The following is a 72,089-nucleotide window of genomic DNA, read 5'->3' as shown; positions in this document are numbered from 1 at the left end:
GGATGGCTCTCAAAGAGGTTTTGACTTTATCTGGGAACCCCTGGTTAGGTTCCTCTCACAAGGCTTGCCTCTAGCAGCTTGTAGCCCACGTCTGCAGGCTCTGCATCTTTTCCATGTGTAGGGACTGATTAGAAGGGGAGGGTGAGTGCAACTAGACGTGATGTTCCCGGGTCAGGAAGGGGACCTATGAACCAATGGACTTTCAATCTGCGTCAGAGGTGCAGAAAGGGATAGAACACTTGCTGTGTTGTAATGTTTTGGTCATTATTTGTTTAATGTTTTCTGAAGTTAGCAGCTTACTTCACCAACTGCTGGGGGCGCTAGGTGTAATGAGATGTGTATTTCTCTCCTATTTGTTATGCTTTGACCTGGGCGGGGAGGGACGGGGACATAGCGCAGCATGAGGTGAGAAGCCTGACGTCTTATGTAAATTGGCTAGCATACTTTATTGTGTCAAAATATCAATAAAACAATTTTACAAAAAAAATGTTACTATTGAACTTTAGATCACTTCCAAAACACTAAAACACAATATTAATATTTTCACTTTTCTTGAAGATAATTCCCCAGATGCCCTGTTTTTAATCAAAACCTGGCTAAACGAAAGATTGACCCCTGATAATGTTATGTCTCTTTCCCAAGGGTATTCCATTAATCGGCTTGAAAGGAAAGATAAAAGAGGGGGAGGAATAGCCATTATCTTTAAAGATATTTATAGATGCATAAGAATGCCCTTTGATAAGGAGGGCAGTGAATCTCTGGTGATCGTTCATTTGCCTTCCTCATCGCCGAGATGTGGAGTAGTCTTCCTCTCAAACCAAGACAAGTACAGCAGACACTTTCTTTGGGAAACAACTAAAACTCTACTTATTTTACGCCCAGGATAAAGCTGTGCAGATCTTACAGGTGTTTGTCGCAGCACCAGGAGGCATCACAAATAGAATAGCATCTGTCTCCGAGATGCTAGCATTAGGGGTGATTGAGCCCCCAACAGTCCCTAGTCCAGCCCTGGGGTGTTGGTACCTTAGGCTGCCTCACCAGGCACCACTCCAGAAATTAGGCTCTGTGTGGACTACAGAGGACTCAATTCTGTCACTAAGACTGACCCTCATCCCACCCCCTGAGCTGATGAGCTCATCAACAGACTGGGCACTGCCAGGCTCCTCAGCACCTTTGAGCGTTCACCATGTACTGCAGATTGCTATGACAGAGGGAACAAGAGAAACATTGGCATTCTCAGCCCCAGAGGGCCACTTCCAGTTTAGGGTGTTGTTCTTTGACTTAAACAATGCCGCTGCCACCTTTCAGAGGTTGGACAATAGGGACCAAGCTGGTAATGAGGCACTCTGTGCCACCTACCTGGATGACATAGTCTTCAGCTCCAGCTGGGAGGAACACCTGTACCACCTCCAAAAGGTGCTTCAGGCCCTGCAACAGGATGATCTGACTATCAAGGAAAGTACGTGCCAGAAAGGGCAGAGTTCCGTCGTGTATCTGGACCTCATGGAGGGCGGCACAATGAGTAGCCCTTCCAGGCCAAGACTGAGACTATTCTGGCCTGGCAACGCACCAAAACATACTGAGTTGAGGGCCTTCAAGGGCCTCACAGGATACTATAGGCGGTTTGTTAAGGAAAATGCCACCATTGCTGCCCCCGTAAATGGAGATAACTTCAAGGAAGAAACCCAGAAAGTTGATCAGGGCACAGGTCTGCCAGAAAGCATTTGATACCCACATGGAATGCATGCATACAGCACCTGTACTCAAGGCTTCTGACTTCTCTAAGGTGTTTATAGTGCACACAGACACTTCAGAGAATGGCACAGGGCCTGTCTTAGCACAGGTAAATCAGGAAGGCCTAGACCAACCGATAGCCTTCATAAGCAGGAGGTTACTTTCCCAGGTACAGAGGTGGAATGTAACTTAAAGGGAGGAATTTCTGTGGGTTCTACACCAAGATTAAGCAGTGCCTTCAGGAACTGAATCACCAAATGCCCTCTTGTTCTCCACAAAACTGGGAGTAACTCATGGCAAGACATCCAATGTCTTCTCCTTCCTGGAGGACATGTGAACCTGGCTCCATGTCAAGGGCCTAGTTCGTACTTCTCATCAAGAATCCACCACTGGTGAATGGCTGACACCGCATCCCCACTGACGAAGGCAAGGCTCCACCAAGGCCCAACCTTTCCAGGATCAAGCAGTGGAGGAGCAAGCGAGAACAGTGAAGGAGGCAATGCAACACAACTCAAGTCTCTTTGCCCTACTGCAAGATGATCTACCTTTGGAATCTGTCTCAGACACAGGAAGCTCTGAATCATCAACAGCTGATAGCTACCATGGCCCAAAAATCATTCCAAGATCTGCTGATGACATACAGTAAGTGCACACCTGCACCTTGTGCGTGAATGGCTACAACTTTGGTCTCAGATTGTAAGTCACTATACATTATGGAGGCGAATGATAAACTCTTTGCAACAGGTTCTTCAAACTGACATAATGGGCCATGATCGTTTCCACGCTCCACAGAGATTTCAAAGTGGACATGTTGCCTTTGTTGAATGATTTCCTTCGTTAATGTTTTGCTTTAAAGGTCTTCTGGCCAAAGACTTATATGTTACCTGACTTGCGGGGGAGGGAATTTCTGTCTTATTGTTGTTTTGATGTCCTTTATTTGTTTACACAGAACCTCTACACAAGGACATAAATCTCGGGGAAGCTTAGGGGTGGCACTTGTGCTGTGATACCTTGTTGTGGGACACATGGGGCATGAGACTGATGCTGCACAGGGGAGCTCATGCAATACTTGAGTAATATCTTCCAACACTGCGCCATGGGCAGCCACTTTTAAAGCCTTATACGACACTACAATGTGATAACATGGAACGTGCGTGGCATTGCCACTCCTGGTAAGAGATACAGTATTCAAGCCTACTTCAAGCATCGTCACACACATATTACCTGTCGAGATGGGGCCACTCACCTGAAAAGCAGGATGCCTGCAGGGGTGATGATATGCCCCCGACCTTCTGGAACACCTCTCGGCACTTCCTGGTGGACACAGAAACTCCGGCAGGTGTCCCAAAAGGAAAGGGGAGTGGAAGAGAAAGAGACAAAACACTGCCACATCTTGCCGGTCCAGCCAGGCACCCTGTACCTTCGGGGGGCAGGTCACTGTTGATAGAGTGAGAGTAGAGTTAGTACACTCAACTTCCTTGAAACTGAATCTCTCTTTCTGATAGGGGCACGGGAGCGGTAGAAGAACACCAGGATGCTCCAGCACTTTTCTTGGATAATAATAACTGTTGGCACAATTACTAACACTGCATTACCAAAATTCAAACTGAGTACCATAACAATAAGTACTGCGACACTAGGGCTGGCTTCACAGAGATTCACTGTTGCACACTACAATTACAACTGTGGTTGCACTTATCATGCACAAGAATGACAAAAAAGGTCATTAATTATATCATGTATAACTTTTCTGCATGCATAGGCTTAAACTAAAAGGAATAAAAACAATCCAAGAAATACAAATGTCCACTCTGGGTTTAAACAGTTAGGGTGGCACAGTTTGATTTGGTTTCACTGTGTGTGTGAAAAATCCTTCAAAAGCAAATTCCTCAAACCTGAAACACAGGCATGAATGACACAATTTAAATCCAAGAGTTATGCTATTAGAGAAAAAAAGTCACGAAAATGCTCTTTTAAAATTGCACTGTCACTTTTTTTAGTACTGGAGGGCAATCAGATTTCCTGAAGCACATTTAGGCAAGTAATTATGATAAAAATGTAGAATGTTCAGATATGCATTTGTCTCTTGCAGATAAGCACTCTGCCAAAATACGAGGTCTGAAATACACCAGCTGTTCTAGGAAAGCGCGGCGCTCAAAGAACAAACTCCCGGGAGAATGCTAGTCACTTAGCTGCAGTCTTTTCTGCAGTGCTGGAGGAATGCTTGGTGTCAGCTGGTATAGGAACAAAGAAAATAATTGCCTCAAAAGTCCTGAATATGAGGATGACAGCAGGGGCTGGACTGCCAAATAAGATGCTGAGATCAGGAAGCAAAACAAAGCCATGCAGGGAGGCGTGCTTCACTCTGCTATTTATAGCCAATCAGGAAAGCAGTTTCCACATGTGGATGAGTCACCACACCCAATTGGAAGCACATGTCTACACCACACCCAATTAGAAGCACATGTCTGCAACTGCTCACATTAGCAAACAAGCATTGATAAAACCAATTGTGTAACACAGCACATTATGCTTACTTAGAAACATGAAGGTTTAACCAAGAACAGAGATATGATTTAACCCTAATCCCTGGGGATGCTGACAAATAACGCAGAAGGCACCTTGGGGTTTCCTGACATTACCCTATTACCTGACAAAATCTCATTGCTACCGAGCTCAATAAGGTCCATGCAAAGTGGAGGGAGGAGATATAAGGCACAGTCACCTCGGCATATGCCCAGGGGATGCTCATCTGGATTGCCCCTGGAGTTCCATACGTCGTAAATAACTACAGCATTGATGCTGGAGGATGGTATGTGATATTAGAAGGACATGTAGATGGGGCTCCACTGACGTTGGTAGGAAGATATGCTCCCAACTCAAACCATCTCAATTTTTTCAATACACTTACTGCTGCCCTCTTCCACAACCGGCACTCACCTGGCCTTTGGGCAGGGAACTTTAATTGTGTGCCCGATGTGTCTTGGGAGTGATCACTCTCCCCACTGTGGAATGTGACATGTATCAAAACAACACAATATTTTTATGGTTGGCTAACACACCATTGATAACACGAAGTGTGGCACATAAGTCACCCAGCAGACTGTAAATACTCATTTTACATGATAGCCATACCCAACTGGACTTTATACTGTGTACTGATAAGCTGGGGTCCCAAAGTGTCAGGTGAGAATATTTAGCCTGTACACTGTCAGACTCCTGCACCTTTGCAGGTGGGGCAGACCATGCCTGAGAATTCCAACCCACAGGCTTCAAATTGAAGCATTACTTAACTCCCCATTATGCACAGATCTCTCTGTGTCATTCACCCAAAACCTTAAAATCAATAAAGGAAACAGCGCCTCTGGGGCTCTGGAGGGGATGCACAAAAGGTAGTATTAAAGGGGTCACTGCCTGGATGAGACATGGGGAGTCTGACACCTACTTCAAACAAACTCACCACACTAGTAAATGAACTGTGCTCCCTAGAAAGGGAAATGGCCACTAACACTGGATTGAGCGCCTCTGACAACTCTGTAAGCAGCAGAAAGAGGCAGACACACACTTAGGGCAGCATGATTATAAAGCTCACTTGGCCACAAAATAAGTCAAGTAGGACTGAGTGGTCAGATTGTTAGCATAGCTGGTCAAGGAGGACCAGCAGTGTACCCCAATCGGCCCCATCCTATGATGATGGACTACTGGTAGCTACTCAGGCAGGTATTCATGATGCATTTCGGCACCACTACCACATATTGTATACTTCAATGGGTACTCCTGAACCCCTCTAGATACATGGGTTCCTACCTGGACTGCCCTTACCCCTTTTGTTCCGGCTACACAGGTCCAAGCTCGATGAGCCAATCTATCTGAAGGAGATTAGGACAGCCATAGCCCACATCAACAGAAACAAAATCCCAGGCACAGATGGGCTACCCATTGAACACTACTCCAATTTCTTGACGCAGATCTACCAACACTTATTGGATGTACTGTCTGAATCTCAAGCGACCGGCCATTTACCTGACTCAGTGCATGAAGCATTAACTGTGGTCGTACCTAAACCTGGGTCGGACCCTCTGGATGTGTGTTCATACCAGCCCTTAGTTCTCCTCAATCTTGACTGTAAGATCTTGGGGAAAGTGCTTGCCAATAGACTACATCCCATAATCAGCACCTTGATAAATACTTACCAATCAGGGTTCATTCCTGGATGTAACACGTTCCTTAATATCCGTTGATTACTAAGACTCATTCATGATATGCCCCTGAAGGTGCGAGGCAGAGTGGCAGGCTCTCTTGATATGGAAAAGGCTTTCAATACACTGAACTAGGACTTTCTTTTGTCCACCTTAGACTCCATGGACTTCACACACTTGTTTCTGAGTTGGATTTGCACTCTGTACTCAAGACCGATGGCTAGGATTAAAACAGGCCAGCAGATCTCGGAGCATTTCTTCATCCAATGAACAAACCAAATTATGGACGGAATGCAGAACAAATCAAACATTCACTCCCAGTGACAGTTCTTGGTTTAATCCATCAATTATTTTGCTAACCATGCCTCCCAAGTTTGGACCGAGCCTTTGTAAATAAGTCTTGACCCTGTTCCCAGAGGGAACAGTCCAAGCCGAACTGCCAGTTCAGGTCCTCCCTGGACCAAGAACAAGCACTCTGGGACCAGTTTCAGGGTATCACCCCTCATCAGCCAGGCTAGCTTTATTCCAGTGGTATAGTGAGCCTGGGACCCATGTCTGGGCATACCCGTCCCACTTAAAGTGACAAAAGCAAACAAACCAAATGATGGACGGAATGAGGAACAAATCAAACATTCACCCCAGTCACGGATCTCGGTTTAATCCATTAATTCTTTTGCTCACCACGCCACCCAAGTTTGGACCCAGCCATATGCAAATCAGTCTTGACCCTGTTCCCCATGGGAACAGTCCAGCCCGAACAGCCAGGCCAGGCCCACCCTGGACCAGAAATAAGCATCCTGGGAGACCGGTTTTGGGGTATCACCTCTGAACAGTCAGGCTAGCTCGAATCCAGTAGCATACTGAGCCCTGGACTCACATCTGGGTCTATCCGGTTTACTTGGGGCAACAAAGCAAAAAAATCAAATGATGGACAGAATGTGATTTGTTCCACAATCTATCCATCATCTGTCGTTTTGCATTCCCCATACAAGAAGGCATTTATCAGGGGTGCACGTACTCTAACCACTGCTTTTTGCTGTGGCTATGGAGCACTTGGCCTGACGCCTGCGACTACACACGTGAGAATGGGGGATCTCTGAACTGAATTCCTACCACATAGTATCAAAGTATGCAGATGATACACTGATATTCCTCTGTGATGTGGGTAACTTACTCTCCACTTTGATAGACTACTGGATGACTTTGGCGATGTGTCTGGCCTTAAGGTCGACTGGTCCTAGTCCTGCCTCTTACCCCTTTCTCCAATCCCAGAAACTCACAGAGTCCCTTTCCCAGAACTTTGCTTCAAATCAAACCTTCAAATATCTAGGTGTCAAAATATATCATATCAGTGGGGCCCGGAAGGAAGTTAACATTGAAAAGGCAATGCAATTGATCGCTATAATGCTGCTGCTGCCTAGATTATAACATTTCTTTGCAGCACTACCATTGATGCTTTCAAAAGGCTTTTTCCGGGAACTGAATGGCTTGCCACTAGAGCTGATATGAGGGATGGCACTGAGACTATTAGTGGAGGGAGGGCTGGGCACACCTAACTTTGAACTGTATTATGCAGTGGTGCAACGTCAATGGCCTATGCACTGGTTGGATGCAAACCCATACCCCAAACAAGTGGCCATGTGAGATGCCTTAGGAGAAATAAGTATCTAAAGACCGTTGAAAGACAGGAACGTCTGACCCCAATGGTAATTAAGCCAGATGACAGTAGCAACAAAATGCTGGCAACACTTCATACACAACAAGACCCAATATATTCCTTATTCACCATTTATCCCACTGTCACAACTGCCAGGTATTCACTCCCTAATTAGGGGTCATGACCTGATACCATTGCGAGCTGCAGGGGTTAACCAAGAGGGTGACCTCTTCAATGAAGGAGTCTTTATGTTCTTCCCAGACATAATGGGCACTTACAATGTGGGTGCTGATCCCTTTTTAAAGTATCATGCCATCAGTGGATTGTAAGGAATACCTGGGGGGCAGGAGAGGAAGAACCATTCCCCTCATCCATTTTACAGGTCCATCTGATGCACGGCACCATGTGCCATGCCATCTCCTCCCTATCCTCAGCACTACTCCTTGGTGCTATGGGAGACACAGGGGCAGCACTGACCAGATGGAAAAACACCCTCCCTCAACCCTCCCCCATGTGCTTTACAGCAGGTGAAAGACGTGTCCAGAAAGCCCGAGTTCCATTTTACACAATTCAACTATGTACATCACACCTATTTATCACCCCACTAAATCAAAGGCATGATCCCTGCATTAGTGCCAGTGTTCCTGTGTTTTCATTTAGAGGATACTGGGTTCTATCATATGATATGAGAATGCCGGCCACTTAGAGTCCTAGACGGAGGTGACAGCCACTAAGGCAGTATTGGTGAAACTTGATTTGCTGCCCACTCTTGATTCTTGCCTGTTGGACCTTTGTCCAAAAGACAAACACTAACACAGATTCATACATCTTACCTTCGTCCTTTTTAAACATCAAATAGCCATGGCGTGAAAGGCGACTTCAGTACCAGACCCCTCGGACATGGCTTCATCCTCTCCTACAATGGGCACAACCAGAGGCCAGCACACTTCACATGCTGCACTACAAAGGAGGGGCAGAGTGGGGGGAAACTGGGACACTTACAAACTTAATATCAAGTCAAAAAACACAACACTCGACCACCATGAAGGGGACACATAACAATTTTCTTGGTTAATTCCAGAATATATCTATTTGAAATTTCTCTAGAAGGGTACCTGCTTTGCCCTATGGTCCTTATACTAGTTGACCAAGCAAATTACTAAATCTTGCAATGTGTGATACCTTTGACCAGCCGCCACACTGCCCTTACCGTTTGTGTCCCATGCTGCTACCCCCAACACATGCTACTCCTAGACCCAGCTGTGATGCTATGCACACCCCGTGACCCACATATCCTACTACACACATAGTTACTTGGTGTCTATGCCCTCCACATACACTTGCAGAGTTTATGTATGTGAAGATGCAACTGATAATTTTATCTGCTAAGACACAGACTATGTAATATGCTATTTCCATTGTATGTACCTTGTATGGTTTACTAGAGGTTTCCTCTGTTACTGTTACCAAATAATAAAACATATATATTTTTTTAAAGTTAGATTTTAAATTACAGTTTTGATTATGTCACTTTTAGAAAATTGCAATTTTTCTGCCTTAGCCATTTAATGCCTCTAGTCTGTTCCTGGGTCACATGACTGGGTGTAGCCGACAGATGGGCTTTGTGTATTCCTTCTAGATAACCACACACAAAAAAGAGCTTGGGTGTGCCTGAATGGGCCAATACTGGCAGGGCGGAGCAGGGCACAGCCCTACTTACAATTGAATTGGCTGTCCTACCTCCACACCAAGGGCTGCACAGCCCCCTGGAGTTAGTCTGAAGCTAGGAAACCAGGGAAATTCAAAAGAAAACCTCTAGAAGCTTCTCCCACTTTCCAATAGGAGGGTACCACGTATACATTTGGACATCAGATATCACCTCTTCAGTTGACTTCTGGACCTGTGGCTACTCTGCCAGGAAGGAATGACTGATGTGCTTAAAGAACTACCACTCTGCTGGACTGCTGCCCTACTGGAGTTATGCCTCGCTGGACTGCTGCCTTGCTGAGCTCACTGGCAGCCTGCTGCCCTCTTGCCTGGGTAAGAAGGACTGGACCTACATGGGTTAAACCCAGGACTCCAAACGACTTCAAGAACTAGTTGGCTGGGCTCCTGACTAGAGTCTCAGGGACAGAAGGGTTCAACAACCACAAACCCAGAACCTGGACTATGCCATCTGTGAGTACTACCCTGCCAAGTTGTGCCACCTTGGGTCTGTATCCTTAGAAGAGGTCCTGAAGGTGCTCTGCCAGACCATCTTTTGACTCAGCAGAACTGACACATCTCCTCTGCTGCGTGGGCTCTCCCAACACTAAGGACTCTGCATCGACCCCACAGCTGCATCAGAACCACCACCTGTGTGAAGCTTTTCTGATGTAGGCCCTTGCATCTCTCACTGACATTGATTTTCACATCACAGCCTCACAGCCCTTCAGAATTCAGTCATCACCTCAACTGTGTGGTGCTTACTCGATGCTGGACCTCACATCACAAGCCCTCGTTGACTGGATCTAGAACGATGATGCTGCACCTTGCATCGCTGAGCCACAGCACTTTGGAATTGGCTCATTCTTGGCACGAACACCTCGCAATGCTCTGCAACCAGGACCTAAGGTACTTTGTTCAGCTGGCCTAAATGGGTCCCTGTTGTCCATTAGAGCTCCATTGCACTTGGAGTAAACCTGTGACTTTCCCCTGGTCCGGAGCAACCAGATAGCCACAGTTGATTAGGGTTTGCTTTTGACTTTACCCTGACTAGGCATGTGGTGCCTGCTTGAGTAGGGTTTCACCTGCCTCTACCAGTAAGCCAGTCTCTAGCACCCTACATGAAACTTTTTTTTAGTAATATTAAACTCTATAGCCCTCCTAAAGTTCAGATATGCCAGTTTGGTTTATCCAAGTATTTGCCATTTGTTCTATAGAAAAATGCGAATGGAGCACACGGAAGGTAAGTAAGGTCCCTCTATTATCAATAGTCAAAAAATCATTGCACACTTAATCCTATCAGGAAAACATAATATGAATTTCCACTAACGTGGTATCAGTGCAAAATATAGCCATTACAAAATTCAGAAAAGCAAAAAAAGAATTTAAATAATTTAATTTTAATAAATAAATCATAGAATGAATTTGAAGTAAAGGAAAATTATTTCCATAAAAACTTTATGACAACAAAAACTAGAATTTGATAACAAATGACCTATACACATATATACAAACATTCAACCGACATAGAACAAAATTACATGTTAAATCAACACAAGAGTGGTTGGTCCCCTAATGTGGCCATTCAAAGTCCAAAAGAGAGAAAAAAAATGGTTATGGGGATAGAAGTTGTCCACTCCGACAATTAGGAAGCGTAAAGATTTATCTTCATCCAAATAGAAATTGTCCAGTTCTTCCAAATTCAGCCAAGCCATTTGTTGGAGGGTCAGAACACATCCGTTTGGAAATGCTTAGCTCCTCGAGTCCAGAGTTAAAATATGCTAGAAAATCTAGTCCACTAAAAGCAAAAACTCTGGGAAGATCACACGAAAAAGCACATTTTCCTACAGTTGCCTTTTGTATAGTGTGAATTCACATAGGTGCGCACTACATCTACATAGGTGAGCAACCACACATTCACACAGAACACCTCGCCGACACAAGCCCACTACCACATTGTACAACTACACCAGTGCACACGCTGAAAGAAAGCACTGCAAACATTCAACAGTACAAATGAGCACTGCTTTTAGTTAGCTCCTATATGACATCTCAAGTACATTTTTGATTCTTCCTTCTCTAGTATCTCAACATGAAAACACCTCAAACAACATGAGGGGAGAAGGTAGAGAGAGACTACTCTCAAACGTGACACTGTAACCTTCATATAACTTTTCTAACATTTGAAAAAAAGAATAAATATTTGTGTTCTAGTTGAGAATTCTTCCTAGGCCTAAAGGGTTTAAAACATCAGTCAGAACTAGTCAAGAGGGCAACTGCAGACCAGTGTTGAGGTATATTCCAGGGTGCTGTCTCCTCAACAACTGGGTTCTCTTCTTGTAGCTATGCTTTTATATATCATTGCTCTGTTTCTATGTTTGTGAACAAAAAGGACTCTCCCAGCTCCATCACCTTCCACCTACTGGCATACTACATTAAAGTGGCCAGCCCTCATTGGTCATTTCTTTCTTGAATGTTTTAGATTCATCCTCTACAATAAGAAATTTCAACTTGAATCATGGAAGATATGGATCTTTCTTCCATGCAAGATCAGGTTCCTTTTTTTTACCACTACAGTGGACATCATCTCATGTTGTGCGGGCACTCCCACTTTCCCCAATAATATGCCAGTCCCAGTTTCTATGGAGTCAACTCATAGCTTTCAACTGAGCCAATATCTGGAATTGACTATGCTGAATTTGTGTGCCTGTGGTGAGCACATGCACTCATTTTTGGGAACTGTAACTTAAATGTTCATCAACAGACATTGAGCTAGACCAAAAGAAAAAGTTAGAAAAGACAGAAAGAAGGAGGAAGAGAAAGAGAAAAGAAAACAGTGACAAATAGAGAAAGCAGGGATAAAAATGTACCTGCAACAATAATTTAAACAAGCAGGAAGTGGAATGTGGTGGTAGAAGGTCTGAGATGTAATCAAGGCCAGGCATTAGGGAAGGGGCATGGCCATGATGGCAGTGGTAATGGAAGCTCTTCTTTGAGCGCTAGGAGGGACCCTTCAAAATCATGCCTTCATCATGGGCAGCAGGCAGCTGATGACTCCCCACACAGATGCTGCACCCTGACGACACCTGCTGCCGCCATAGCACCCCTTAAATCTTTGGTACGGGTAGTGATGACATCAAGTGTATGTGGCTGCAGTGAAGCCGTAAGAAAGGCGGTGGGCCCAACATTAAAGAATATGGGTGACTGGACAGCCCCACAGTGGCTGAAGTACCTCAGCTCATTAGTGCAGGTTTCTGCCCCAAATAAGCTGTGGATCATAGGCAAAGAGAGAGAGATTGGCCTGGATGTGCTGGTGCTCAGATGCTATCTGCCGTCAATAAGGCTTTCCGGGGGATGAATGGCATCTGATTCAGCCTATAACAGATCAGGCCATGGGGTGCGGTCACTGAGAAGGGGTGAGTCTGAGACCTGCTTGATCCTGGCCCTGGGCCTCCACATGACATACCTGTAGTAATAACTCAGTAAACGAGTATCTGGAGGTAATATTTATTACTACTTGAAGAGCTACATGGTGAAAGAGGTCGAAAGAATAAGAAAAAACCCCTGTTGACAGCCGCTGTCTCAACTCAATTGTCAAAGGCTATCTTACAATTCTACAGCTTGTACATTGCACATATAGAATTCACTGACCTAAGAGTTCCATAGAGAAAAACTGTCATCTATTATTAGAAGGCACTACACATCTTCTGTTCTTATATGTAAAAAATAAATAAAAAGATACAATAAAATAGCTCAAACAATAAGGCTCAACATCCAACTTAATTTACATAAATGTAACTAACACGTATATTTATTTATGTGGGAAACCTGCTTGGTTTAATTTTGGTTGTGGCACTTCTCCGTCTACTGTACACTTGATGATGATGATCACCTTAATTAGATAACTCATATTGGCTTGTGTTTTCAAGTCACTTCTTTCACCCAAATCTACACACTGATCAACTACATCTTTAACTTTAGCAATTTTTTCCATATTCCACCCATGTCCACTACTGACTTTGACAGCATTACCACATATTTTCTCTATTCTGGCAAGATTGCTTAATTTACTCTTAACTTTGTGTACCTGTTTGGCAGATGTTATATGAACCATGTCACCAACCTTGATTTCAACATGTTTGACACCCTTCTTTTCGTTGTACCAATTATTTTGTTTTCTTGAGAAAGTCCCACACTCTTCTTCACAAGCTGCAACAATTGCTCTATATTAGATTAACTTTTAATCAATTTAGATATCCAGGTGGGATAAAAACAGGGTTTAGCTTTTCTTCCTTTTAAAAGTTCAAAAAGGGGAAACCTTGTTATGGAATGTGGTGCTGTACGATAAAACCACAACATACTACATACTGCCTTAACAACATCAAGAATACCACTCTTGGCCCACTTAATACACTCACCCACTACCCTGTTCATTCTCTCTACAAGGCCATTGGTTTGAGGATGGTACAGTGAACTTGTCAGATGCTTCACACCACATGATAGCAAAAATGTTTGAAACACTTTACAAACAAATTGGGTGCTGTCGTCTGAAACCAGAGTTTCAGGAAAACCTTCTCTTTGAAAGACTTCCCAAAGAAATTCAATTATAATAATAGCACTGGGGTCTGTGACTCTTTTGAGCTCAGGCCATATTGAAAAATAGTCCATTGCAACAATTACAGATTTGGAACCTCCCAGTAATAAATCATAAGGTTCCATGATATCAATATCCAACTTGAGCCATGGGCCAGATGGGCACTCCACAGATGCAAAGTGGTGGTGCGGACACCTTCAAACCTTTTCAGCTGATCTACATACCACACCTCTCTCCACAACATCATCAACATCACAATCCATGTTGGGCCACCAAAATGGCTCTCGTATGTGCCTTTTAGTAAGATAAGATCCAAGGTGTCCCTTGTGGGTATTTCTTACAATGCTGTTCCTTAAGGTATGCTGAGGAATAAATACATTTGTCAGATCTCAATTCCATACCATCCTCCACTGAAATGTCATCACTTATTTTATAATAAGGTTGTACTAATGGTGAACAAATTTTCTCTCTAGTCCAACCATTTTTGACCAACTCAAAAATTAATTTTAACACTTGGTCTTTAGACACTGCTTCTTTCTACTCTTTTTCTGAGCAAACTGTGAGTTCCGAAATGTCTAAAGAAGCTATAAAAGAGTCCTCAACATCTTCCTCCTAAAGATCTATCACTTTTTCATTTGCATCATCATAAGTAACAGTCTCATAGGGATAACATGAAAGAAAATCTGCCCTGCAGTTCTTCCCACCAGGAATATATTCTATGTCAAAGTGAAATTGCACCAATTTTGTAGATGATCTTAAAACACGAGGATAACAAGATTTGCTACCTCCTCCGCTTGGAATGTTAACTAAAGGTTTATGAACAGTTTGCAATTTAAAGTACTTCCCATACGTGTATGCAGAATATTTGTATGGCCCAGCAGCATGCCAGCAGCTCTATTTCAACTAGCATTGTAATTCCACCTCTCTAAGTACTCTGGATACAGAACTTATGGTGTTCTCATTTCTACCATTCTTTGGAGTCAGTGTGCCACCAAGACCTACTTAACTGGCATCAACAGTGATGCAACAAGGCAAATTAGAATACAATTATGTAAGAGTCTCACTGTGACTGTGTGTTTTTGATGTGCTGAAATGCCAATTCACACTCATCTGACCAGATAGATATTCAACAAATCACTGATGGGTCTAGCTTTACAGGCAAAATCTGGAATAAACGTTTAGTAGAGCTTGCACAGACCAAAAGAAGATTCAACCCACCCTTTTTCAGAAGGAGGTGGTACTCCAATAATTGACTCTACCAGGCAAGATTTGGGTTCAAGACCATTTTTTTTAAATGACATGACCAAGATATTCAACTTCACCTCATAGAAATGTGCACTTTTCTTTCTTTAAGGCAACGCCATGATCCATAAAAATCTGCAATACATTTTTGAGCACCACATTGTGAGACTCAACATCTTTAGCAAACACCAACACATCATCCTGGAAAACCAGAAAACCCTCAATATCTTACAACATGTTGTCCATAATTCTCTGAAAAACAGAGGCTGATAAAGCAAGACCAAATGGCACCCTTCTATACTGAAAGGTGCCAGCGTGGAAAATAGGAGTAAGATGGTTCGTATCAGGATGAAAAGACAGTGGCTCCTGCAGTGCTAGGAAATAGATCATAAATCTTAGGCAACGGATGAGCATCCACCCAACTCTCTTTATTCAGTGATCTGAGATCCACACAAGCACGCAATTAACCACAACTTCTTCTGCGCAACAACTAAAGGTGAAAGCCAGAGTGAGGCCTCAGTAGGCTCAATTAAACTTTTCTCACAAAGAGATTTAGGTTATTTTTCAATATCTTTCCTGACACTGAATGGGGCACCTCTATGCTTACTTTTAATCAGTATGGCCCTCTCCTTTAATAATATGTTATACTCGAATCCACCTATACTGTCCAACTCATCACAAAACACAACAGGAACTTTTTTACTCTAGTCAACTTCAGCATACTCACAATCTAAAACCAAAACTTGTTCCTTGGCTTCTGGTCTGAGAACCATTCCAAAAAGCCCTTGATGAAACCAGCCTAATATTTTTAGGGCTTTCACAGCCATGTAAACCTTTCCCTTGAATGTTCTTACTTTGAATTGCAAAATATCTTCAAATACCTTAATAATTGTATTTTTCATCCTTCATAGGAGACCAGACGCCTGTCTGGCGGCAGTAATGACATGTCACCCCATGTGTCAATGAATAGGAGTTTTGTGATCATGGTTATACAAGCTCCTGAATCTACCAACAATTGCAAAATTGTGTCCCCTACTTGATAATCCACTACAGGGTCTCCACACAAATTTGGATCATCAACATGTGGTTCCTCCCCTACTATGCTGTGTTCAAGCACAACGGAGACCTACCTCATCTCATACGACAACCACCATATCAGTAATATCACTCAAATCTATAGCAGAATCAGATTCTGTTTCAACTATCGAGGAAATAGGTTTTTTAATGTTTTTAAGACATAATTTTGCAAAAGGCTCTATTTTTTTATAGTAATTTCACATGACATTAGCAGCAGGACATTTGCCCCCTTTAACATGAGGAGGATTTCCACACCTGAAACATTGCTTAATATTTGTGATGGGTATGACCATTTTAGATGTGTCTATCTTTTTTGTATATGTGACTTCTTCACAAAAGTGCTCACTTTTACAGCACATACAGCATTCACAGGTCTATCATCCAGTTCTATTACTGAAACTATGAATGTTTCAAGACTTTTTGCAATTTTGATTGTTTCATCAAGGAAGGGATTTCCTAAGGCTAGCAATTTTTGCCAAAGTTGTTTATCCTTACAATGACACACAAACTGATCTCTGATAATTTGATCAGTAAAATTTTTGAATTGACACTCAGCAATTAACCTACGCAATGCTAAAATATATGCATCAACATCTTCCTCTTCTCATTACAACCCTGCCGGTTGGTGATAAAGCGGCGGTAATACCACCAACAGGCCAGTGGTAAAAAAAATTGAATTATGACCACGGCGGAAACCGCTCAGACAGACAGCCACTTTAACATACCGACCGCCACAGCGGTATCAACAAGCACCACGGGGGTAACCGTTAAAGCCAGGCGGAAAACAATGTACGGCTCACAGTATTACAACAGGCCTACCCGCCACCTTTTCCAGGGCGGTACCAACAACATCAAAAGCACAGTGGAACCAGTACACAGAAGTCAAAGGACTCACCATTGGAGACACAGGGAAGAACCACGACGCCATGGAGCCCGAATTGCACATCTTCCCCATACTTGTATACCTCGTCATGCATGACGAACAGCAACGCCGGTGAAGACGACCACGGTGAGTACTGCTGCCTAGCACACAAGGGAGAGGGAAGGAAAAAGAGAGTGACACACACACGCAACATGCAACCCCCCCAACACCATACACACGAACAGATGCAATAACATCACATATCTACACCGTACCCCTCAGGAATAATGCAAGGATAAAAGAAATTGATTAAAGCAAGTGTACTAAGATAAAATACTAGAAATTTGTGCTTCAAAATCAAAACAGTATATTCATATATACAAATGGAGGGACACTGCCCAGTCCTCAATCTCCATGGGCCACAGGGCCACATCACATAGGCCAAGGCCCCACTTGACTCCTGCAACAATACAGAGAAAACAGTGCAGGGGCATCAGGTCGAAAATACACAGGCACCTCAGGTGAATGGGAGGGCACCTCAGGCGGAAGATGGTACAACACCACTGGTCCTGGAGGGGGCTACATGCCCTGTGCGATGTCCTGGGGAGTGCAAAGCCACAGTCTGTCTAGTGGGTGATTTGCCCACTGCTTCGTCCTGGGGATTGCAAGGCCACAGTCTCTCAAGTGGGTGGTTTGCCCACTGACTTGTCCTGGGGAGTACAAGGCGACAGTCTCTCAAGTGGTTGGTTTGCCCACTTCTTGGTCCTGGGGAGTGCAAGGCCACAGTCTCTCAAGTGGGTGGTTTGCCCACTGCTTGGTCCTGGGGAGTGCAAAGCCACATTCTCTCTAGTAGGTGGTTTGCCCACTACTTGGTCCTGCGGAGTGCAAAGCCACAGTCTCTCGAGTGGGTGGTGTGCCCACTGGTTCTCGAGGACGACTTGTGCCCAGTGTGAGTGGATGGCTTCTTCCACTGGTTCTGGAGGGGGCCCTGTGCCCAGTGTGCTTCATCCTGGCAAGGATGCAGTGAGTGGATGGCTTCTTCCACTGGTTCTGGAGGGGAACTTGTGCCCAGTGTGCTTTATCCTGGCAAGGAGCGGGTGAGTGGATGGCTTCTTCCACTGGTTCTGGGGGGGCCTTGTGCCCTGTGATGCAGCACTTGGGGATTGCAAGGTCACAGTCTCTCACCTGGGTGTCACACCTACAGGATTTGCAGGGTCCAGGATGCACTACAGCCCATGGAGGCAGGAATACACACTGCCAGCCGGCGGTGATGGCTGCTCAGTAGTGGCAGTGTTGGTGCTGGTGTTAGGGATGCCAGTGGTGGGGGGAGGCTCCAGCCCTTCCCCTGCAGCCTCGGATGGCTGAACCGCCATGGTTCGTGGTGGGGGCTCAGAATCAGTCCCAGCACCAGGCCTCGGACGGCTGCCAACTGAGGCTGCTGCTGCTGGCAGTGGTGCTGCTGGCAGTGTAGGCAGTGGTGGGGGAGGCTCCAGCCCTTCCCCTGCAGCCTCAGACGGCTGCCCACTGGGGCTGCTGCTGCTGACAGTGGTGCTGGTAGCGGTGCTGGTGTCAGGGATGCCAGTGGTTGGGGGAGGCTCCAGCTATTCCCCTGCAGCCTCGGACAGCTGCTCACTGGGGCTGCTGCTTCTGGCAGTGGTGCTGGTGGCAGTGCTGGTTTCGGGGATGCCAATGGTGGGGGGAGGCTCCAGACCTTCCCCTGCAGCCTCGGACGACTGAACCACCATGGTTGGTGGTGGGGGCTCAGAATCAGTCCCAGCACCAGGCCTCCTGTCCTTCTTGCCTGAAGGTGCAGGCCCCTTGCCCTCCCCCTTGGCAGTCTGTGGCGCCTACTTGCCCTTCCCCTTGGCAGCTGTTGGTGCCTCCTTGCCCTTCCCCTTAGCAGCTGGTGGTATCTCCTTGCCCTTCCCTTAGGCAGCTGCTGCAGGCACACTGTCAGTGTTGATGGCCCGACGTGAAGGACAGGGAGGGGTAGGGAAGAGGTCAACGGCGGAGAGGAAAGGCTTCTTAGGGACTGGGGCAGGAAGAGGGTGAAGGTTTGGGAGTGGAGGAAGAGGGAGTGGTTGTTGGGGGTGTCTGTCTGCTGTGTTTGGGTGCAGGTGCATGGACTGGATGCTGTTCTGAGGTGGATGGCTGTTGGGTGTCTGAGTGCTTGCGTTTGTTTACTTTGGGAGGAGGGGGCACAGACACAGTGGGAGAGGACACAGGGCATATGTACATGGATGTGGGGGTGGTGACTGCCAGTGAGGGGTGTGTAGTGATAGGCATGACGGTGATGGGGTAGTGGATGAGGATGTAGTGCATGCAGATGTGAGTGGAGACGCTACTGGGAGGGTGGTGGACGAAGAGGAGGAGGGGGATACAGTGGAGGCAGTGGATGTTTGTATGTCTGCATCTGGATGGTGTTTGTGTGAGTGCCTGTGGGTTGATGTGTGGTGCTTGTGTTTGCCTGCGCCACTCCTGTGTGTTGTCTTGGGTGCATGCTGGTCTGAATATCTGCTTGGGATAGGTTGGGGTTGAGGGGAATGGGACTGGGTAGAGGAAGTTGGATGGGGGAGGCTAGAGATAGGGACAATGGCTGCCATCAAGGAGGAGGCCAGAGCCTGGATCGCTCTCTGTTGGGCCGCCATGCCAGAGTGAATGCCATCCAGGAATGCATTTGTTTGTTGCAAATGGGCTGCCAGCCCCTGGATGTCATTCACTATGGTTGACTGCTCAACAGAGATGGATCACAGGAACTCAATAGCCTCCTCACTCAGGGTGGCAGGGCTAACTGTGGCAGGGCCTGAGGTGCATGGGGCGAAGGATATGCCCACCCTCCTGGGTAAGCGGGCACGGGAAACTTACTGTGGGGCTGCTGGGAGGGCGGTGCTGGTACAGGGGGTGGCGGCTGTACCTGTAGTTGGGGTGGGTACAGAGGTGTCTGCCAGCAGCAGGGAGCTTCCATCGGAGGAGGTATCACTGTTAGAACTCTACCCTCCTGTCTCTGATGTGGTGCTCCCTTCACCCTCCCTCCCACTGGTGCCCTCACCGTCGGTGGATTCGGCCTCCTGGGCCCTATGGGATGCAGCTCCCTCTGTCGTCAGTGCCTCTGCTCCTCCACCAGATGATGCTAATGCATATAAGGACAGGGTGACGAAACAAAAAGGGGGGAGAAGAGACAAAGGATACACTTGGTCAATGGCAGCAACAACACCACCGTTGGTGTACACAACACATATACACACAGGGAACAGCCCTACGCACTAGGCAAAGCACTACCAGTCACAATGGTAGTCACCAGGCCATGGACAGGAATACCTAATGCCAACAGCAGCATACCTGACACCCACAGATTCCTGCCCAGTAGTGGATGCCTACTAGCTTGGTAGGGGGTGGTGTTCATCAGCCCCTGCCCAACATACGACCTACCCTGCAATGTCTGGCCTGGACTAGGGGCACCCACAGGCCCACATCCCCCACCCGGAGACCACCTCACCATGCGCAAGTAGTATATTGGGAAACTGTACTCACTCCCTTGAGGCTGCTGTGATGCCCTCAAGCGCTCATCTAGCTCCGGATAGGCCACCCCCAGTATGCGGGCCATCAGGGGGGTCAGGGTTCGACGGGCTCCCCTTCCTTGTTGGGAGGCCATCCCCAGCTGGGCCTCCGCTGTCTTCCTTGCGAAGTCTGAGGTCCTCCCACCGTTTGTGACAGTGGGTACTCCGTCTGCCATAGACCCCAGGGTCCGCACGTCCTTGGCGATGGCATGCCATATACCCTTTTTTTGATGGGCGCTGACCTGCAGAAAAAAACATGGAAAAAGGTATGAGTCATACCTGGCCTGTTACACTCATGGCCCACCATAGCCCTCACATCCCCTTATGCACAGACATTGCCCACCATACAAGCAGCACGCTGCCCAGAACCCTTCCACCAACCCCCCTACACGAGGCCCTCACACTCAGCACTCCATGCATCCATGCCCCTTGCATCGTGCTTACAGTGTACTCACCTGTTGGTCTGGAGGCCCATACAGCATTCATACAGTATACATAGGCACATTTGGACCTATCGAACAACATACTGTTACAGTCACAACAACAGGCAATGCAGTGTAGTGTTTGGAAAAGTAGAATACTGACCAGCTGCTAACTGTTTTGCCACCTGGATTACAACCGCTGTGGACGAGTGGGAGATGGAGACACCCCCCGCGTAAAGACCCCTGGTGGACTTGGCAACAATGGAGGACAGGCACATTATCCTCACCTATAGACTAGACAGGGCCACAATCACAGAGCTGTGTGCCCAATTGGAGCCTGACCTGATATCTGCTATCCATCATCCCACTGGTATCCCCCCTCTTGTGCAAGTCCTATCTTTGCTCCATTTCTTGGCAACTGGCTCCTTCCAAGTGACAGTGGGCTTGGCAGCAGGAATGTCTCAGACAATGTTCGCAATAGTGCTGACCAGAGTGTTGATCACCCTGATTAAACACATGTGCAGCTACATTGTTTTCCCCCAGGTGGAGGATTTGGCCACAGTGAAAGCTGACTTCTATGCAATGGGACATATCCCCAACATTATTGGGGCTATTGACGGAACACATGTTGCATGTGTCCCCCCGGAGAAATGAACAGGTCTTCACAAATCGAAAGAGCTTTCACTCGATGAATGTGCAGATAGTGTGCCTGGCGGACCAGTACATCTCCCATGTCAATGCCAAGTATCCTGGGTCTGTGCATGATGCTTATATCCTGAGGAATAGCAGCATCCCATATGTGATGGCTCAACTCCAGAGGCACCAGGTGTGGCTAATAGGCGAGCCCTTGTTCCCACCCAGTGGATATTGGTGTATGGGTATAGTGTGGGCCCTAAGAGTTACTGTGTGGCTAACAGTTGTCCCTCGATATTTGCAGGTGACTCTGGTTACCCCAACCTCTCATGGCTACTGACCCCTGTGAGGAATCCCAGGACAAGGGTAGAGGAACGTTACAATGGGTGAACAAGAATAATAATAGAGAGGACTTTCAGCCTCTTAAAGGCCAAGTTTTGTTGCCTCCATCTAACAGGAGGATCCCTGTACTACTCACCTAAGAAGGTGTTCCAGATCATTGTGGCATGCTACATGTTGCATAACCTTGCCTTGAGATGCCAGGTGCCATTTGTGCAGAAGGATGAGGCTGGCGATGGGCGTGTGGCAGTAGTGGGCCCTGTGGACAGGGAAGATGAGGAGGCAGAAGATGAGGATGAGGACAACAGAACAGCTATTATACGACAGCACTTCCAGTGACACACAGGTAAGACACTGTAACTTCACTTTGCATTGACAGTTTTGTGTTTGACATTGTACATGGCAGGCAGATTCTCCCAATTCTATGGCCACTTACTGTATCCTTTGGCATCTCTATTTTCAGATATCTGTGCCCCACTCTGGCACCTGGTGTGTTGACTGCAGCCAACTACAGGTCATTCCTATGTATAGATGAATCTACAGTTGTATTGCAGTGTTTAAAACTTGTTAAATGAATACATACTTAAATCATTTGACATACTCCATGTTTTTTCAAAGGGTGTTTATTTAAGTGCTAATAAGTAGGTATGTGCGATAGGCTGGGGGATGGTGGAGGAAAGTCCAGGATAGAGTCCAGTCTATTTGTATCAAAGGTGCATTGTCCAAGGGGCATAGGAAGTTGAGCAATGGCAGTTCAAGTTGCACAGGGTGACGGAGTGGGACACAAGGGTGACAATACGGAGAGTCTTATTTCCTGGAAGGGGTCTTGGCAATGTTCTCTGGCTTCTGCCTGGATCGCAGGGACCGTTTTTCGGGGTGGTTCTCCTTCTGCAGGGGGAGGGGTGCTGGTGGCCTGTTGTTCCTATGGTGGGGTCTCCTGTCCACTAGTGGCAGCGGAGGTGAAGGGCTGTTCATCGGTATGGCTATTGTCAAGGGCTCGGTGGTGTGCCACTGCCTCCCTCATGGTGTTGGCCATGTCTGCCAGCACGCCTGCAATGGTGACGAGGGTGGTGTGGATGTTCTTCAGGTCCTCCCTGATCCCCAGGTACTGTCCCTACTGCAGCCGCTGGTTCTCTTGCAACTTGTACAGTATCTGGCCCATCTTCTCCTCGGAATGGTGGTATGCTCCCAGGATGTTGGTGAGTGCCTTGTGGAGAGTCGGTTACCTGGGCCTGTCCTCCCCTTGTCGCACAGCAGTTCTCCCAGCTTCCCTGTTGTCCTGTGCCTCTGTCCCCTGAACCGTGTGCCCACTGCCACTGACCCCAGGTCCCTGTTCGTCCTGTGTTTGTGGGGTTGCATGGGGTCCCTGTAGTTGTGGACACATTGCTGATTGACGTGTCCTGGGGACAGAGGTATGGGCCCGCTGTATGGGTGCTGTGGTGGTGTTTCCTGAGGGGGAGGCTCTGTAGTGGTAGGGACTGTGCCTGGGTAACCAACTGTACTGAGATCCCTGATGGGCCAGGTTGCTCATCCAGATCCAGGTGACCAGAGGTGCTGTCATCACTGTGGGCCTCTTCTGTGGGGGGGACTGGATGTTGCTGGCACCTCCTCTCCGGTGATGTTGTGTGGGGTTCCTGTGGGGATGTTAATGCAGTGATATTCTACCTACATGGGTGTGTTGCCCTGTATGGTATGATTGCCCTGTCAGCTTTGCCTTGTGTGAGTAGTGATTTTGTGGGCTATTATGATTGTCTCTAATGTGCATGCTTTAGTGATGGGTGTCCATGCTGGGCTGTGAGTGATGTCCATGCATTGGTGGTGCATGCAGGGTTTGGTATTGGGATGGGTGGGTTGTGATTGTGGGGTATATGTGAGGTGGTGGGGTGATGGGAGCGAGGGTAGTGGTGGGGGTATGTGATGGCATGCAGGTAGGGGTGGTGATAGTAACAGAGATTTGATTTACTAGTGTCCAGTCCTCCTGCTACTCCTGCCAGGCCCTCAGGATGCAGTATTGCCAAGACTTGCTCCTCCCATATTGTTAGTTGTGGGGGAGGAGGTGGGGGTCCACTGACAGTCCTCTGTACAGCTATCTGGTGTCTTGCAACCACGGAATGCACCTACCCCTGTAGGTCATTCCACCGCTTCCTGATGTTATCCCTTGTTCTGGGGTGCTGTCCCACAGTGTTGATCCTGTCCACGATTCTCTGCCATAGCTCCATCTTCCTAGCAATGGATGTCTGCTGCACCTGTGCTCCGAATAGTTGTGGCTCTCCCAGATGATTTCCTCCACCATGACCCTTAGCTCCTCCTCTGAGAACCTGGGGTGTCTTTGTAGTGCCATGGGTGTAGTGTGTGGGGGGGGGGGGGTCTGAGGGCGTGTGGGGTGATGTGGTGGGGTATGTGCCGTAAGGTGTGTGGATGATGTATGGGTGATGGTGTTCTGTGGCTCTGGTTCTGTGGGTGCTCTTGGTGTGTCTCTCTCTGAGTTGTCAATTTTTTGGCGTCGTAAAGGATTGTGGGTAGTGTGGGTGTGTGTTTTATAGTGGTGTGGGTGTGGTGTGTGTATGTGTGTCAGGTGTGTGTAGTTTGAATTGTCCAATGTAATGTTGTTTTGTTGGGTTGTGTGTATTTTGAGCCGGCGGTATGTACCGCTAATGGCTTACCACGGTTGAATGTCCGCCGTGGTGATTCGTGGGTCATAATGCTGCGGGCGTAGTTCTGTTGGCGTAACGGTATGGGTTTTGGTACCGCCAGTTTATCACTGACCTTTGGGCTGGCGGACTTGTTTGTGTGGCTGTATAGTGACGGATTGCTATGTGTAGGTCATAATATGGGTGGCGGTAATCCGATGTGGCGGCAGTATGTTGGTGGGAGTCGGCATGGCGGTAAGCGGGACTTACTGCCAATGTCATAATGAGGGCCTTTGTTTCCTTTTGAAGAATCTGTGGCATAAAACCATTAAACTGAGCTGTTTATAAAAATGCAGCTTGAGCTTACTCATTGCTTGTGTGTATTCATCCATGTCTTCACCCTCATTTTCTGGTATTTCTGCCAGATGCGTAAAAATAGACCTTCCATTGAAACCTTATGAATGTAATAACAGGCATTTTTCCACTCAGCCCTGAACCTCGCTGCTCCCTTGGCCCCTAAATAGGTCTCCAAAGCATCAAACCACACCCCACCTTGTTGGTGGTTCACCTGTCGATTCCCAGAATGCAGGAGGTGTAACAGACTGCACAATTGAAATACACACAATACTGATTGGAAACAAAAAAATAGAGAATTTACACTACTGTTTTAAATAAATATTTTTCTGATTAATATATCTCTAGCTGAAAGCTCAAGTTTTATGTAACTATACTGTGAAAAAATAGTGGTTAAACTAAAAACTGCACTAGACATTTTCAACTTCAAATAAGACAAAATATACAATAATAGCCAAGGAGTTTAGTTGTTAACATGACTAAACCAAATATAAATGTACCAAGGTGTATGGTGTGCACATCGCAGCTGAAATATGTTTTAATGTGAGAAACCAGCTGTGCGGACCAGTGTGAAACAATGACAGCACAAGTGCACTTAACTGCGCATGTTAATTATGAATAAAGTGTGCAGATCAGCTTGCAACTTTTGTGTCTCCTTTATTGCTGAAAAAAATTTATAATCCGCAAATTATCAACTGTGCAGACCAGTTACGAGTGTAATCAGCTCTGTGAATCAGCGTGAACTAGTGTCTGGAAAACTGATGATGGAAACCAATTAAATGTGAATAATAAACTGTGCAGATCAGTGTGAAATCTGGACCACGCCAGTACACTTTGAGGAGAATATATATAATTTCCCTTAATATGGCCTCTGCCTACGTGGAACATACAGTTATCTAAATCCAAGCTGGCTGCCTAGAAAACCCTGAGCCGCAAATAATGGGTGGGAGGTAACACAGTATGGGGGTGAAATGCCCTCAATATTGTGGATTAGGAAAACTGGAACACACAAAAAAGTTAACAAAGTTACACAGCAACGTGCAGGGGAACCCCAAAGACTGTGAAAGCTGTCACCAGGCTGTCCTTATAAAGACTAACACATAATAGCACCTTGGGGGCACCAGGCCAGAGACAAGTACTCACGGTGGCAAAGTTTAAACCCAAAATCTAGTGGGCAGACACAATCAGAATTACAAGGAACTGAAAAACTATTTCCGCTCACTGAGCAGGAACTTTGTCACCCTCAAGCGTGGCTCAGGTGACCTCAGCAGGGCTTGTTTAAACACCTAATGCTTCCATGTATGAAACTCAGATGAAGGATGATGGTGTAGGAAGGGAGTGGCTGCTCAAAAGAATGCCCGCTGGCACTTACAGATCTGGATGCGAGCACATGTTGGTGGGTTCAACCTTGTAGCTCAAATCACCACCAATGTTTTTGTAGTAATAAGTCAATTGACTTGAGTATCTGGAGGTAAGATGTATTACTACTTAAAGAAGTGTAAGAGGGCGAGAGAACAGAAAAAACCCTCTGTTGACCGCCGCTGTCTCGACTCAACTGTCAACAGCTGTCTCATGATTTTACAGCACTTACATCACACATATAGAATTTGCTAAGCTGAGAGGATCATGGAGGAAAAATCTAATCTATTAATAGAAGGTACTACAATACCCTTGCCTGTGGCATGGGCCTGGAGTAGAATAACTCATTTATGAGGTCCCCACCTGGCTACGCAGAGCAATAGGTGCATCTTAGGTCCATTGTGGGGATAGTGAATGGTGGGACGGCCACCTCCATTAACTAAGGACCTGTATTTCACACTCTGCCTTCTGGTGGGGGGTGACCTGATCTTTGCAGAAGAATGGTTCCCATGGCAGTGTTCTGGGATGGCCTCGCTGTAATGAACTGTGGCAGACAGAGCTTGGCTCTCTTCGCTCTATGGAGTTGGGCTGTCCACGCGTAGCTGCCCAAGTGCATGGACTTCTTCCCTTGAGTGCTCCCCTTACCATGGCCTTCTTGGCAGGACTGTGATGGTGATTGTGATTTTCCAACAACCATGGTATCATGGAGCATGTGACTGTTTGCTACATCCTCAAAGAGGCACCACTGTTTCTCTCTCTGTCTCGAGGATTCAGGGTTCAGGAGGGGACGCTGTTGTTGCTCCTACTTGTGTACCTGGGCTTTATTGCAGGTGGGGGCTAGAATTCCCATTGAAGCCTGTATGAGGTAAACCTTGGTGAAACATAAAGGTACTAAACCCCGCCCCCGAAAGATATGGAAATGTTAACAAGTCCCAATGTGGAACCCCTGTGCCAAATGGAATTCACTTTGAAAAAGCACACAGGGAAGTTTGATAAAATCCTGCAGGTGATCCTTGACACCAAAATCACTGTGAAGGCAAAGATTGACACAGTGTCACGACTCACGTGCTGCTTGCGCCTGGAATTTGCAGATCTGGTGGCGTGAATCTTCAATGTTCGGCTTTGGCCCAAAAAGGGGCGACTCTTTCTGGTAGCCACGGTGCTGTAGGCAATGGAGACACCAAGAACAGACCGTGCCCTTCAGAAAGTAGCGCCAGAGGGAAAAACCCCTTCCAAAGGGGAAAAACCTCCAAACAGGAAAAGTCCTGGAGAAAAACAAGAACAAACAAACAGGAATCCAAAAGGAGCAAAATTCAGAAAACACAGAATGCTGAGTCCAAAACCAAAAGGCAAGGAAATCAGGAGCGAAGACACCAACTGAGCAGAAAGTGTTGCAGCGCAAGGAAAGAGGAAAAACACAGCCCTTATATACCAACAAACAGGAAGTGACCCACAGGAAGTAAAAGGACACCATCTTAGATAGGGAAACAATATATAGAACAGAATAGTAGAGGAACCATAGAGAATAGGGAACAAGGAATGCTGGGAAAGCACAGGAATCTGGGAAGGAGGAAAAGACATAAAGAAAGGCACACAACAGACTGCAAACAGAAGAAAGGACAAGGAAACGAAGAAAAACAGGTAAGAGGGTTCAGAGACCCCTGGGACAGTGAAAGGCAGAAGGAAGAACGAGGCCCCAAGCAAATCTGGGGCCTCGAAACGCGCAGGAGAGGCTGGGGGCGCGCCGCGTCTTAATAACGCGGTGCGCGGCCCGAGCCGAACGCCCGGCCGAAGTCGAGCTCTCGGCTCGCGCCGCACCGCGCGGCGCGACAGTAGGTCCCCCTCCCGAAGGCCCAGGTTTAAGAGGGAATAAACAGTGAAAGCGTTGAGTCAGGAGAGGAGCGTGAACGGAAGAGGCATCTTCCCATGAACATTCACTGAGAGGATAACCCTTCCAATGAATCAGATACTGAAGTCGTTTATGAAAAAGACGAGAGTCACAGATTTCCTGCACTTCATATTCAGGAGCATCATTCACAAGGACAGGAGGTGGACAAGGAAACTGACGTGAGTAAGGATCAGGCACATAAGGTTTAAGCTGAGAAACATGAAAAACCGGATGGATCTTCCATGTATGGGGTAAGTGAAGACGGACAGTGACAGGATTGACCAACTGGAGAATACGGAAAGGCCCATAGTAACGAGGTGTGAACTTGTTTTGAGAGAGACGTGAGGGCAAGAATTTGGAGGAGAGCCAGACTTTATCTTGCAGATGATAATTTGGATTGGTTGTACGTCTCTTGTCTGCAGCCTTCTTCATATACCTCTTGGTATGTAACAAATTAGATCGAATTAGTTTATGGAGTTGGAGAAGGCGTTTGGAGAAATAGTTAATAGCAGGTAGAGGAGAGTTGGATTGTGGAGAAGTAGGGAAAGAGGTAGGATGAAAACCATAGGAACAGAAAAAGGGAGTGACCTTGGAGGCACTATGGACTGAGTTATTGTAGGAAAATTCAGCTAAAGAGAGGTAAGTGCTCCAGTTACTTTGGGTAGAATTGCAAAAGCATCGAAGATATTGCTCTAGTCCTTGGTTCAGACGCTCAGTCTGTCCGTTGGTCTGAGGATGGAACCCTGAAGACAGGGCTCTATTCATATTCAGTGTTTTACAAAAATGCTTCCAAAATCGGGAGATGTACTGAGGTCCTCTATCAGAGATTATGGTATGTGGAAGTCCATGGAGACGGAAGACATGATCTATGAATATTTGACCTAGTTCTTGGGAAGTAGGCAGCTTTTTTAGGCCAGTGAAATGAGCCATCTTTGTGAAAGAATCCACTGTGACCATGATAACCCGGTTTCCTGCTGATGGTGGGAGCGAACACATAAAATCAGTAGAGATAGTATGCCATGGGGCCGATGGAACAGGCAAAGGTTGTAGTAATCCTGCCGGTCTGGTGTGAGGTATTTTGACTTGGGCACATATGGGACAGGCCTGAACGTATCTTTCCACATCCAGTTTCCAGGTAGGCCACCAAAAAAATCGTGAAAGTAATTCTTGTGTGGCCTTGATGCCTCTGTGACCAGCTACAGGGGAATCATGGCACATTTGTAATGCTTTCTTTTGCACCTTGTTTGTAGGGAGGAATATCAGGTCTTGGTAATAAAAATATCCTTGTCTTTTGTACAATAATGGTCTTAGTTCTTCTATGTCATGGTCCGATAGGTTGGCGTATTCTTGTTGTACTTCTTCCAGGAAAGACTGAGCCACTCCAATGATCTTACTGGGTTCTAGAAGATACTGGGATGAGGAAGGAGAACACTCTGGATATCGGCGAGACAGAGCATCAGCCAGAATGTTTTGAGATCCTGGAATATATGTAATATAAAAATCGTACTGACTGAAGAAAAAGGCCCAGCGGGCCTGACGACTATTCTGGCATACAAAATTTCTTAAACATTGTAAATTACGGTGGTCTGTCCTCACCTCAAATGGTTCCTTGGAACCCATCAGAAACTGCCTCCACTCAAGGCAGGCTGTTTTCAGAGCCAATAATTCCCTTTCAAGTACGGAATAATGTTGTTCAGCTGTGGAAAGGATATGAGACAAATAGAAAACAGGATGTTCAAGGCCATCATCCTCTTGTCGTTGGAGTAAGACAGCTCCGATGGCTCTCTCAGAAGCATCAGTTACTACTATAAATTGCTTGGTGGTATCTGGATGTCTTAAGATGGGGGCTTGGGTGAAGGCTCTCTTTAAGCTTTGAAAGGCTGCTTCAGCAGCCTCAGTCCAGACAAACCCCTTCTTTAAATTGTCCTTCTTTAAGGTGTGAGTTATGTGGCTAGTCTGACTGGCAAAGTCTAGAATGAATTGTCGATAGAAGTTTGCTAAACCTAGGAAACATTGTGTTTCTTTTATGGTAGAAGGAGAAGGCCACTCTAGGATAGCTTGTACCTTTTCTTGATCCATAGCTATGCCGGTGGGACTTAAATGATAGCCCAGATATTTGACTTCCGTTATGTCGAACTCACATTTCTCTGGTTTGCAAAATAGTTGATGATCACGAAGTCTTTGAAGAACTTGTTTCACATGGGAAGTATGGAGTTCAGGATTTCTAGAATAAATAAGAATGTCATCTAGGTAGATCACGACTGTCTGATTAAGTAGGTCTGAAAACACTGAGTCCATAAATCTCTGGAAGATTGCCGGGGCGTTAGTAAGACCAAACGGCATAACCCTATATTCAAAATGGCCAAATGGGGTCCTGAATGCTGTCTTCCATTCGTCGCCTTCTCTTATGCGTAAAAGGTGGTAGGCTCCTCGTAAATCCAATTTAGTAAAACGTTGGGCCCCTCTGATTGCTTCCAGTATGTCCCTGATGAGAGGCAAAGGATAACGATCCTTAATGGTGATTTTATTCAGACCTCGAAAATCCAGGCACGGACGAAGATCCTTAGTCTTCTTGGGCACAAAAAAGAGAGGGGCCCCAGCCGGAGACGACGATGGAACAATAAGACCACTCTGTATATTTTCGTCCAGATACTCCTTTAGAACTTCCCTTTCGGGTTCCGTGAGGGAGTACATCCTCCCAAAAGGAACAATTGTGCCGGGTTCTAATGGAATTGCACAATCATATTCTCGATGTGGAGGTAGCACAGGTTTTGACGGTTTTTGGAAAATATCCTGAAACTCCAAATAGTGGTCTGGGACCCCTTGGACCGTATTAATGGACATACCAGTGGCACCTTCAGTAGCTAAGGATCTTTTCGGAGACCAATACTTGTCGGAAGTAAAACAGTTCTCGTGACAAAATTGCGAAGACAAAGAGACTGTCCGGGTAACCCAATTTATATATGGGTTATGTCTAATGAGCCACGGAATTCCAAGAATGATGGTATGGTTAGGGGACGTAATAAGATCGAAGGAGATGTGTTCTTGATGGTTTCCCACCTGTAGACTTAACATCAGGGTAGTGGTGTCTACAGGACCAGAGGATATCAAAGATCCATCCACAGTGTGTACCTGTTCGGGTACTTCTTTTGCTTGAGTAGGAACTAGGTTAGCAGCAGCCCATGTCTTGTCCATGTATATACCACTAGCACCACAGTCTAGTAATGCCATAGTCTTTTCTTGACGACCGTCAGGAAGTTGTAACAGGACAGGAAAGATGAACAAGGCAGTTGTATTGTCATTAAAGGAGCTGATGGAAGGTATAGCTGTAGATCCCGTCCCCTCCCTTCTTACAGAGGACGGGAGGTGGCGTTTCCCGAAGGTCTGGACGGACGTACTGGACAGGTACGGAGTATGTGACCAGCAGAACCACAATACAGGCACAACCCTCTCTTGCGTCTGTCTTCTCGTTCACTAGCAGAGAGCGGACCTCGGGTAGTATCCACCTGCATGGGTTCCCCTTCGATGTCTCTAGCAGGAGTGCGAGGTTCCTCGGAACGCTGCAGGTATGCACGTGAGCTACTTGGCTGGGTAAACCCTCTACTCCTTTTCTTTTCCGATCTCCGTTCCTGAAGACGATATTCGATGGACAGTGCTTGATCCATCAGGCCACGAAGATCTTCCGCTCTGGTAGAATGCACTAGTTCATCCTTTATTTCTTCTTTGAGTCCTCTACGAAATAATGTTACCAGAGTACGTTCCACCCAAGTGGTCTCTGCCGCCAGCTGACGAAAACGGGTTATATATTGCAGGACGTCTTGGGAGCCTTGTTGGATGTCGCACAAGGCTTCTTCAGCGGAGGCTTCCAATCCAGGACGGCTAAACATTTGTTTGAAGCGACTCACAAAGGCGGAATAGTCTGACAATACAGGGTCGTCGGAGGACACCATCGGGGTTGCCCAGGCCAAGGCTGGGCCGGATAAGGCACTGATAAGGTAACCCACCTTGGTCTTGTCGTGGGAGAATTGAGTAGGTCGGAAGGCGAAATACACCGTTAAAGCATCCAAGAACTCGCGAAGCTTGGTTGGTTCACCAGAGAAACAAGGGGTAGAAGCGGAGATTGTCGGAACATCACTGGTGCGGAGGGCCAAAGCCTGTCGTAACGCAGCATTTTCATTACGCAGTTGTTGCAACTCCTGGGCTTGTTGCTGAATCGTGGTTAACAGAGATTGCTCCGGATCTGCAGCAGCCGCCACTGTATTATCCATGGTGTTTGAGGACGTCGGAATGGTTAGGCGCTGCAATCTGTCACGACTCACGTGCTGCTTGCGCCTGGAATTTGCAGATCTGGTGGCGTGAATCTTCAATGTTCGGCTTTGGCCCAAAAAGGGGCGACTCTTTCTGGTAGCCACGGTGCTGTAGGCAATGGAGACACCAAGAACAGACCGTGCCCTTCAGAAAGTAGCGCCAGAGGGAAAAACCCCTTCCAAAGGGGAAAAACCTCCAAACAGGAAAAGTCCTGGAGAAAAACAAGAACAAACAAACAGGAATCCAAAAGGAGCAAAATTCAGAAAACACAGAATGCTGAGTCCAAAACCAAAAGGCAAGGAAATCAGGAGCGAAGACACCAACTGAGCAGAAAGTGTTGCAGCGCAAGGAAAGAGGAAAAACACAGCCCTTATATACCAACAAACAGGAAGTGACCCACAGGAAGTAAAAGGACACCATCTTAGATAGGGAAACAATATATAGAACAGAATAGTAGAGGAACCATAGAGAATAGGGAACAAGGAATGCTGGGAAAGCACAGGAATCTGGGAAGGAGGAAAAGACATAAAGAAAGGCACACAACAGACTGCAAACAGAAGAAAGGACAAGGAAACGAAGAAAAACAGGTAAGAGGGTTCAGAGACCCCTGGGACAGTGAAAGGCAGAAGGAAGAACGAGGCCCCAAGCAAATCTGGGGCCTCGAAACGCGCAGGAGAGGCTGGGGGCGCGCCGCGTCTTAATAACGCGGTGCGCGGCCCGAGCCGAACGCCCGGCCGAAGTCGAGCTCTCGGCTCGCGCCGCACCGCGCGGCGCGACACACAGTGACAATTGATGTTAATCTGCTTCAAGCAGATCCCAGGAAGCTAGCAGCCCTAGTTGATGATAATGGTCAGCGATAATCTTGATGTGTTCAATGCTAAATGGCGCCTACGATCGAATACAGACTCTGAAATTTGAAGTGCAAGAGCTTAGATTGAAGGTGGAGGCCTCAGAGCAGTGCTCCTGAAGCAACAACATTCGTCTGATTGGATTTCCAGAACTTACAGAGTGCCTTAACATGAAGTTGTTCTTCGAGGAGTAGCTGGTAAATAAAATTCTTGCAGGCAAGGTCCCTATGTTCCTCTCAATGGAAAGGGTGCATCAGGTCCCGAGATTCTCCACAAGGCCTTGGGCAATACTGCACCACATTATTGCTAGCCTGCTCAATTACAGAGATACAGACTTCCTTCTACTGCTTTTCTGAACTGATGGCCCTTGGGTCCACAACAGATATATCATAGAAGCCTACCTGATTATACTGAAGAGGTATAGAGGTGATATGGCTCTTATATGATTGTCAAATGACAGTTGTACCAGCTGGGCCTGAAAATGCCCATCTGTTCCCCTCAAAACTCAAAGTGTAGAGAGAGACACAACGTACTTTTAAGGAGGACCGGACCTGATTATAGAGGAGAGGGGCACTGCCTTCATCTGTCGATGAGGTACCCGGTGAGAGAAGGCAACGTCCCTGGGACAGGGCACTAAATGGCCTGAAGGAACTAGGACCACCCCATGAAAGAACAGGTGGGCAAGATAGTAAAAGCCAAGGTGGTGGCCGACACTCTACAGCAAAGTCAGAATCCATTTGAAAAACTGGCATCGAAGCATGGCTTAGACACAGAGGCGGAGCCTAGCAGCTCTGGTGGCTCGGATACAGAGCGGCCACAAGGGCAAGTCTTGACATCAAGGTCAGAAGATGATACTGTCTGAGTGACAGATATGGATATGCCCATTTGAACTGTATTGGACGCAGGTTTCATGGTTAGGCAGTCATAGTATCCAGAGAGCCTGATTGAACTGCTATTTGGACCTGTAAGGGCTTCGCACAATGGAGCACAGTTTTAGAAGTTTCATGAATCCACTTTCCTGCTTGGACATGGTTATTCAGAACATTGATGGTGATTTATGTTTACACTGCTGGTTATGTGATGGCAAGGAGTATGCTGCATTCTCTGCTGGGAGTTGGGATGGTTAATGTTATTGTTTTTAATGATTTTATCCTTTTCACATGTGGGGTCTCAGCTGGGGACCACAAGACAAATGACCTGACTTTGGACAGTGGTCTCCACCTGAGGGGGACCAATGTTGACATTGTTTATGGTGAGGCAGAACTGCAGTGTGAGTCCATCTAGGGATTGTGGGACTCTCTGACACTGCCTGTGGCCAAGTTTGGGACTAAGCAAACACTGGAAATATACACAGTGCAAAAGCCGATGTGGGAACTCCCCCCAAATATAACATTCTAATGTGGAAGGTCAGGGGCATGGTTACATGGTGCCACAATGCACATGCATACATTTGGTGTGTCGTGTTGGCTCTCATTATACCAATGAGACTGCTGGATTCGGGCGATAGCACTACAGGATTATGGGAAACTGAGATCAGTCCCACACTGTGTGACAACTGTCGGCCTAACGCTTCTGGCCAGCTAGTAGTACCTCACCAGCACCCAAAAGTGGCGATGATTTGTGGCAGCCGCGCCCATGACATTCTGATTTCTCAGGAAATCGTGTTGGAACAGATCTTATCCCTTTCTCTCAGTTACATTCTTCTCACACATGCAAAGACAAACAGAAGCAGAAATTGGTTCAACGTATTTTATTGAATCCACTGCATTCTAGATACAATGGAATGTACTGCAATAATTAGGATAATGAAACAATCTAATAACAGAGTAGTGACAAGAAAATTCAACATAAGAAAAGTCCCACCATAGTGTCAAGTGCTAAGCAATAGAATTCCTACCTATGCCACTTAAGTTCTATATGAGAGCACAGCAGTGTTAGTTCTAATCTGCCCTTTGAGACCCCTAGGAAGACACCATCCCCATACCTGAATATGGTAATAGCGAAGAGGGCTGTTGGTTTACAGAGATTCCTTTCCCATGTAGGCAAAAAATACATCAAGGATCAGCAGACAGCTGTAATGAACCAACAGCATGCAGTGGCAATTTCTGACTGCAACTTCCCTCTAACGTAATGGGGGCAGAGAGATGTTTTATAATAAAACAGCTGGTGTTTTAAGAGAACTGCCCTAACGTAAGAGCACGTATGTTTCTGTGAAGTGGCAGAGAGTGTGGTGTTCCACTTTGTACCAACAACAATATCGGTACAGCCTTGAGCAAAACACAAAACGAAAATGTCAATCTAAAAAGAATGAAAACAGCTTCTGGACTAAAAGTGTATGAGATAAAAGAAATAAACTATCATCGCAGAATGAAACTTCTGCTCAGAAAATAAAATTAATTATTACCAGGCTAATGGGCACAAGCTGCAGGCCTGTTACTAAAATAATGTGCCCATAAAAACCTGCTAAAATAATCTCATTATAGGTGCATGCACACACACATAGCTTGCCTTCAAGAAACACACAGTGCAGTTTGAGCTTGAGAAACTGAGTAAGAGATGGAGAGGGCAGACATATGGCACATCCTACTAGGTTTTTGCATTTAATAATGATCTCTCCTGAAGTCCCGTTTGTACCAGCTAAACAGTACTGAAATAGCCCATGAAAGCAGATATGTGATAGTGGAAGGGACACCGGATAGGATGCTGCTGACTGTAATAGCAATATATACCTCAAACACTAACCTCATACTTTTTATGAACACTCTCACGCTGGCACTTATGCAAAACATATGGGCGCCATGCATTTGGGTAGGTGACTTTAATTGAGTCCTTGACATAGAGATGGATGGATTCTCCCCTCCTATGCCAGAAGCACCATGTAAATCGAATTAAGGGTCTTTGAATGAATAAACTGCACACAAGGATATGATGCATAAAAACTGATGCATCCCCACTGTGAAAGAATATTCATATTACTGCCTGGTCTATTGTTTGCAGACAAGAATGGGCTTACTGCTTTGCAGGGGCACACTTTGTTAAAAACATAAAGAGCACTGAGTACTTAGCCCTCAAGATTTTTGACCACTGCCCATTGAAAATTCAATAGGGCGAGGAGGTGGACTCAAATTGTGACCTGGAAGATATGCACGTAGGCACTGTTTCACACTGTTTAGAGACACAACAGGTACTCCCATAACTCAATACCTTTCTGAGAATGGACACTTGGCCTCGAGAAGGGCAATCAAATGGGAGGGGTTTAAAGAGGTTGTGGGTGGCTGCTGCATTAAAACCAGGAGGGAATACATTTGTCCTTGATTAGGGACATGCCTGACACTGAGCAAGATATATGCCTGATAGAAAATGCAATGCTATTGCCCCCTGATTTGTTGGGACATCTTAAGGAAGTCAGAGAAATGCACTTGGAACTATGCGATAGACTGGAGAAACATGATCACAGAGCATATGTAGCTCACCAACATGGTGAAGGAAAGAGAGGTAGGTTACTGTCCTGGCAATTACAAAACAGCACGAACCCTGATAGGTGCCATCAAATCCCCAGAGAGTGAAGTGTTAAGCATAAACATGGGGATCAATGCAGCTTTCTTTACTTATTGCCATGCACCATACACGACTCCTTCACAGTCGACTCAACAAACACACAAGATCTCCTACAAGCAATTCATGTCCCTCGAATAGATCCATTACAGTATAGCGAACTAGAAGAACTACTCCAAGAGTAGGAGATACACACAGCTGTAGCTCAAATGGCAAGTAATGAAACACAAGGCATTGATGGCCTTCTCATTGAGTTCTATTCCACATGCCAAGTGCAATTGACCCCGCAACTTACCAAAATCTATGACGAGGCAAGGGAGACAGGATCTTTATCAGAATCCCATAGGGAGCATTGCTTGTAATCCTGCACAAGCAGGGACGAGACCTCCTTCATGTGTGTTCTTAATTCTTATCGTCCCTTGTCCTTATTTATCCTGGACTATAAAATACCATGTAAAGTATTGCCATGGACTACTTTCTATAATTGAATCCCTAGTCCATTCTGATGAAAACATATCTTTACCAGGACAGAACATGTTTTTAATCACCCGCTGTTTCTTGGCCTTTTCTGCCAGTCAATGTGTGTGGGGCGGCATGCACCTGGCACTGTCCCTCAACACAGAAAAGGCAGTCAATACTCTCAACTAGACATACCTTATGATCATCCTTTGGAAAATGGGGCTGGGCTTCACATTCCTTAGTTGGGTGTGGCTACTGTCCAAAGAACCAGTGGCTAAAATGTGTCAGGTAATTTCAGACTACTTTGATATCTACAGAGGAACCAGTCTGGGGTGTCCCATCCCCCCACTCATATTTGCTGTGGTGATGGAGCCACTGACATGTTTTTTGCACTCAAGAGCTCAAGAATGGTGAGTGGAGACAGCTTGTGGTGTCCCTGTTTGTGGATGATACTTTTATATATCTTCATAATGGGCACAACACTCTCCCATAATTAATGGAAATGCTAGCTGAATATGGGGTGATGCCTGGCCTAAAAACGATCTGGTTCAATTCCTGTATGTTTCCTTTTTGTCCTTTACCAGAATATTTCAGGAATTATGTGATGCCCACTATCCGAAATGGCAACTTAACATGTTTAAATATTTAGAGGTACACATATATGATACAGAAAGAGATTTGACCGGGGTAATTTGGACAGAGTCCACGCATTGGCTAGCAGGTCATTCCCCTGTTGGAAGGTCCTTCTGTTGTCCCCAGTGGCCAAGCGGCGATTAGAATTAGAAAGCATGACCATGTGAGTGCCCGTCAATGTTCACAAAGTGTACTTATTAATGACTTATTAATATGAAATGTTGAGGTTTTGTTTGATTAATGTAGTAATATGTCATATTGAGGGTTATGCATTATGTATTGGCTTTATTCATTGAAAGCCTTAGCTAGGTCTTGGCTTAGTTGCACGGCCTCATGTCAAGCTGTATTTCTTGAGCGTTTAATAAAAATGTTGCTTAGAGAATTAAATTGTAATTTTCCACTGTGCTGACTTAATGTGCTCGTAGCTAAAAGTCTTTCTCATGAGAACTGCTTGCTAGAAGATGTTGTTCTTGCGAATGCAACATTGTAAATGTAATGTGTGTAAGACTGACTTTCTCAGGAGAGAACAATGACCATACTGACTGGAGTGTAAGCTGCAACAATATTGTTACTTGACGAGCCGGATGGATAAGAACAGTACGAAAGTACATGTGAACCGTGTACTAGTAGAAATGTAAATTTGAAGTTTAAGTTTTATTGGACAAAGTGTGAAAATGCGATCCCTTGAACAATGAAGACTTGAGAATTAGTTTTAGGAAATCTAACTTAGCCGGACAGCACCAGGAGAAGACACCGCATTTGCCCATTTTCTATCTTACCGAAAAGACATTATGGGGGTCATTCCTACCCTGGCGGTCCGAGACTGCCAGGGTAGGGGACGGAGGAAGCACCACCAACAGGCTGGCGGTGCTTCTGGGGCTATTCTGACCGCGGCGGTAAAGCCGCGGTCAGAAAAGGGAAGCCGGCGGTTTCCCACCGGTTTCCCGCTGCCCCTGTGAATCCTCCACGCCGGCGCTGCAAGCAGCGCCGCCATGGGGATTCCGACCCCCTTCCCGCCAGCCTGGTTCTGGCGGTTTTCACCGCCAGAACCAGGCTGGCGGGAACGGGTGTCGTGGGGGCCCCTGCTGTGCCCATGCCACTGGCATGGGCACAGCAGGGGCCCCCTAACAGGGCCCCACATTGATTTTCAGTGTCTGCTTGGCAGACACTGAAAATCGCGACGGGTGCAACTGCACCCGTCGCACACCAGCAACTCCGCCGGCTCCATTCGGAGCCGGCTTCCTCGTTGCTGGTGCTTTCCCGCTGGGCGGGCGAGAGGCCTTTTGGCGGTCGCCCGCCAGCCCAGTGGGAAAGTCAGAATGACCGCCGCGGTCTTTTACCGCGGTACGGTCTTCTGGCGGTTCCCGCTTGGCGGGTGGCGACCGCCGCCCGCCAAAGTAGGAATGAGGGCCTATATTCTTGAGCTTCTTGAGAAGAGACATGCTTAACTTTACTGCTTAAGGACTTTGCCTTTTCTGAACTTTGATGCTGAATCCAGATGTCTTGCTGACCAGACTGATGTCCTGATGACGAAGACGGTCACAGCTTGCTGATCCAAACTGATTATAGGTATATTGACTATGATGTTATTTGTTATGTCTATTTGCTTTTGTTTCTAGGTACCAACTGCCCTATTTTGATTGAGCCACAGTTAGCTGTTTTCCAAATTTGAGTTGACTAAATTGTTTTGCATGAAGCCCAACATGCTAATTCTAATTCGGTGGCAGTTAGAATCCTCACTAATGAAATTCAATAAATGGAGTGACTTGTAATGTCTTTTCTTTGCTGAATCTAAATGTATGTGATATTGTTTGCAAAATTATTCTTGCTATTAATTTGCACTGTAACTTTGAAATGTGTAATAGCTCAAGCCTTGATTAGATTTTGTTTCTTTCATCGCTTTGGACAGCCAGTGTTGTTTCTGTATGTTTATCATTTGATTTTGATATTAACATACATCCCGTTAACTTTGTTAATATAGGTGAATAAATATTCTAACTTTTACATAAAGGTGTGGTTATTCGTGACTGAAAGGTCATGGTGTGTGACAATTACTGACTCCTATTGATTACTAATGTTATTGATTATTATTGATAATTGATGTTAAAGATTGACAATTGGTTATTGATGATTGTTAGTACGGGCCTATCCGGTGGGAACATCTCAAGCGTTGGTCAAAAGGTCCATCAACCTTTTTACGTCCCCTTGTAAGTTTACTTATTAAGGTCTGACGCGCTAGCAGAGATGGTAGCAGACTGATGGTTTGTCCCCTTGGGAGCCCATCGTAGGGGCCCAGTACATGGCATTGAGAAACAGCAGATGTCCACAGAGATAGTAACAGCTTGGAGGTTGGTCTCCTTGGGAGCCCATCGTAGAGGCCCGGTACATGTTATTGAGAAACAACAGGTGTTCACAGAAATAGTAACAGCTTGAAGGTTTGTCTCCTTAAGAGCCCATCATATAGTCCAGGATGAGAGGTAGTGGAGTATATGGTCCCAGAAATTGTAAGCGAGAAATAAAAGGTGTTCCCAGAGATGGTAATAGTTTGATGGTGTTGTCTTTTGAGAGCTCATCATCAGTGAGATTTGGATTTATTTTTTTATGATACAAATTGGAGAGAGAATGTGCCCCTAAGTCCTTAAGCTGACTTTCCCAGAATCTTGGAGGTTGCCAAGGGTGGTTTGAGGATGTTTCCAGCATTCTAGTGACAACGTGAATGAATTAGATTTTGCGCTTGCACAGCTCATGCAAATCACAGGTGAATTGTTATGTTCAAGAGGGTTTAGGGAGTTTGCATACTCCAAATGAAGTTGTAGGAGTGTTCATCCTCCGCAGTGTGAGAGTAGGGAAGTCGTTGAACTTTACATGTGTGTGGCGCTTGGTGCTCAAAAATTTTCAACGTGGTTGTTGATGTACGGACCCTGCGTGTTCTAAGACTCTGGAGTATATTGAAAAGTCTATGAGACACTTGTTTTTTGTTGTGATTTGTCTGGTTTAATAGGTTGATCGGGCATGGTCGACAAGCCAGATTGTGAGTCTAGGTGAGTGAAATAATTTTTTCGACTGAGATCTGGTGAGTCCTATGTGCACCAGGACAGACCCACTGATCAGTTGAGAGTGAAATGTGCGGGTCGAATTCTGCTTGCAAATCAGGGAGACTTAGAAAGAAGGAGTAGCTGCTAGAGTGAAACGCTGTCAGTGATAAATCTGTAAAGTTTCTGAAGCAATTGTGTACCTTACCTGTAGTAAACAGACAAATTTGGTTTTGATTATGATTAGTGCTCACAATCATTTTGCATTAGTTCAGTGTGAATCTGAATTTGGGAGGATAAGCCGCAAGACTTTGTTAGTCACAGTACGTGTGAGTGTGACTTCATTAGAGTCGTGCTGGGATTTGTTGGTTAGTGAGAAGGGTTGCGCACGAATTGGCAGCCGTCCGTGAAGCACAATTGGTTGAGAAGGTGGGTGAAGAGAATTCTGGGATTAATAGTCACTTCCTGATTTGATTTAGAACAAAATAAAGGTTGAAAAGATTACATTTTTCAAAGCTTTATAGAGTGCTTTAAGGGGAGATACTTAAATTAAAACGATATTGCTCCGCCAGAAGGTACACCAGCTTTCATTGTAATCGAAGAAAAGGATGTCACGCTATGGCTTTGGTTAAAGCAATGGTGCAAAGCGACAGAGAAAGATGGGAGTTTAGTGTTTCCTGCTAACAGAACATTTAATTTGGGGATTTTTAGAGAATTTGAGGACGGTGCTGTATGGTCTGAAACCCCCTCCGAGACCATCACAGTTCAAGGCATTAGCGATCTGGGAATTAGTAGCCAGACAACAACAGCAACAGAAATTTGAGAGGAGGATGAGAAAGGCTGAAAAAACACTAACGGAGGATAGGTGGGACAGTGTTCAGAGGCTTTGGAAAAACAAAACTGTTCAGGGGATTAACTTATTCCCAGCAATTTCACAAAACTGAAAAGGAAGGAAAGAAAGCTACCTGAAAGACTAACAGAAGCCCTTCAGAGAGTAGGAAGACTAGAAAATCTTTGACATGTTAGGAAGAATCAGACGATGATGAGTTTGTTTTACAGTTATTGAGAAATCGTCTACCACCATATGCAGCACATGAGAGTGATTCGAGTACCAGTGGTGATCCTACAGCTCCGACACAGGTTAACGCAACTATGAGTCCAGTGCAGGTTAATCCTAGACCAACACAGAGTCCAATGCAGAGTAGTTTTAACGCACCTACCACTCCGGTAGTACAAACACAGGTGCCTCAGTCAAATGTCCAGAGAATTTACCCTGATGTGCCCATTGTGGAAACTGCCACAAACCTAATAGTGCCCACAGGACAGGTTTTCCAGAGACCGATGTTGGTTCAGATAGAGCCAACTCCACTTTTGCTGCCTCAAGCACAGCCACAGGCAATGCTGAAATACACTCCAATAACAGGGACACTGTCAGATATATCTGTACTGGTGAATCAGAACACTGGAATTACACTCTCACCGAGCCTGAACGTTAGACCAAGTCCAGAAGCTGTATCTGTGCCTGTCACCATTGGTCCAATTGCACCTTTATTTGCACAAGAGAATAACAGAGCAGGTGGACAGGGAGTCCTGAGTCAGAATTCAATGAGAGGAGGACCTAATAAAAATACCTGAGTAATGTCTACAGTGGACAGGCTTTGGACGGATCGAGGTCACTGTTAGACCTTAGTACATTCGGAGTTCCTCCGGATACTGTGATAGGGTCGAAACTTAGTCAGAGTTTGAAATTGTTGACACCGCAGACTCAGAATACAGTTGTGCAACAGGTACCACCTGTCCAGGCCAGCAACATTTTGTTGCAAGGTTTAACAGCCCAACAATTGAGTGAATGGTTAGAAAAGATGAAAACCCAGCAGGGTGCTCCTAATGGGGAGAGGAGTACGTGAACTACACTAGACTAGGAATGGAAGCAGGTGAGCTCATTGAGGGAACTATGGGTGTGAACCGATTAGAGTCTTACATAGAAACAGAGTTAAGATATCTCTGCCTAAAGATTACGAGGAAAGTGAGCAATGTGCATCAAAAGCTAGCAAACCTATCAGAGAAATACGGCATAGAAATAGAGAAAACAAAGCATTTGAAAAGAAGTTACAGGTTAGACTTTAAGCTAAAGATTTTGAACACATGAGATCTGCTGGAATGAAAGCACACCTTAGAGAATTACTTCAAAGTGCCCAGTCTTGGGGAGCATTAGACAAATGGGAAGGCAGATGGGTAAAGAAAAGAGATAAAAGGAAAAGGGATTTCACAGAGCTGACTGCAACTGTGCAACAGGACAAGGATCCAGTGAAGATATTGCCAATGAGGGAGATTCCCAGAGGGAATTTTGTTCATGTCCCTTCGAGCAGAAGTGACATCCTGTTGTTTACAAATGATTACCCCAGATTAAGAGAGAAGCTAGTGGAATTGTAACAGCAGACAGATAGGCTTGTGAAACTTTCAAAATGCCTTTGGGAAGACTTGAACACTTTATTAGAGATAGTAGTTCCAGCTGATTTGTGGATAGAGTGTAAGAGGAGTATAGATTGGCCGACAAAAGAACCAGAGAGAGATCAAGTTACAGGTGCGCCTTCTCTTGAGGTAATGAAATATTACTACAAGGTGATTGCATTCCTGAAAACAAGAATTTTCCCCAATAACATTGACTGGCAGAGAATTGATAGGACAGCTCAGGAAGCAAAGGAATCGATACATGCGTATTATGAAAGATTGTTGCAGGCGTTCAAGCATTATAGCGGTACTGAGACAATTGAGCCGAAAGACATGATTCATCTTGAGTTTAGATTTGTGGAAGGATTGAAATCTGAAATTAGCCATATGATTAAGAGTCATTTAATTTGTTGACAAGCAGAGCTGATTGATGAGGTGTTGCAGTATGTGAAATACTGTAGTGATGAGATTGAATTGAAGCCGAGAAAGCTAAAAGAAAAGGTGATGGTGATGCCGATTAAAGCTGCACAAACAGGGATGCAAGGAAATTTTCCACAGCAACAGCAGCAGCAGGGAAACAAGGTATTTCAGAATCAAATGAGAATTACAGGTCGCGGAGGTAATGTAAACAGTGGTCCAGACTTGGGTACTATAGTAGTTCAGAATGATGTGCAGGGAATGAAGAAATTGTTGCCTTGTCATGCTTGTGGTGTAGTCAGACATTGGAAGCAGGAGTGTCCGATGATGGTGCAGGAAGGTGTTGTTCAGCAAAGTAATGACATCAATTTGTTTCTAAACAGGAAAGGACTGAGAATGAGGGGTCATAATCTGAATTTCCAAAATAAGGTGAATCAAATGCAAACTTTTCAACCCACGCAGCAGGTGCAAACGCCACGTGTACAAATGACACAGTTGCTGCAGATGGAACAGCAGGTTCCCATAGTACCTAGAGAGCAAATCCAAATACCACAAGCCCCAATGGAACAGCAGCAGGTGATGCTTCCTCAATAGGTCACATGTCAGAGGCTTAACCAAAGTAATAACGCAGGTCATCAATTCCAGTTACACAGTGAGATTGGAATAAACGATGATTGGGTAAGCGAGAGTTCGGATGATGAGGAATGTCACCTTCCATATTTAATCAGATCTTGAAAAAGAATTTGGAGTCATCGGAATTTCCTGTCCAATCGACCTTGGTACAGTACATTGATGACCTACTGATTGCGTCCAAAAAAAGGTTCTTGTGCAAGTATGACACAATTGCCTTGCTGAACCATTTGGGAAAGAATGGTCATAAAGTGTCACCACTTAAACTGCAATACTGTCAGAAGCAGGATGTTTCCAGGGATGGTAGGCTACTGCCGCCAATGGATTCCCAATTTTTCAGTTATTTCCAAGCCCTTGCAGAAACTGACCCACAAAGAGGTCACCGATCCCATAGTGTTAGACCAGGCTTGTATGAAAGCTTTTTCTGAGTTGAGAGAGAGTATTTGCAAAGCTCCGGCTTTGGGTGTGCCTCATTACATGAAATCTTTCACATTGTTTTGTCATGAGCGTGATACATGTTCTTTGTCTGTCTTTACGCAGGTCTATGGAAGTGTAAACCACCCAGTAGCATATTTTTCAGCTACTTTTGTCCCAGTCGTAGCAGCCTTACCAGGTTTTTTGTGTGCAGTTGCAGTGGTGGACAGAGTCTCACATAGCGTGAGGTAATTGTGATGGGGCATCCTGTGTCAATTATGGTCCCTCACTCCTTTGAGATCCTACTCATAAAGATGAAAACCCAATACCTGACAGGTGCCAGGTTGACCAGATATGAGACGAGTATTTTAGGGTCACCAAATGTGTAATCGAAAAGATGAACAGTGCTGAACCCGACAACTTTACTTCCAAATGAAAATGTTGAAATTGAAAAGTGGGAAGACATTGAACATGATTGTCTCAAAGTAACTGATTTGTGCACATGCCGAGACCTGATATTAGAGACACTCGATTGGAAGAGAATTACCAAATTATTTTTGTTGATGGTTCTTATCTGAGAGACAATACAGGAACACCGAGAGCAGGATATATTTTGTGTGCACAATTACTGGTATCCTGGAAGAGTTAGGGCTTCTGCACAAGTGGCAGAACTGGTAGCCCTTACTAGAGCGTGCCATGTTTCTGCTCAGCTAAAAGTTACCATCTATACGGATAGCCAGTATGGATTTGGAATAGTCCATGATTTTGGCCAGTTGTGGTCACAGAGAGGTTTCATTATCTCTTCTGGTTCACCAGTGAGAAACGGTGAGAGAATTAAAGAATTGTTACATGCTATCCAAATGCCCCAAAAGATTGTTGTGGTGAAATGCAGTGCACATTTGAAATCACAAGACTTTGCATCAATGGGGAATGGATATGCGAATCAAGTCTCAAGAGTTTGCGCATTGAACTGTACATCGTTCAAAGATAAGTGGGAACTGTTACCAAGACATGATGAACTGTGGGTTTAAGAAGAGGGTCAATTGATTTTGCCAAATAGTCTGTTGTCTCAAATGGCTAGGTATTATCATGGTCAAGCACATTTTGGGAGGGATGTCATGTTTCGTTTGTTCAAGCACAATTGGTTTAACCCAAGGTTTAGACAAGTTGCTGAAGCAGTTTGCCATTGTTGAGTCATTTGCCAGCAAATGACCGCGGGAAAAGGGACAGTGGTTAATTTGAGCCACATTGGAAGAGCATGAGGTCCCATTCTGCAGAATGCAAATGTATTTTATTTAGATGCCTGTGTGTTGGAGGTTTGAGATATGTCTTGGCGACTGTCTGAATCTTTAGTCACTGGATTGAAGCGTACCCTACACAAAGAAATGACAGCCTCACCGTAGCGAACCTACTGCTTAGGGAACTGATACCACGTTTTCGGTTTCCGATCTCTTTAGAATCAGAAAGTGGAAGTCACTTCAACAATGAAGTAATTAAATTACTATGTGCAGCGTTGAACATTGAGCAGAAGTTGAATTATAGTTACCGCCCTGAAGCATCAGGACTAGTGGAACAGATGAATGGTACTTTAAAATCAAGAGTTGCAAAGATGTGTGCATCCACAAATCTAAAATGGCCTGACGCATTACCTTTAGTTCTGGTGACAATGAGAAACACATCTGATAGGAAGGCAGGATTGTTGTTGCATGAGATAGTTATGGGCCGAGCCATGAGGTTGCCAGCGGTGCCTACAAATGCACTTGTCAACATTACAGATAATATGGTGTTGGACTACTGCAAAGGTCTGGCTGATATGGTTCACTCTTTCTCTCAGCATGTGGAAGCCACCACACTGCCACCGATCCATGACCCAGGGCACAACCCGAGAGCCAGTGACTGGGTTGTGGTCCAGAAACATGTGAGGAAGATGTGTTTGGAGCCTCATTGGAAGGGTCCATTCCAGGTAGCTCTGATGACTACCACAGCTGTGAAGTGCACTGGAGTTCTGAACTGGATCCACGTCAGCCACACAAAGATAGTGGCATGTCCTTTGGACAATGAAGAAGAGTTGTTGAGAGCACCAACAACGACAAAACAAGTCTCAGAGCTGAAAGGAGAAGAAAGAGATACTGTGACTGGATCTGAGCACGGTTCAGTCACTCTTGTGAGTGACGAAGGAGAAGACCTTCAGGAGGGTGACAGCAAGCCTATCTCAATTGAGGCAGCAGGAGAGCCTGGTCAGAAGAGGGCTTTCCTAGAAGCAGACGATTTTGAGAGACAAACAGAGAAATTGTCAGACCCCGAGGGGGAAGGAGTTGAGGTGGATCAAAGCCAATGTGGTCTAACTCCTCCTGAGCCAGTTGCAGGTCCATCAAGAGAAAACACCACAGAGTAAGAAGAAGTTACAAGTTCAACACTGAAAAGAACATTGACCAACAGTCTACTGAAAGGAGATAAGTGGCCGGAATCACAAACAAAGGGAAAGGAAGCAGTTGTTGAAACAACAATTGAGGAAGAAGTAGATACCACAAGGAGAGAAGATCTAAGTGAAGGAGAATTGAATGGAGATGGAAAGTTGAAAAGAAAGAGAATAGCAAGTCGAAGATACGCAGGTCCTAAATGGGCGTATGCAACAACAAGTGAATGACAGAAAGATTTTTTGTCTTTTTGTTTTGATCTAGACATTCCAGGTCAATATTTTAGCACTTGAAGGAAACTGATGAACTGAACTGCTGAAACAAAAGCTGAGAAACGTGTAAAGAAAAGAGATTGTTGAAAGTACCGGATAAGACTTTGAAACCTGATTTTGACAAGTTGCTAACCTGATTTTGACAAGCTGCTAAACAGATTTTTGACAAAGGATCCTGGAAGTGAGACTGAGAGCTGAAAAACTGTTGTAAGAAGATTTTTGTTTTTGTTTTTGATTTTGCTGCATTTTCTAAATCTCCTCTTCTGCTTTCTGATTCTTTACAGATCATGAGTAACATTAGACAGCAGGGTAGGAAGGATAGGTGCTGTAAATACATGAGTATTGGTTTGGCACTTGTGTGTGTGATATTGTTTGTGGGTATGACTGTTATTGACAAGAGTAAAGCCAAACATACTTCTGCTTTAGAGACAACTACTGCATTAATAGCAATAGAGAAGTTTAGGTTAGATGAGAAATAAATGCATGTAGGTAATGCACAAGGGGAACTTTCTTTTAATGTCTTCTATCGCTTATTGAGTGAGTATGTTGAGACAATGGATGCGAATAATTGTTATGTGTGTATGCCTTCATCAGTCGAAGAAGGAGTTACCTATCATAGTTTGCCTCTTACCTATGGGATAAGTTGTAGTCTGTTACTAACACTATTCTATAACCAAGAGTACATTCAGTATTTTTACTCCAATCATGATGTTGTGTTTTCGTTTGTCCCTATAATTAGGTATCTGAGTAGAATAGCTAAGGATATTGATGTAATATTAGTTAGAGGTTTCTTTTAGCCTACATTAACTTTTGGCACAGCTTATGCTCACAGGAACAACTTGACATGCTTGCTTACACCTTTAGAAAAGAGCTTTTTAGATCACACAGATGACAGGAGAAAGGCACTGAAGGAGAAATTAGAAACAGGATTAGAGATAAGAACTTACACAAATGATTATGCTTATAGTGCAATAAAAACACAAGGGAAATTAGCTTTAGGTGCACAACACGTAGGGAAGTTTTGTGTGTATAAGCCTAAATCACGCAGTGACACTTTATTTCTGGGAATGAGTGAATGTAGACGTGTTTTTGTTTCAGAGTAAATGGACACTTATGTTGAATGGACAGGATCCAGCAATTCCTGGGATATATTTCATCTGTGGCCCTATTGTTAATTACCGTCTTCCAAGAGTATGGTATGGGACATGTTATTTGGGGATAGTTTTCCCAAAGATTTTTCAACTAGATTACTTAAAGAAATTTCCGAAAGTGACTGAATTACATCATATTAGACAAAGGAGAGAGTCTCCATCTGCTATAGTAGGAGATATATTTGGAGCAATGATACCTTCAGTAGGAGTTGTTCTGAATTCGATAAAGATTTGAAAGTTGACTACTATTGTGGCTAATGTGCTGACAAAGTTTTCAGGAGCCATACTCCTGATAGATACTGAATTAGCTACTGAAAGAGCTACCTTGCATTAGACATTCTTTCACCTTGCATTAGACATTCTTTTAGCAAAGGATGGCGGAGTTTGCAAAATGCTTAATTCTGGGCATTGCTGTTTGTTCATTCCTGACAATAGTAAAAAACAGTTGAAGCTTACTTACCAATCTGACTAATGAAAGTGCTAATTTGAAAGAGTTGAAGGAACCATGTGCTTGGGAGAAAGTTGGCAAAGGTTTTGCTTCAGTAGGAAATTGGCTCAGCAACATTGGAACGGGATAGTATTGAAATTAATACAAGGGATATTGATTATTGTGGTTTGCTTACTTGGAGTATGGGGAATATGTAAATTGTGTTAAAGGATTACATTGAAGAAGACAAAGAATAATCAGAGGAGGGAAGAAAAGAAAAGGGAAAAATTGTTTAGGGAAATTTTTAAAAAGGAGCAAAAGCTTGAAGGGATTGAATTGACAGAATTTTAGCAGAAGCAAACAACTGTGAGAGAAGGTTTAGTGTGATGACACATTTAGGGCCAGATGTAGCAAAGCGTTTGTGAGTTGCAAACGGCGAAAAACGCCGTTTGCGAGTCGCAAAAGCCTCACCGGTATGCAGAAATGCATTTTGCGAGTCGGATCCGACTCGCAAAATGTATTTCCGACTCGCAAATAGGAAGGGGTGTTCCCTTCCTATTTGCGACTCGCAATGCAATTCAATTCCGCGGTCGCAAATGGAATCGCAGTTACCATCCACTTGAAGTGGATGGTAACCCAGTCGCAAACGGGAAGGGGTCCCCATGGGACCCCTTCCCCTTTGTGACTGGTAAAAAAAATATTTTTTCACAGCATGCATTGGTCCAATGGACCACTACCTGCCCTGAAAAAATCCGAAACTAAAGGTTTCGGGTTTTTTTCAAAGTGCAGCTCGTTTTCCTTTAAGGAAAACGGGCTGCACTTAGAAAAAAAAAACAGCTTTATTAAAAAGCAGTCACGGACATGGTGGTCTGCTGTCTCCAGCAGGCCAGCATCCCCGCGAGTGCCCATACTCGCAATGGGGTCACAAACTGCGACCCACCTCATTAATATTAATGAGGTGGGTCTTTGCGACCCCATTGCGAGTTGCAGAAGGTGTCTGAGACACCTTTCTGCATACCAAATTGCGACTTGCAATTTGCGAGTCGCAGGGACTCGCAAATTGCAAGTCGCAATTTGGATTTTTCCTACATCTGGCCCTTAGTCATCAGAAGAGGGATTGCTAGCGCAGATGTTTTAATGAAAATAACTAAATAATATTCATGTATTTTGAGAGTTGAATTTGTATAGGAAATGTAATAACCTAGAGAAATATAATGCACACATTTGAAAGCGTGACCAAGTGAGTGACCGCCATTGTTAACGAAGTGTACTTATTAATGACTTATTAAAATGAAATGTTGAGCTTTTTTTTTAATTATTGTAGTAACATGTCATATTAAGGGTTGTGCATTATGTATAAGTTTTATTAATTGAAAGCCTTAACTTAGCAGAGGTCTTGGCCTAATTGCACGGCCTCATGTCAAGCTATATTTCTTGAGCGTTTAATACAAATTTGTGCTTAGAGAATTAAATTGTGATTTTTCACTGTGCTGACTTAATGTGCTCGTAGCTAAAAGTCTTTCTCATGAGAACTGCTTGCTAGAAGATGCTGTTCTTGCGAATGCAACATTGTAAATGTAATGTGTGTAAGACTGACTTTCTCAGGCGACAACAATGACCATACTGACTGGAGTGTAAGCTGCAACAATATTGTTACCTGACAAGCCGGATGGATGAGAACACTACGAAAGGAACCAATCATCGACATGTGAACTGAGTACTAGTAGAAATGTAGATTTGAAGTTTTATTTTTATTGGACAAAGTGTGAACATGTGATCCCTTGACCAATAGGGACTAGGGAAGTAGTTTTTATACATTATATTCTTGAGCGTCTTGAGAAGAGACGTCCTTAACCTTACTGCTTGAAGACTTTGCCTTTTCTGAACTTTGATGCTGATTCCAGACGCCTTGCTGACCAGACTGATGTCCTGATGACAAAAACTGTCACAGCTTGCTGATCCAAACTGAGTATAGGTATTTTGACCATGATTTTGTTTGCTATGCCTATTTGCTTTTGTTTCTAGGTACCAACTGCGCTATTTTGATAGAGCCATAGTTAGCTGTTTTCCAAATTTGTGTTGACTAAATTGTTTTGCATGAAGCCCAACATGCTAATTCTAATCTGGTTTTAGCTAGGATCCTCACTAATAAAATTCAATACATGGAGTGACTTGTAATGTCTTTTCTTTGCTGAATCTAAATGTATCTTATATCGTTTGCGCAGGTATTCTTGCTATTAATTTGCACTGTAACTTTGGAATGTGTAGTAGCTCAAGCCTTGATTATATTGCGTTTCTTTCGTCGCTTTGGACTGCCAGTGTTGTTTCTGTATGTTTATCATTTGATTTTGAGACTAACCTACATCACATTAGCTTTGTTAATATAGGGAAAAAAATATTCTAACTTTTCCGTAAAGGTGTGGTTATTCATGACTGAAAGGTCATGGTGTGTGACAATTACTGACTCCTATTGATTACTAATGTTATTGATTATTATTGATAATTGATGTTAAAGATTGACAATTGGTTATTGATCAGTATTAGTACAGGGCCTATCTGGCTGGAACATCTCAAGCATTGTTCAAAAGGTCCATCTACCTATTCACGTCCCCTTATAAGTTTACTTATTAAGGTCTGACGCGCTAGCAGTGAACAAAAGAGAGCAGGTAGGTCACTGGCCTGGCAGTTACAAAACAGCACGAACCCTGATAGGTGCCATTAAATCCCTAGAGGGTGAAGTGTTAAGCATAAATATGGAGATCAATGCGGCTTTCGTTACTTATTGCCATGCACCATACACAACTCCTTCACAGTCGACCCAACAAACACACAAGATCTCCTACAAGCAATTCCTGTCCTTCTAATAGATTCCTTACAGTATAGCAAACTAGAAGAACTACTCCGAGTGTAGGAGATACAAACAGCTGTAGCTCAAATGGCAAGTAATGAAACATTGGGCATTGATGGTCTTCTCACTGAGTTCTATTCCACATGCCAGGTGCAATTAGCCCTACAACTTACCAAAATCTATGATGAGGCAAGGGAGACAGGAACTTTATCAGAATCCCTTAGGAGGGCATTGCTTGTAGCCCTGCACAAGAAGTAACAAGACATCCTCCATGTGTGTTCTTAATTCTTATCTTCCTTTGTCCTTACTTATCCTGGACTATAAAATAATGTGGAAAGTATTGCCATAGACTACTTTCTATCATTGAATCTCTAATCCATTCTGACGAAAATGTATCTTTACCAGGACAGAACATGTTTTTAATCACCTGCGGTTTCTTGGCCTTTTCTAGCAGTCAATGTGTGTGTGTGGGGGGGGGGCATGCACCTGGCACTGTCCCTCAACACAGAAAAGGCATTCAGTACTCTCAACTGGACATACCTTATGATCGTCCTTTGGAAAATGGGGCTGGGCTTCACATTCCTTAGTTGGGTGTGGCTACTATCTAAAGAACCAGTGGCTAAAACGTGTCAGGTCATTTCAGACTGCTTTGATATATACAGGGGAACCAGTCTGGGGTGTCCCATCCCCCCACTCATATTTGCTGTGGTGATGGAGCCACTGACATGTCTTTTGCACTCAAGGGCTTGAGAATGGTGAGTGGAGATGGCAGATGTCATGTGGTGATCCTGTTTGTGGAAGAAACTCTTACATATCTTCATAATGGGCACGACACCCTCCCATCGTTAATGGAAATGCTAACTGAATATGGGGTGATGCCTGGCCATAAAACCATCAGAAAAATGTTGCTGCTGCGATTATTGTATTTTTTGCAGGTGAACCAGTGATCTTGGATAAGTCTTTTTTATAGAAGCACATGGTATCCTATCAGATTTTATATAGGTATCCTATCAGATTTTATATAGGGATCCGGCAAGAATAGAGTTGCAATTCAAAATATCTAGTGCCCACTGATAGTGTGTGTTTTGGGTGATACAAATTATGGAGTGTGTTATATGCACCGGTGCAGCTGGAGTGGCCAAAATGCTAAATAGCATACCCCGCTCACTTCAAGAGAAACTACTTTTTAAGCATGTTCCAGAGAAAGACAATCTTTGAATGGTTATTGAATCCATCAAATATGCTGACAATCCTGCATAATGTTTCAGTGGTGGCAAACAAATCTTGGCACAGGTAAATGCATAAAAGAGAACATTCCCCCCAACCCATATGCACCACAGCTATCACTGGGGGTGCTCCTGGATTACAAAACGTTATGACGACATACGTTAGAAGACCGTGGGTGGAGGCAGGTGTGGAATGTGCCAGAGACATATACGTGGAGGGCGCTTTGCACACAATCTCAATATGTATGTGAAATTTATGAGATAAATGCAGATGCTTTTCTTACATATAATGTCATGTTGCATTCCGTGCACTGGAGATGGGGAACAAATAGAAGAGAACTCACTATCTCTGAAACCCTACAGTGAATACTGACGCATGGAGCCAGAAGGAGGGCAATCACCACGCTGTACTCCCTATTGAATATTCAACAATCCTCTCAGGGTCTGGGAGTCAGGGACAGTTGGGCAGCTGACATGGTTAGCACAATCACTTTTGAACAATGGAAAAGGGCTCTGGAACAGGTAAAGATCCCCAGAAACCCAAGATATAAATATACACAATTTAATTATTTACATCTGACTTACCTCACCTCAAAATGCATACACCACATGGTTGAGGAAACAACTTCGGAATGTCCTAGATGCCATCAGTGGATTTCTATCATATGGTGTGGAATTGCCCAGTGACAACCAGGCATGGGTGGAGGTAATGGAGGTTGTCTCTGAGATAGTGGGTCGGACAGTCACCCCACGCACTCTCTGAGGCTATTGGGCTTGATCTCAGAACCAAAATCTGATAGACACTGTGCAGCTTTGACAATCTGGCTCTTAAATGCCGCATGGTAAGCTACTGGTACTCCCACCATTGGTTGCTGGTTGCGAGATGTGCATAAATGGGGTAAAGCCAAATTCAACGTCCCCAGACTGGCTTGCAAGCAGCAAGCCCGGCTGGGTCTGTGTGGGATGTTTACATCACAAAACTTGAGGAAAAGAATGACAATATGCCGCCTTGAGAACGCACACATCGAACATATCATAGGTAGATTTGATCACGCAGAGTTCGTAGCAGATGACCATGAAATGTTCTACATATGTCAGTTTGTAGCTTGAATCATATCGCCTTCTTGTTAGTGCTGCACCAGCAAATATATTGAGATAATCCTAGCCAGGTGCGCAACGCCCATTAGGCTGAAAGGGCTTCAGCTCCCCCCAACTTCATGTTTCGTAGCCCGGTTAAACCTCTGCAGGTGTCTGTCCCAAGGAAAGCCTGGGCGAAGTAGAGCTGGAGACGTGCGTCAGAATAACATTTTTCTTTTTTCCACAGATAGCTTATGTTGCCGCATGCAAAGTCCTCAAGGGAGGCTATGGGGTGTCCCAGGTGATTCACAATATGCATGACAAAAACCCCACAGTGGGAATTGTAAGTGTTCAAGGAAGTGTGCTTTACTGATCACCCTCTGCTTTAAAGTGTACAATGCTTGCCCATTGACACTGGTACACAAATTTGGATTTTTTTTTAGGCACAGGGAGATTGTGGTTTACCCAGGATCACAGGATGGGATTCAAACCTTGTTCTCCAGTAACAAAATTAGCAGCTCAGGCTGTTAGGCCATACCTCGTCATCTAGTATTGAAGTCAGTGGTGGCTAGTGAGCTTTGAAAGAGGTGAAGCGTAGTACTGCACAGGAGTTTACCCTATTCTTTTCAAATTTTGCCTCACTTGTACTCATGCCCTCTCACATTTAGACCCAAATTAACAACCATTTTGCACTGGGTTTGCATCACAAAAGTGATGCAACCCTGCACAAAATGCTTTTTTTCAAATTTACTTTCCAGCACCAAACCTTTTTTGCACTGTGAGAGTTGTCTGAAAGTAATGCAAAGCAGTGCAAATCGATGCTTTGTGTAATCTGCTTTGAGAGGGCATTCCATGGGTCAGACATGGGTTTTCCCATGCAACCACTTATGGTTTTTGACATACAACCTTATCTATTAACAATGGTAGAGTGTTTTGTGTCACAAAAATAAATGCCACTTGGAAGCAGGAATTAAAAAGGAGAAATGCTTTTATTTCTCCTAACTTTTCCCACTTTGCATATGTACAGGACTATACAGCATAAATCCAAACTAGGAAAAGTTAGTCTAAGCATAGTATTTTGTACTGGGATGGCACCCTTCCAGTACAAAACCTATGCTAGACTCATGCAGGCATATTTCCACTATAATGCAAAGGTGTGAGCATGGCGCTAGTCAGCATGAGTCTGCGCCAGCGCTCGAAAGAGAGTAGGGTGGTGCCATATCTTTGTAGATATGGTGCTTTCCTCCTCTCTCCCTCTCATGCAGCACAGCACCTGTGGGTGCTGTGCTACATTGTGTGAAAGGTTTAGTAATCACAGGCCTGAGTCTCTTTTCCCTACGTCACTCTAACTCTCATTCTCTCACATGCTCGTTCTCACTCATACTCAATCCCACTTAGTGTTACTCATGTACAAACATACTCATACTCATTCTCATTTACTAATATACTTACACATACTAACTCTGGGCCCTGGTGCAACTGCACCTGCTGCACCATTGATAGCTACACGCACAATTCACTTCCACTCCCTTTCGCAACTTCCAATCAATAACATGTACTGACAAACTCACACTCCTTCACTCTCTCCCTGTACTCACTTTCACTTATTCATTCACACTCCAAAACACTCACTTTCACTCTCATTGACCCTCTTGAATATACACATTTTCACTCAATCCAATTCACTCACAAACACATTCACATACACAAACGCATAGATAAATAACATTTTTGTTTTACTTACTTGGCTTACTAAGCTGGCAACTCAGGGGCCCCATGGCAGCAGCAAAGCAGAAATCTGGTGTTGGGCATAGGAACCAGCAAGCCATGGTTCTCAACAAGGAGCTGGAGGGAGCAGCAAGGGCAAGATTAAAAAGGGGAAGACCCATCTCAATACCTCTCCAGCTTCTTGATAGGCAAGGCCACTGGAATTATGTGTCAGGGGAGGGCCAAATTATGCAGCAGCGTTCACTAAATTATGCATTAAGAAAAGGCAAATTTTGCAGCATAATGGAGCACATTTTGCGATAGTACCATTTCATTGTTTTCTAATTTTTACACTTGTTAACTCTTTCTATGCGTAGGTTGCACCTCATAGGTGCCAATTTAACACCTAAAGTTAGCAATAAGCATCAAAAAGGTGACCAGTCAACCTTTGCAAAGGGACTTCCTCTACCCAACAACACATCGCTGAACTTTTAGCAATGTATGAACCATTTGAGGTTGCAACACAAGTTTTTGTTACAATCTATAGATTGCAATCTATAGATGAAGCAGATGAAGTATTATGTTGCAAACATGGTAACATAATAATTAGGGGAAGAACTGCACAGCCTTGCAATCACATATTTCCAGTGGCCCTGTTGACAAGACTGGAATCAAAGGCCTACAATAACCTTGGAAAATATTGGGGATCTTGCCACTGCTGCAATTTGTGGCTTTTCGTTGGCTTTAGGGAAGCACTGGGTGCACCTTGACAGCCCCATTTTAAGATATACTGTGCTACCTGAAATATGTAATATGTCTGCTAAATAAAATAGATTGTGCCTGTATTAGGGGATCATAGCTGAACTATGCCTCTCAGACATTTTACAGTCCACCTCCCAGAAGTCTTTGTGTGCCTCTTGGCCTTTTTTGTTTGGTGGACGAACATATAAAAGACTGAAGGGGCAGATCAGAATGATTCTGTGGACAGGCAGCATCTGGCACTTCTCCCACCAAAGCTTTCTGCCACAGCAGAATGGCGTTCCCAGACTGCTCTGCCCTTGTTTGCTCTACCTCTTGATCATCATTACTATCTCTGCAAGTGGCAGTTGGTGGTTGGAAAACCTTGAGCCTAATGGAGAATTGTGCCAGATTAAAATCCAAGACACATTCACTTTTTAAATGACTCAAACTGGTAAGTGTAGTCCAGTAGGTTAACACGCCTACTTCAGAGACATGAGTCACCTGACTCCCTTCTTTTTATAGTCCACCTGTTGTAAAGTTCAAATTTGGTGCTCAGGGAGAAGAGTTCCGATTTTCTGTTTAATCTTTAACTTTGTTTTTCTGCTCAGGTACACTGAGAAAGTATTGAGAAAGAGAAAGAGAGAGAGATACAGAGAAAGAGAGAGAGAGAGAGAGAGAGAGAAGGTACATAGTAGTAAAAGAGGTTTAAGTGTGTGTGTGAATATTGACAGAAAGGTGAGAAAGAAATGAGTGTAACTGAGATGGAAAGAAAGGAGAGAGAGCGTGACACAGGAAATACCAGAGTGAGAGATGTATAAACAACACCACAATAATGATGTTAAGGCAAACTTTATGTTATTTTATGGTACGGGTATTTGTGAAGTGCACAGCTCATCCCAGAGAGTATTCTGGTGCTGAGAAAGCAGGGAATATGTCGGCTATAACTGGGACTTGTCCAGGTGAGAAGCCATAATTTCAGATTCCTGCAGAGTTCAAGTACTGAGGAGGTAGCTCTAATGTATAGATATTGGTCATTCCAGGCTTGGGGCAGGAGGTAGGGAAAAGCACGACTGTAGACTGTGGTGTATGTTGGAGATGTGTATGAGCAGAATTCTGGCTGAGCAGAAGTGTCTGGTGGTTGTGTGTTGGTTAGTGTGGGTTAGTGAATGAATGGGCCAGTGGAGGTCTTTTTTGGGCCGGGTGGTGTGAACACGGGAAAGCCAAAGTGTGAGTCCTGCTGCACAGTTCTGTATGGTCTGAAGTCTTCTAGCAGTTCAACAGTTTTTCCAACAGAGTGCGTTGCCATAGTCCAGCTTGCCGGGAATGAGGGCCTCTGTGACCAGTCTGCATGTGCTGGCTGGGAGCCATTTAAAGATTACATTGAGCTTTTTTGAGGGTGTGGAAGGAGTAGACGGTGCCCACTTTCACTAAAGCAAACTTTATAGCATATTACACCCATACCTTTTGCTGCCTTTCAATCTGTCGCTGGGCAGTGTTGTTTGTGGATGGTCAGATTCCAATCTCCAAAGAAACATTTTTGCCACCAGCACACATTTGTTAAACAAATTAATCACTGGGCTGGGTGATGATGTTACTCATATGTGACAGATTGACTTGGCAGCTATGTTTTAGATTCGTAAAAGGTGGTCTAATCAATTTTTAAATTGTGTTTCATGAGGAACATCAAATGTAAACTTTTCACGTGCTGAAGGAGTTTGGCATTTTATACTTTCTTCCCTGGTGTGGTTGAAGCAGGCAAACCCCACAGTGAGTGGATGGAAGAGTAAAGCATTAAACTTGTGAGGGCAGGTCATCTTCAAGGGTTCAATAGGATGCATTTCTTGCATGACCTTCTGTTAGTACATGTGTGCTAATCATTAATGTTTCGCTTGGTGGTGCCACAATCAAAGGGAACAACTCCAGTCATGGTGCCCTCAGTGAACAAAAGCTCTGCATACTCCCCCATCCTGCTAGCTATAACTTCTTTCTTCTAGGGGGAGAGCACCAGGCATCTTTTCAAATGAAGGAGCACGAGCACTGCACTGCCTGAAGATGCAGGTGGCTAGAGCTACAGGAACCCTTTGAGAATTGAGCAGCAGGGTTATGGGCCTGCAAACACTTTCCCACAAGCACATGTCTACTCACAGGTTTCTTTCTGGCTATATCAATATAATCCTGCATACGTGTCTTATGTGTCAATGCTCACCATAAAAATAATAAATGTAATTTTTACATGGCTTCAGCTTCTTTACTAGTATGGCTGCCAACACTACTTATCATGATGAATTTCTGTAGTAGCAAACACACATTTAAACCTGTGCATCTTTGTCTAACCTTCCTTCATTTGGAGAGAAAGAAAAAGTGACTGAGTGCAAAGTTGCCTTAGGTGTAAGTGTTTTATTTTTAATAAGAACATTAATCTAGAGCTAACAACATGGGAACTGGCTGTATAGTTGTAAGTTACAATATAGCCTTGTAGGAAGCTGGCTCTCTATATGGTGCACTAAAATGAAGTATAACATGCAGAGAGTCCAGTGGATCCCCAAAGGTGTGCAGAGGCAGAAATAGGTAGGTCTAAAACTTTTAGGCTTCTCAAGGAATTGTGTTAAGCATTTGCTGTACTCACAGCGGCAATACATGAGACACACACTCAAAGACTAAATCCAAGACCAAATTAGAAAAATGACAATTTTCTTTTATATATGTTTTGAACCGAAGAACTTTGTTATAAGGTAAGCAGTTTTTGAAATAAAAATACTTTTCAGTTTCAAAATTCGACAGAGTTAAATTTTCAGAGTCTTCATTGTTAGACTATGGGAGGAAAACAAAAATGCAGTTTTGTAGGTAAGTACTCAACTTACAAATCCAGACTTCGGGGTTTCAGGACACCACCAGGCAAGGTTCAAATCAGTACCAAGAGTGCTCACACAGCGGCACAGAGGTGACTGGGTGCAGAGGTCAAATTCGGGATTGAATGCCCAGGGTTAACCAATGGAGACTTGGGATAAACGAAGAAGTGCTGCTTGTAGGTGAGTAAAGTGGTGTCATTGGTCGATCTCCTGGGGTTAAGGAAAGCACTGGGGGGGGGGGGGCACAAGTCAGCATCAAAATTACACCCTCAGTGGCACACAGGCAGCTTGGTGCAGAGTGCCAACACAGCGGCGGGTGCCCAATGTTAACCTATGGAGATGGGGGTGAACAAAAGTGCGTTGCTCACAGATGAGTAAAGCGGTGTCAGGGGTTAATCTCCTAGGTTTAAGCTAAGCACAAAGGAAGCCACAAGGTAACACCAAACTGGTGTAGGAAGAATAGGAATACATCACATACAAACAAACATAAGTTCCCAAATCCCAATACAAACATTTTAGGCTACATAGTTGTAAACCAATGTAAGTAGTGAAAGGCTTAATACATGACATGTTAAAAAAAGACAGACAGTGGGTTCAATAGAAAAGGCAGGTCATATTTAGGACAAACAAACACTTATTACTTAGGAAACTTATACACATGCTGCATTGTTAAGTTAGCTGTGCTGAAACACACAAGAGGCCCAAGTCACATTAGAATGAGAGTTTTTCTTTAAAGCTGCACCAACTGTTGCTTTCAAAATGTTCATTTAGCATGAACAGGGTGGAACAGAAGTGTGTATCCTTCCTTAGCACAGGGGTCCTAAAAACCACAAGTCATTCATATCGTGTTAAGGGGAACTGTGTAAGGGTCAGATAAGTATTTGTAAGGCAGGGCTACCATGAGCAGCACGCAACATATAATCTCTTGTAGTGCAGAAAGATAGATATGGTGAATGACATCAGTGTAACTTACCCACCCATGAGGCCAACAAGTGCATGTACTTCTTTCCAGAGGCACCTCATTATCTTATCTGTACTGCTTGTAGTTGCTTACGTCAATGGTGAACTCTTAACCACAGTTTTTTGTGGTTTTTACAGTACAAATGCTACTGGTGTTCGAACCAGAACTTTGAACTTCAGTCATGGCCTCTATGTTGAGACTGCCTGTTGTTCCCAGCTGAAAATCGATTAAACCTATATTATTGTGTCAAATTGATCTGTCTTATTTTCTTAACAGATTTCCCTCTAACATATTGGCGAGCCAGCCAGGAGAGCGACGGGTATTTCCACGTCGTGTCCTTATGCACCTAAGCCAGCCCTACACCCTCAGCGGCACAGAGGCGGCTGGGTGCAGAGTGCCAACACAGCATCGGGCACCCAATGTTAACCAATGGGGGAGATTGGTTGTGGAAAAAGGCTGCAGGCTCAGGTAAGGAGACTGGACAAAGGAAACCCACAGCTGCTCAGGTAAGTTTGGATTTTGAAGGACCCAGGGACACTGTTGGACCAGCTCCCCAAGTTCTAGGTGCTCTGGATGCAGGGGTGTCCTTTTGACATCAGCAAACAGTTTAATGGGCAGTTGTAGGCATGGGCAGTCTTTGGTTTGAGGCTGCAGGCTTTGAGGTAGAGTCTGGCAGAGTTTAACCCATTGAGGAACCTTCTCAGGACCAGTGGGCCACTTGGACTCGGGCCATGGCCGTCGGGTGCAGAGGTGGGTCTGGATGGGGTTTCATGGTTCCTCAGGGCGGAGTTATTTTTCTTTAAAGTTGGTTTCATCTTGAACAAGCCCACTCTTCTCGGGTATCTTGGTCTTTATTGAAATCAGGCAGTCCTCCTAAGGCTTTAGAGGTTGCTGGGCTGCAGAACAGGTCTGTCAGGAAAACTATTGTCAGCCTTTTAAGTTCTTCCCTCAGCAAAAATGATTCCCCTTTTCCTTGTACCCACGTTGGTTGCAGCGGCGTCCTCACTCCCGGTGGCTCTTGCGGAGCCTGTTCTTAGAACTAGCTTCTTTGGGTTTAACTGCCACTCAAGATGTTGGCCGCAAATCCTTGTGAGGTCAGCGCTCGAGTGTTTCTACCTTAGTGGGTTGCTGAAGCTTCCCTCCAGCTGTTTCTCTCTGGGAGCCCTGCACTTTAACAGTCACCCTGAGGAGAATGAGCAGTGTTCATGAGGTACTTCGTTTCATAGAGAATTCTTCCAGTTTTGAGTAATTAATTATTTTTCTTGTTACAGTGTGCACACCAGCTACTTTTTCCCTTTCGAAGAAGTTGAATTTTTTCCTTCTTCCAATAATTGGCTATCAGCTTTCTTAGGAGAATTTGTTTTGGCTTAACAGAACTTCAAGCAAATGCAGTAAGAAAGCCTGTTGTATGATTTCCAGACTTGACAATATATATATATATATATATATAAATATATATATATATATATGTATATAAATATATATATATATATATATATATATATATATATATGTATATAAATATATATATATATATATATATTTATATATATATATATATATATATATATATATATATATATATATGTATGTATATATATGTAAAATACATTCAAGAACTCTTTGCTTTGCAGACTTGTCAATCTTAGAGACAAACCTCAGTGCTCAGACTAATTCCTAGAGACTGTTGTTGAGAAAACTGAACCTTGAAAAGGAGTTTTCGTTTCCTGTAAAAGACATTAGTAGTTTTTTGTGAACTTTTGAACTGTTCTCCAGAGAACCTTGGAAACCTCTGACTCTTAGAGATAAGAAGATATTAAGTTAACATTGTTCTCATAGAGGCTAGTCTCTCAGAAGATCCAGGTTAGGAGAACAATAGAATTGGGTGAATGTGAATAACTAAACAGTTGAATGCGAAGTAGGAATGTACTTATCTATGCTCTTGTCACACGACTGCAGGTCCTTCCTTTAAAGAAATCCCAATAGGAAGAAAGGTGCAGGTTTTCAGAGCCACACACTGAATATCCTATCGTCAAGTGGAAAACACAAGCTGGAACTGGATCTAGAGAAGGTGTCTCTTTTTCTATTCCCATTCCATTTTCCCTCTAGCGGATGCAGGGTTCAGAAAATCAGTTAAAGTCTGAGCACGCAAATACATGGGAGGAAGCCGAATCCCTTTTTGGAATTGATCAGAGACAATTCCTGCAATATGCAAGCATATCAAAGATGGTCCGGGAGATTTGGACATCCTTTCCTGAGGAACCTGTCGAACCCCACCTCCTCGTGACACTTATTGACCCTGGCGGTGACCACGGTCTCCTCTCTCGAACTTATAAAGCTCTAAAGAGTGATAGGCTGATAGACATACAGGGGACTAGGGATCATTGGGAGGCTAGCTTGGGAACACCCCTTACGGATGGGGAATGGAATACAACTCGTTCCCTGGTACGGGATGCGACTAGCAACGCTAGATTTAAGTTGACACACTTTTAATATTTGCATAGAGCATACCTGACACTTCAACGCTTGCATAGAATATTCCCATCAAGGCCTGACAGTTGTGCGCACTGCTGCGCGCCTTCAGCTTATTTTGAGCACATAACATGGATCTGTGGCTCCATCCAATCCTTTTGGTGTCGGTGGTGAAGACGCTTAGGGAAGTGGCGGCTGTTAGAGTGAAAGTTACAATGAAGCACTGCCTGCTGGGTCTACTCCCCACTCCCAAAAAAGGATGCAAAATGGCGAATAGATTTGTGCAGTTGGGGCTTATTTTGGCGAAGAGACGTATTGCAATCTGGTGAGCCAGCCCGTCGCCCTACTGCATGCTACTTGGCTAGGTGATTTTGTTGAATGGGCGACTGCGGAGGAATGCCGCTTACGAAGGGTTGGTGTGGATGAACATGCAGAGCGTGATCTGGAGATCTGATGGAGTATGATTGATGGGCTGCCCGGTGTGCGGAGGAGCAATGGGGAGGACTCCTCAAAAGATGCTTCCACTAGTTGAGCTCTGACGCTGGTTGGGCCGCTCAGGCAATGCATATGTGAGCTATGGATGCACGGTCGTGAGTTTTCGGGGGAAGGGGTCCTCGCGCCCCTCCCTCTTGGTTTCTGTGTCCTGGTGAGATGGCCCTCCTTTTTTGTCACCTAAGGAGTGATCCCTGCTCGTCCGCGGCCTGGTGTCCTGCTGCCCCCCTGGGTGCCCTCCCCGCATGTGCCCGTTTGCTTGGATGATTGGTTGATAACTGCTGCTATCTCTTCAGGTTTGTCTTTGATAACTAAAGCTTACAGTGTTAATGTTCAATAGTTAAAGTTTCAATGGAAAATGCACTGAAGTCATTGTGGATAACGCCACTAGTCTATAGGTTTCTGAGTGCTGTAATTCTTGAGTCAGCATAAAATATTGCCATCATTGTGTTGAGTCTCCATACACGCTATGTTATAGCATTATATGCAGAGATGGAAACAAGGACATTAAAATGGATTGGACATTAGGCCTGTATGGCTGGAATGGAATGTAACACTAAAGAAATGTGGATATAATGCAGTGTAATTTTGTATACATTTGTTTATATTGCATAAATAAAAATAATAATAAAAAAAAAGTCTGAGCACGCATCTGTTGGAGGGAGTTGGGTAAAAGGCATCACAAAGGAAGCTTTGGGCATGTGTGATGCTATTAATTGTGTTTGACCAATGACTTTGTGTTTCACCACTGCGCATATTAGTTGCTCAATGTTCACCAGTAGCACATTACATGTTGTGTTCAGTTTAGCTGCCTTTTGGCTTTAACATGGAGTTAGCCATTACATTCTGTATTCAGTTTAGCTGCCTATTGGCTTTGACATGGCATTAGCCATTACATTCTGTATTCAGTTTAGCTGCCTACTGGCTTTGACATGGCATTAGACATTACATTCTGTATTTTGTTTAGCTGCCTATTGGCTTTGACATGGCATTAGCCATTACATTTTGTATTCAGTTCAGCTGCCTATTGGCTTTGACATGACATTAGACATTACATTTGATATTCAGCTTAGCTGCCTATTGGCTTTGACATGACATTAGACATTACATTTGATATTTAGGTTAGCTGCCTATTGGCTTTAACGTGGAGTAAGACATTGCAGATGAGCTGTGTTTTTCCAAGCTGTGTTTTTCCACAAGATGGACCAATCTGTTTTCTTCACACCAGACCTTAGCTGATAAGAGCACATTGATTTTGTGTTTACCTCGCAATCCAGTCTGAGAGCGAGTAAGCTCAGGAGAATTGGCCTCTCTCCAAGGTTCTTGGGCTCTCACACTGAGTTTGCTTTTAAGGATGACTCTGGGCTACAGAGAGTTACATTAAATCTGCTTGACTTCAGACAGGAACTAGGCGTCAGTTGCCTGCCTCCCGTTTGGGTAGAGAATCTCTTTCTCGCAGTTGACCGGAGTCATCAACTTGCAGACCCCAGAAAGATGAAGCTGAGTATAGGCCCTGCCGCCTTGCCCATACAGTGATGAATATTGACTTTTATGCTTTGCTTTGAAGTTATGTTATAATATAATCACCTATATTTGCTGTGTAGATTGCAACTGAGAAGTACTTTGATATATTTTGCTTTCATTGCTGCGACTACTTTTGAACGTGTGCTTCCAATCTACTAATTTCGTCTCTCAGGAACTTGTGGGTGGGGAATTAATAACAATAAATGTCTTCTTTAAACTCAGAAGTGCATTCCAGAGAGGTTCTGTAAGCTCGGTTATGAGATAAGAGGGAAAGCAGAACATTATGGCTTAGTCGTCAGTTTTTAAAGTCGGGAAATTAGAGATTTCTTAGTGCACAATGTAAAAGTGTAATTGTTTTTTGTTGTTTAGAGAATTACAGAAGCATGGCAGACCATGTTTGAAAATGCATGTGACGTTAAATTGCCTGATGGTGCTGTGAGAAACATGTTGGTGGTCATTCTGACCCTGGCGGTTTGAAACCGCCAGGGCCGGGGACCACGGAAGCACCGCCAACAGGCTGGCGGTGCTTCCAGGGCCATTCTGACCGCGGCGGTAAAGCCGCGGTCAGAAAAGGGGATCCAGCGGTTTCCCGACGGATTTCCCCTGGCCCAGAGAATCCTCCATGGCGGCGCTGCTTGCAGCGCCGCCATGGGGATTCCGACCCCCTTCCCGCCAGCCTGTTTCTGGCGGTTTACACCGCCAGGAACAGGATGGCGGGAACGGGTGTCCTGGGCCCCTGGGGGCCCCTGCACTGCCCATGCCACTGGCATGGGCAGTGCAGGGGCCCCCTAACAAGGCCCCATTAATATTTTCATTGTCTGCTTTGCAGACAGTGAAAATCGCGACAGGTGCTACTGCACCCGTCGCACCCCTGCAACTCCGCCGGCTCCATTCGGAGCCGGCTTCCTCGTTGCAGGGGCTTTCCTGCTGGGCCGGCGGGCGATCTTCTGGCGATCAGCCGCCGCCCAGCGGGAAAGTCAAAATGACCCCGCGGTCTATTGACCGCGGTGCGGTCTTTCGGCGGTTTCCACCCAGCGGGCGGCGCCCTCCGGGCTCAGAATGAGCCCCACTTTCTTGCTCTGATAAAGCATATTTTGAAAATGTGCCTTTTGAAAGAAATGATGTTCCTTTTGTTTTTGACAGAAGGGTTTGGCTACTTTTATCTGCTTACAGAAAAATGCAGGAGAGATGTAGGCAGTTGGAACATGAAAATAGGAATTTGCGTGAGCAAGTTAGCCAGAACACATTAACGCAAGATAATGCTGAAATCTATAAAAATGCTGTTTTTAGAAGAATCTGGCTTTTCCCATTCCAGTAATGAGGGGGTTAAGACAGGTGTGAGCCAGTCTGAGCTTCTGTGTGTGCCGGGCATGGAACAAAATACCCCTCAGTTTTTGGCAGTTGAAGGCATTCCTTAACTGATAACACTGAGAACAGAGCTCAGAATGTTATTTACAGACCGCTTCTGCAAAGAAAAATTAATTCGGACGTGGCAGAGGTACCGTCGCAAAATGTGCAGTTACTGGCACAAGTAAAACAAAAGATTCTTATTATTTGCACTAAGCAAGAGACACTGAGTTTCATTAGCTTGTTTGATTTTTGGAAACAGTATAGCCCTCATCTGAGTGAAATCTTAACACTGTGGTATAAAGTCACTAGGAAAAAATATAAGCATCTGAGCGCTTTTAATTTGGCAAATTAAATAATTCAGACTTTAGGTTTCTGCGCAGTGCAAGAGGGAAACACTGATTTACATGTAAATCAGGAACAGGGGAGGACAAGAGTGCCCCTGGAACTTTGGAGTATGAAACCTGAAATATCAAGCATGCAGCGGGTGATGAATTCACCTAAATTTCACAGTTTAGGACAGGCACAGGAAGCTAGTACAATACACTGGATCTGGTACATGCAAGACAGGGCTAGGGTCACTGCAGCCCTACATGAACAGGTGTCACAAGCCCCTTTTTAGGATGTGGATAGGGTGCAGAGAGTACCACAGGTAAAAGAGTCACCAGTGAAATTGAGTGCACCATTTGAATTTGTGTCCCCTGGGGATAAAAAACATGTTTGTTTGACTAATGATTCATTGACTGAAAAGTTGTTTTCTAGCACAGGAGAAGGAACAGCGTTGTACAATGTGTGTCAGACTTTAAAGCAAGAGCTGTTTGAGATGTGTCATTTTTACACTGATTCTTGGTTCACTGCCAATGGTTTAGCCGTTTGGTTTTCCACATGGCTCGTACATAACTCGTTAATTCCCTTGCAGATGTTAAAGAGAAAAATTCAGAGTCTGAAGTGTACACCCAGAATTCTGACTTAGTGGGGATGGCTAAGTGGGTGCACCAGAAATGTGGGCAGCTGGGAGAAAAAGCCACTTACAGGTGGGCAGAGATTAGAGAGATGCACATTCCCCTAGATTTGATAAAAAACTGTGCAGCACGCACCAGAGCAATCTGTCCCACAAACAGTCAAAGATCAATTGGAGAGAGGAAAGTTACCAGGACAGATATGGCAAATTGATCAGGTTTTAGGGGGAGTGATTGCTGCAGATTACCAAGGAGAAACCTAAATTATGCTGATAACTAGAAAATAATCTGATTCATTCATACAAATTTGAGACAGAATGGCCCAACTTGTCAAAAGTGCAGTGAATGGAGGTTCGGTAAAGAAGGAGTCTGCCCCAGCCCTTCTGACAGTGCAAGGAAAGGGAAGCTGTGGTGCAGTAGATAAAAACCTCAGTGCTGACGTGTGGGTTGAACCCCCAAATGACCCTCCAGAACCTGCAGAAAACATAACAAAGGGCCCCAAAAACATCCTGCTGATTATAAAACAGGGAAAGGAAGAGGAAGGGCACATTTCAGATGACAAATGTTATTTGCAAGTAAAGTCATGCTTTTTTCTTTTGCAGATCCTACCACGTTTCGTCACTGACCATGAGTGTGCTGTGTGGTCTCCCATCGGGTGTGTGCGTGTGGGGTCGGGAAAGGGACCGAACCCCCAACCTGAACCTGATTGAGTAAAGTACAAACCCCATGGATCCATTTTGCGCAAATGGCGCCTTCAGTTCAAGATCAACTTGTTTGATTGGATTCTTCCACTGGAGCTAAGCAACCTTAACATTTAACTGTCTGTGTTTTTTCGTATGGAACTCTGACTTTCACTTACCTTCCAGCAAACCTTTCAGGTGGACCGTGCACCTTTACATGAGTAGAACTCATGCTACATCAAATTGCTATTTTAGAGACACTGTTGAATCAGAGTATATGAGTTTCAGTCTTTTCTGTGTAGATGTATCTGATGTGAAAGGTTATGAGATCAATATGTTAATCCACTTCCATTGCTTTACAGTGATTGCTTTTATCATTCAGATCTGATTTGCTTATAATGTTTTTTGTTGATATTAGTTGTTTTTTGTTTTTGTTTGAAATAAGAGGTATGTGAAACAAAAAATAATTGGTCATAGGGTGGAATGTGATGCTATTAATTGTGTTTGACCAATGACTTCGTGTTTCACCACTGTGCATATTAGTTGCTCAATGTTCACCAGTAGCACATTACATGCTGTGTTCAGTTTAGCTGCCTATTGGCTTTAACATGGAGTTAGCCATTACATTCTGTATTCAGTTTAGCTGCCTATTGGCTTTGACATGGCATTAGCCATTACATTCTGTATTCAGTTTGGCTGCCTATTGGCTTTGACTTGGCATTAGACATTACATTCTGTATTTAGTTTAGCTGCCTATTGGCTTTGACATGGCATTAGCCATTACATTTTGTATTCAGTTCAGCTGCCTATTGGCTTTGACATGACATTAGACATTACATTTGATATTCAGCTAGGCTGCCTATTGGCTTTGACATGACATTAGACATTACATTTGATATTTAGGTTAGCTGCCTATTGGCTTTAACGTGGAGTTAGACATTGCATTTGAGACATTGCCGATGAGCTGTGTTTTTCCAAGCTGTGTTTTTCCACAAGATGGACCAAGCTGTTTTCTTCACACCAGACATTAGCTGATAAGAGCACGTAGATTTTGTGTTTACCTCGCGATCCAGTCTGAGAGCGAGTGAGCTCAGGAGAATTGGCCTCTCTCCAAGTTTCTTGGGCTCTCACACTGTTTGCTTTTAAGGATGACTCTGGGCTACAGAGAGTTAGATTAAATCTGCTTGACTTCAGACAGGAACTAGACGTCATTTGCCTGCCTCCCGTTTGGGTAGAGACTCTCTTTCTCGCAGTTGACCGGAGTCATCAACTTGCAGACCCCAGAAAGATGAAGCTGAGTATAGGCCCTACCGCCTTGCCCATACGGTGATGAATTTTGACTTTTATGCTTTGCTCTGAAGTTATGTTATAATATAATCACCTATATTTGCTGTGTAGATTGCAACTGAGGAGTACTTTGATATATTTTGCTTTCATTGCTGCGACTACTTTTGAACATGTGCTTCCAATCTACTAATTTCGTCTCTCAGGAACTTGTGGGTGGGGAATTAATAACAATAAATGTCTTCTTTAAACTCAGAAGTGCATTCCAGAGAGGTTCTGTAAGCTCGGTTATGAGATATGAGAGAAAGCAGAACAGCATGGCAAAAGGTTTATTTTGCCAGGTCGAAAGGGCAATCTGATACTGCACACACACAGAGGATACAATGTAGACTTGAGACAAGTTTTAAAGTGATATTTAAGTGAGTGGCGCAATCAGTGCCCCAGGCCCACTAGTAGCATTTATTTAACATAATTTACAGACCCTGGGCCCAGGTTTTGATACTTTACTAGGGACATACAAGTAAATTAAATATGCCAATTTGGTATAAGCCGATCTTACCACGTTTTAAGGACAGAGCACAAGCACTTTAGAGCTGGTTAGCAGTGATAAAATGTGCAGAGTCCTAGAGCCAGCCAAAAGAAAGTCAGCAAACTAAGGATGCCAGGTCTAACAGCATGTAACATGCAATCTGAATAACTCCTACACATTCAGTAAAGGACAATACTATTAATTCTGCTTAATAATTTCAGCTCATCAGGACAGTTAGGAAGGAGGCAATAGAAAGACACCCACGGCACGTCTTCATTTGAAGCTTCTTTAATTATGTAGAAACTGGAAAAGTAATGATAGAAGAGGCACTGTTACATCATCTGCATTTTCAGCTTCCTTTACAGAGATATACATCATTCCCCACATAAAACCACAGTATGCTTGTAAGGAAAATATTGCCAAAAAGCTAGGTGATTTTACTGATTACATAAAACAATACCTAAACAGCAGACAAGGTGGCTACATAAAGTGGCCTGTGACATCAGGGACACCATAGGCAGAGCTCCATGTCTTCATAAATATCCAATGCAGTCCTAGGCATGAGCCCCATATCTTTCTAACTAATGCCATGTGTTACTAGACAGGCCTTAGCACCCTTACTGACTCTTTGTTTATTACCTCACTGAATTATGATTCTAGCCTTAGCCCTGTGTTTTCACGGACACCCTATGTATTTGGCATGGATGCAAAATGTAATTCTAGATTAAGATACTGGGCCTCTTCAGTGGGTCGCTATGGTTTGCCCCCTTTCTCATTGACTACCCTGGTCAGTTCTGTACATTCACTGGCACAGTTTAGTCAAAAGCACTTGTCTACAGAGTTTGTGAGTAACTTGCCAGAAGTACTTTCCCGCGCATCTTAAAGTTTCCTTATGTTTGGTGACATCAAGAATCTAGTTACACTCAGTACGTGGTTCTACACCAGGTGAAGCAACCAATCTCTAAGGTCTTTTCTTTTCCCAAGGGCCTTAAACAATAGCATATATCCTCTCATGAAGATGTCAGTATAGTCATACAACATACCTTACATTACCATCTACATAGGAACTTCAGTTTCATGTCACATTATGCTGGCAAGATCGCTCTCTGACTGAGACACTCACTGACATCACCAGTAGGTCAGAGGTTCAAATCGTGGCAAGGACAACTCAAGCTTGTATCCTTCTGAGATTAGTAGATTAAGTACCAATAAATTGAGGAACAGTAAAACCTATTACTTACCCACACATTGGCACGATTTTCCCTGCCCCTGCTGTTACTGTTAGCTGGGTAACAGTTAAGTCTAGGGATCATGAAACTTTAGCCCATTACACGATAGACTCTGAGGGTCCACTGCAAATTGGGCAACTACTTGGGGAATTGGTAAATGCTGGTCCTATTGCCCTGGTAATTCCTAATTGTTCTCTGTCCTTTCACACAGAGATCTTGGCTGTTTTCAGCAGTTGAATTCTCTCTGTGAAAGAAAAGTGATCTGTGGTGTTCAAACGGATCTCATTATTCTGATGGGGATGGTAGCTGATGTTACCAACCTCATAAGTATAAAGAGGCTACTTGTAATGAGGGGTTTAGAAGCAGCAAAAGTCTGCTAAGTAGTGCTACCTTAAAACAAGTAATTATCTTTTATATAGGCACCACAATGTTGACCTAAATCATCTTTGTATATTTTATATTCTGACTGCGGTGAGTTGACCTGTGCAATCGTAAAGAATACTTGCTTCTGATAATGATTGCATATGAAAAATGGTTATTTAAGACCCAATGAGTAATAAAAACTGGTGCAAAAACACCCCTGAATAAATGGCATTGCTCCTCTTATGTGCCCATGTAGACATGGGAGAGAGGACAATTTGCATACATCTTTTAGTAGGTGCTTGTGCTAAAGCATGGGGCAGTTATATTTTCCCCAACTTAACCATTAGCACTTGTGTTTCAATGACAATGTAATGTATTCCTAAAGACAGCTAGTTTTACTAATTGTAACACTACCTTTATAACGTCAGGACAGAAAAGGTACGTCATCTGTAGAGAAGACCACGACCTCTGAGTTTTGGAGCGAGGATGGTAGAGTCAATGAATTAAACATTTTCTTCCACAACATCCCTCCTATC

Source organism: Pleurodeles waltl, chromosome 10 (genome assembly GCF_031143425.1).
Source record: "Pleurodeles waltl isolate 20211129_DDA chromosome 10, aPleWal1.hap1.20221129, whole genome shotgun sequence".
Taxonomy (NCBI): Eukaryota; Metazoa; Chordata; class Amphibia; order Caudata; family Salamandridae; genus Pleurodeles; species Pleurodeles waltl.
The sequence above is the reverse complement of the archived record's forward strand: the minus strand, read 5'-3'. Positions refer to the sequence as shown.